Below are 52376 nucleotides of genomic sequence, written 5' to 3' on the forward strand. Positions count from 1 at the left end.
AATTTCATTGGTAAAAAGTACTTGCATCAATCTGAAATGTGTAAAAGGTGTTTTGAATGACCGAGGCAACAAAACATTTTGATTTTTTTTGGATATAAAGATGAAGAATTTTAAGAGTTTATGGGGGACCAAGCATCAATAGATCAAAATTGGTCTTGATATTTCCTGCTAGGACCCAGCATCAATACAGCTCAGGAACATGAAAATTAACCTGCATTATCTCTGCATCGATATAGTTCAGGAGCATGAAAGTTAACCTGTACATGAACTTTAATTTGTATACACGAACTGAGACACATATCATTACAAGATTCTAAGCATCCCTTGCCTTCTTATATTTGCTCTTGCTCACTCATGCTTGCTAAGGAAGAAGTTCAGAAACTGAAAGTGGCCTTAACTAATGCTTTCTTAATTTTATCTGTCTTCTAGATTGATCCGAGTGACAGGAAGCAAAAAGAAATATAATGCATATCACACGTCCATTACAAATAAAGAACTTGAAATGTTTCATCTATCAGCATACATAGCCAAATCATTATTTGATACAAGAAAATTAAGTGGGTAAAGGAAAATATGGAATTTACTTTCTAAGAATGTGACATGAACACTAAAATCATCTGTTCAATTTCCATGTCAACAATTTGATCAGCAGTCTATTCTTTGATCTTGAGGCCATCCAAACTCCTCTAAGAATGCCAATACGACTCCATTTGACCAACCAAAACCAGTCTGCAGTTACAGAAACCAAAATCATCAATAAGTTAGTAATGACAATAGTAGACCCTTTTTGAACAGGAAAATATTTAGCATCACTTGAAAACATCACGAAGACAACTTGGTTCTTCCACAGTTAGACTTAAGCTTTTGTGTATACCTGAGGTACATATAACCCACCACCTCCAGATTCTCCCCATTTCTCTACATTGTATTTTTCGTGCATTGCACCTGTTTTCATGTATCCGATATAATTGGTTCTGACCCATCTCATGGCTATATCTTCAGCCAATGATTTTGCTTCTTGCAATCCAGATTTTTCCAGACCTTCAACTATTATATGTTGAAGATGAGCCCAACCATTTGGAAAATCCCTGTTGATAAAAGTTCCATACCGAGAAAATAATAAAATTTACCAATAAAATTTCAACAATAAGGACAGAATAAGTGTGAACAGTTACTTACCATTGTTGTCCTGAATTTGTTAGAGAAGTGGCAATTCCAGCAGCACACAGCAGGCCTGAACTTTGAAGGCTTCCCATGACCTTCTCCACCAAAGCAGTGTCTTTGCAAATGCACAGATAAAAGCATTATCAGTATGCATCCAACTATAAAATACAAAGATCATAACTTAGTAAAGATTGACATTGCAATTGCTACTGGATGAGACTGCTCTGTGGAACAATTATATATCAGCATTATGTGTTTCTATTAGAATTAGAAATTCTAGACAAATAAATAGGACCATTTGCTTTTCTGTAGGAAGATGCAAGCATCTTCCTACAGAAAAACCAGCCCAACAGTTAAGGGATGAGCTTAATTGGACTTTAAGTTTGCACTTTGATTTACTAAACCTCCACAGTTCCACCGCAACCTCAAGGCAAGACTTTTTCTACGCTTGAATGGCTTATCTTTATGTTATGCTTATTTATGCAGTGTCTCAAAGTGGATATTTAAAGGCATTTACCTGAATTTAACAGATCAATCCACAAAGGAGAAAAGTTTGAAGCAAAGACATTCTGACTCTGGTTACAAGCTTTCCATTTATGAGATTCCTGAAGATAATAAGTCAAATAAATCAGTAAAGAATAAAATGAGAATGTTACAACTATCAGATATGGGTTTTTAAACGCTTGCAAGTAAAAGTATATTACCTGGCATGTTTCATCAGTGAGCCAATAATCGAGCCATTGTCCCATCTTATCATTCCAGAAAATAGAGTTGATTGCCTTCTTTCTTGCTTGAGAAGCTTTTACAAATCTCTCAACAATGCTTTCCTCTCCTGTTTCTTTTGCAAAGAAGACAATATCTAGTTCCATCTTGATAAAGGATACAATTCAACTCGTCACATGAAGTGCAAAAATAGTTAATTTCAAGTCTTCTTAGTCAAGTATCCTGAGCCTTACCTTGAGTAAAAAGACATTCAGATCAACAGGTAAAATTGATGTCGTAGCCAAACTTGTGAACTCCGAAGGATTCCTACAACAGTAAAACAAATAATTGAGACTTACAGTTTTTCATTTCTCAAAATCCCAATTTTAAATTATCTAACAGATCGCTTAGATTATATCCTGAGCCATACTTTGGAAACTATTATTTTGAATTATCAAGTCCTCTTTTACATTTCTTGTTGAATCTTTATTTCATAATATTGATCTTTTCTTTAATGAAGCTAACATGCAAAATCTGAACTGCAGTTATTAGTGGTATATGAATCACAAGATTTGCAGTTTCAAAAGTAGCCCTATAAGGAAATCATATAAAGGAATTTTAAAATAGTCGAAACTTTAGGCTGATACCAATTCAGAGGTGGCTCATTTTCACTGGGTTAGTAGGTGAGAATTTTTCTTTAACAGACATGTTTGATGGGAGTGTTTTAGCCATGCTAAAATGGTATGCAACTATGAGGACATTTAGTAGCTAGACGAGCTAATTTTCCCATTCATAATATTACCTCATCCATCTCGTACTGAAATCCCAACCAGATTCAGCAGTTGAAGCCAGTTCTCGGTAAAATTGTTCTTTCTGAGTTGAATTCAAGAACTTAGAAGCAAATTTTTTGTCCTGAAAGAGAACGTTTTAACAAGTTATCTCAAAGATTCTACACTGTATATGGTGTAGGAAAACAAGGTAATATAACTAAACTGGACGGGAGAACACACTTTGGTTGTTGCTTCAGGCCTGGGTTTGTTCCACATTGCATAATACCGACTTAAGTTGTGATCATTGCCTTGAGCATCCATGATGGTGACCTTATGTATCTCTATGGCAAGATAGTGCAGCAATTACAAAAATTAAAGCACACAGAAAATGAAGCGAAGAAGGCAAACAAAAGGCAGTATCATGCTATACCAGAATTCCAAAATTGATGTTCCTTGAGCAATGCAGGCAGTGCTCTTTTAGCCAATTCCATATCACCAGTCGTCTTATATATATCACAAACCATCGCGCTTAGGAGAGGAGGCTGGCTGCAATGAGTTCCCCAATTTGACATATATAAAAAAATCTCAATCTACAGACATTGAATTCTGCTTTATATTGGTTGCTTTAGGATTAAAATTAGACCAACAGAAGAAAGTGGAGAACTAGTAAAGATATGGTACTTTGCACATACAGAACTAAAGTAAATCTTTTGCAGGATGACTTTTTGACACCCAAAATAAAATTATCCCAAAAATATAGGGAACAAAGTAATTTTTCACACATCTCAAAAGCATTCATCTTCAATTAACAGGAAGCGTTCTGTAATGTTTGCAAAAACAATCTTTGCAATGAAAGAGGAAAAGAAAAGCATAAGCAAAAAATTCAGAAAGTGGAAGAGAGAGTACCTCCTATTGGTGTAATAGGCCCTTCCTCCATTAAGGGCATAGCCATATGTATTTACAAGAAAGATTAGATTGTTCACAATTGCATTTGCAGTCTCATACATTTTACTTGCCAGCAAGCCCCTGCAAGACCCATTTCAAGATCAACACCTAAAATCTAATTCAACAAAACAAATAGTCAATCAAACACAAGCATATCAATGTAAAGAAACAAAACTCAAACCTGATAACCCAATAGGAATCCCAATAATAAAGCTCCCTAAAACGTGACCCCGGAATGATCACCGGAGCGGCCGGCAAGGGAAGCAAAGTATGCAATTCAGGATGTTTCTCGACTTCATCAGAGACTTTTCTACTCAAGTTCTTCCATAAAGAATGAACCTTTAGTGCCCATATCCTCACCTCTTGATTCTCCACCTTAGGCAAGAAGCCATCAGGCTCAGGCACAAAATCTGGTGGATCATAGTATAAAACATCCTTACTTGGACCATCAAAGTAAGTTGCTATGAACTTCTCCAAGTCCTTCACCAAAACAGTACCATTTCCACTCCTTGGAAGCTCATTAAAGGCTTTTACTGTAGTCGAAAGATTAAACTTTAATGAGAAATCAACATAAAGTTTTGGGTCAAAATCTTTTTCACCAAAAGTAGTGAATGCAGTTTCTTGAACATGTTCAAGAAATGTGATCAATGGTGTACTAGGCACTACATTATCTATGTTTATGCATGGGTGGGAAGCTTTTGATGAGGTCATGATAATAAATAAACAGTAAAGTAAAAGATGATCAAGATTTGGAAACTGAGAGTTTGCCGTTGTTAAGCAAGAGGGAATCTTGGTTGAAAGTTTGGTTAGTGAAGAGAAGCAGGAACCATTGTTTTAAAGATAATAAATAAACAAATGAGAAATTAAGAAATTAAAAAGAATTCAAGAAGCTAGCAATTGGAATTTTTCTTCTTCTTTTTTTCTTTTTGGATTTTGTTGAAGAAGTGATGGAATCAAATTATTACAATGGATCCTTTGAATTGCAACATAGGCAGAGGTTAATAGAGTCTACCACCTCATCATAAAAAGGAAAAAGAAAATCAATTATGCATGGATAAGAATTTATTTAAGAGAATTAAGAAAAATATAATAACAACAATGTGACAATGGTAGTAATAAAAATAAGTAATATTTTTTAAATAATTTTTTTATCTTTTATAAAATCTATTAATTTAATATTATATCTTTTAAGGTTAAAAATTCAATAATTGTTATTGACGTTTTATATATATTTAATTGTAACTATTTATTAAATTCATACATTAAATTATAACTTTTAAATATATAAATTCTGATAAGTTTACATACCGTTATAATTATCTGGCTTTTTTTATATAAATTATAGTTTCATATATTTAAATGTTAATAAATTTAGATTTTACATATTAAATTATAATTTTAGAATATTTAAGTATTTTATTGTCAAATCTTAACAAATTTATATAATATTTTTATAATTATTTCGTTATTAAATATTATATGTGTATTAGTTGATTTTTAATTGTAGATGATTAATAATAATAACTAAATCAGTAACGCAAATATAACTAATAACTAATATCACATGTCAATTCTTAATTAGTTTTATCTTTATACTAAATTAAATCTATTAAAATATTTCTTTTGATGTAGCTTTAAGAATAAATTATAAATTCGCTATCTTAATTATTAATTAATATATAAAGTAGTATGCAATTAATTAATATAATAAAAACTTAAAAATAGCAGGAAATTTAAAAAAATTTAAATATTCCAAAATTTAAATTGCAAATTTCTCTTTAATTGTAAAAGGTAAATTTGTCTTTTAAATATTTTTTAACATTCATTTTTGTGAAAAGATAGTTATTTATTTCTATTTTAAAAAATAAATAAAAGGTAGTTTTCAAATAAGAAGGATAAAAATGTAATAAAGTTAAAGCATAAGGGGAAATAGTAATTGGTTGTATTTGAAAGTTTGGCAGGTAATGAACACACTTCTTGGTTACATTAATCCAAGTTGTCTTATGCTTTGATAATAATAATGTAATGAGATTATTATAATATTCCTTTTTATTATTTTTTTTTTTTTTATGTAAAAACTATCTCAATTTTTGTCCCCAAGAACTTGCCATTTGGGAAACAACTGATTGAATTTAGTGTAAAATAATTATTCAAGACATATTACCTGATTTAAACTTTTCAAGTGCAAAACAGGACTTTTTCAACTGATTGAATTATTTCACATTCCTAAAGCATACAAAATCCATGAGGATTCTATTATATCTTTTTTTTTTTTTTGGCTTGAAAGCAACAACAAGTCACATATCAGTAACTAAAATTCACAATTTTAGAATCTAATGATATATTTAGTTATGTATAATTACTAAGCACTAAGCAGGTCAGTGTCTGGTGTCAAAAACTTTGTGACAACCTCTCAGATGAATTGTCGGATCTCTATACGGATACCAAAAGTCATCTCCTCCTATTCCTGGTGACAGTTAACTTTTTTCTTATCTAACATAGACCGCACTTATTACTACACAGTCTCGATGGCTCGCGTCTCTAAAAGATCTGGAACGTCTATCACCTCGAACCTACCAGTGGTGCTGCAGGATGATCCATAGCTAAAGAAAGAGGGTGCCTTAGCACCCATGCCATAGACGTGATGCTTCTTCTCATCGCCTGCCGCCTAGAAGAATAACTTTGTAGTGTCTAGCTCTAGTAGCTTTATTGATCCCTCAGCTGACTGAGAAGCAATCTCTACAAGGTGATGGTACCAATACTAAAATTAAAAAATTAAAATGTTATAAATAAGATAATCTAAGGAAAAAAAAATAAAAACCTACATATTTGAGTTGTCATTTTAGTCTTACATCGACAACCCAACACCCTGAGATCATCAGTCGATGTACTAATGGTCAACATCCAGTGTTTGTCGGGTGTCCATGGCCTCAAACAGCTCAACGGCATTGAGCTCCCGTCCTAACTCAGGTGTCTAATTATACATATAAGAAGCAGTAATTATAAAACTTAACATGCTAATCAATATCTATATTCAATTTAGATAGATAACTTCATGAAATTAATAAGTTGGATTATCATACATATATATATATATATATATACATATATATATATAGATTGAGTTACATAAGAATTAAAATAGTTAATATTTACCTTGGACTCCTACCAATAGAAACCAATATTGTCATTAGGCACACTCTTCCAATCACGCTCACTCACATGTAAATGCAGAAGAAAACTCTAGGTTATGATAGATGAAGCAGCATGTGACTGAATGAACTGACCACTACACTAAAAGGAAAGAAAACAAATTAAAGTAACACAGTAAGTAAAATGAAACTAAAATCATATGTTGCTATAACAAATTAATAAAAGTACCTCGTCAGGTCAATCTTCAGGAGGCGTGACCCATATCAAGTCGTCCTACTGATGGCTGGTGATGGTGGTCCAGTTGCCGCAGAAGATTCAGTTGTTGGACCCCCCAATAAGTGTACCACACGCTGTATACGTGGGGGTGGTGGAATAGTAGCCGGAGCTGTCGCTGAAGGTGTTGACGGTGACAAAGTAGATGGTGGAAGTAATGTCACTATATCAGATTGTGGCGGTGGCTGTTGTCGCCTAGATGTACTATAAGTCAGTCATGCCGGTGGTCTACCTCTGAACCGCTCACCTCGACTTGTAAAACCTCTAGCCATCTATAAAAACCTATAAAAGGTCCATAAATGAACTACCTAGAAACCTATTCTTTTTTAGAAATTTCGGCAACAATTCATAAAATTGCATGAATTACGACTAGGAATTTTCATTTGTAATGCATACAGTTTCTACAAAAGGTATCACCAAGAATTATCCTTGAAGAAATCATGAATGTTGCCCTTACTCATGGTGTTCCTTTTATCTGGTTTCCTGGAGCAAAAGGTTTGCATAAATATATGGTGTATAGTGACCCATCTTATATGGATATAACTAGCATTTAAATTTCATATGAATTCTCATAATTTATATGAAATGATCACTCACAACGGTTTCATTTAATAATTTCATCTAATAATCAATATTAAATTAAACTATGCTACTGTAATTTCTGCCTGACAACATTTTCCTAATACTAGACCTAAATTCCTTATAAAAATGAGTCTATATCCCTGCAAACAAAAATTGTATGAAAGATGGGAGGGGAGAGAGAATAACAGAGAGAGTAACAAAGAGAGAGAGAATAAGAAAGATGGGAGGAATTAGTGATTTAAATTTGATGAGGAAGAAGGAGAAAAGAGAGGCTTTAGTCATGGAGCTTAAATCTGTCGCTAAATGGAGCTTCAAACCACAACCTCGCTTGAGTAACGACGAATCCAAAAACTGTCGCTAAACACTCATATCGCTATCGATCACTAATGTCGTTGCTAGGCTTCCCACTATACATCGATGACATAATTAGCCACGGATGCCATTTGTCTCTAAATTCCATCATTAATCCGTTACACCGGTGTCATCATTTTTCATTTGATTTCCCTCTCTGTTTTCGTCACTTTTTCCAATTATTTTTATTGAATGTATCGACGAATAACGTAGTAAATTGAATCTATCTAAAAGAAATATTTTATTTTAAGTGATTAAAAATTAAAGTAAGCAAGAAATGACGCAAAGCTAGAGATTTTACAAAGACATGTTTAATCTATTAATATTTATTCATTTAATTTTGTAAAGAATGAAATTGGTATTTCTTTTATATGTAGAGGTCTCCAAGCTTGATAAATATATATGTTTCTTGACTTCCATCAACTCCTCCACATACTCTCACTTTCTTAAAATTCTTCACTCACTAACTAATTACACAGAATAAATAGTGCAGATCTTTCCCCCCATAAAGCTTTCAACAAACAAATAAATTCCATTACTTCTTTTTCTTCCCAACTTCAAGCTTCTTTCTTTATCTTTTACAAAAAAAAAGGACAACTTTCATGGGCTTAAATTCCAAAAAGAAAAGTATATATTACCTCAATAGATCTTTTACTTGGATTATATATGGGGTTTATGAATATTCATCATGGATCATGGATTTGAGTTATGAATCTTATGGATTTCTTAAATATTCATCATGGGATTTTTAGATTGAGCCTTAAAAATAAAATGGGCCTAAGTTAAAAACTATTTTGACTGCAGATCATATTATATACTCTTAAGGTACTTAATTCTTATGTACTTATAAGGCAGCTAAGCCAGAAAATATCTGTTTAAACATACGAAATATTTAACTAAAAGAGCTGCATTCTGCAAAAGCTGCAAGGATCAAGACAGCTCCATTTTTAATCATCAATATGGAACTTATATTAAGTTGGCAGCAGGTTCCAGGGCTGCAGATATATTTCCCTTCTCAAATGAAATGGATTGAAGCCTAAAATTGACAAGTTTCTTGAAACAACCTAACAGGACCCTGGAGAAAATAAAAGAACAAAAGCAATGCAGAAGATCTTGCTTTGCTGTGATAAATGTTATAAAACAACCTGACAGGATCCTTGAGAAATAAAAGAACAAGAAACAATGCAGAAGATCTTGCTTTGCTGTGATAAATTTTATAAAACAACCTGACAGGATCCTTGAGAAATAAAAGAACAAGAACCAGCAGGGATGCAGAAGATTTTACTTTACTATGACAAGTTTCATAAAACAACCTGACAGGATCCTTGAGAAAAAAGAAAAAGAAGCAACAGGGATGCAGAAGATCTTGCTTTGCTGATGTTATAATTAAACCCAGCAATATACATAAAATTATACAAGACATGAATGATACTTATAGTTCACATTGGCTGATATAACTGGAAAAACAGCCCTGCCTTAATATAATTAGTAATGAAACAAGGTGACATTATACTCAACAATGGCATTACCATTAGCAAGATCAAACGAACGAGTATGAAGCTTGGCAAAACCTCTAGCCATTCTAAACTGCCCTGTCCCACCAACAACAGCAAGCTCACGTTCCGTCTGTAAAACAGGATTCTTTGAAAACACAACAAAAGAACTTCCATTGAACTTGCCTGTTGTGAACCCAAAATCCATGTACACAACTAATGCCATTTCATCTTCTTGACTTGCTGCCACATACATTCCTTTAGCATGTCCTACAAGCTGTGAAGTTGCTTCCATTCCTAACCTCATTGCATCGTTAACAGCAAAAAGGCTGCCAAATGGGACAATTGAGTTGCTTTTGTTAGTCAGATTGGCTTGAGCTATCTGAACAACTGATGGGTTTTGGCTACTTGGGATATCATGAAGGAAGAAATGGAGTTGAGTCATTTTATCTTTCATTTGGGCAGCAGGTTTGGTCTGCGAGTAGTATTGACATTGTGCAATATTTGCATTCATAACACAAAGGATCATAGCCAACACAATGGAGATCTTTCCTTTCATCTTTTCTTGATTCTGTTTCTTTCTGACCTTCTTGTTTTTAATTTCTAATAGATTGGATCATTTTATATATGTTCTTGATTCTTGTAACTTAATTCTCTATTCATTCCTATAATCAAAGACCGTTTTCTTTTTTCTATTTTTCTTTTTGAGACAGCCTATAATTAAGAATGTAACTTATTAATTTGACATGGTCATATATGCTTCGTCTTAAAATAAGATTGTCTTCTTGTAAAGATTTGCCAATTCATCAGTATTCATTCAACTCCTTATGATATGGCCAAAGTCTTCATTTCCTATAAACAGCAAGATAAATATTAAAGGTAATCATTTACCCTGTTTCAATTAGAAACAAAATCTTATTTAAGTTTCGAAATTCATTTATTATTAAAATATTAAAATGATTTTTTTATTAAAAATATACTAAATAAGGAAAATACTAGAGAAATAGATAAATTAGGGATGCATGGGTTATTGGTTTTAGTTAGGCAAGAACCCAAATATTAGCCTCCAAAAAAGAAAAAGAATATTTATACTGTATATAGGTGGTGTGTATAGGATTTTAGTCAACTGATCCAACTGAATTTTGGGTTGACTTTTCTTATTTATTATCATTTGAATTAATTTATTATTAGTTATTAATTAAATTGATAAATACAATTTAGTAAAATTCTCAATATTTAATATTAATTTATAATATTTTTAAAAATAGTAAATTAACTATTTTTAAATATTTATTTTTAATTTTTTAAGAATTTATTAGTGTAAAAATATAAAAATTATTTTAAAAATATTTATAAATTAGTTTTAGAATTATATAATTAATACTATCAAAATTAAAGTTTAGATGAATTTATTTAATAAGTATGAATTATATTCACTAAATTTTATAATTTTTTTTACTAAATATAAATTTAAATAAATATTCCTATATTATTATAAGTTCAAAAATAACAAGTAAATTTTTTATTTTTTATATTTAAATATTTAAATATTTTTCTTACTCTTTATTATAAAATTAAACTCTTTAAAACTTGCATTCCTTTTAAGTAGTGTCGTTTCACAAAGGAGATTTGGAGTATTCTCCTCATCAAGTCCCTCTGCTGTTTCTGATCTCTCTGCAACTACTCTTTAAAATATATAATCACAAGATTATCAATAGTTCAAAAAGTTGGAAGTTTATTTTTGAAACAATGTTATTTTATAAAGATAATTAAGGAATAAATATATATATCATGAATCTACATATCTTATAGACTTGATAGTACCAATTTTCAATTGAGGGTTCAATTCAAACAAAAAAAAATAGAAATTAATCTATGGAAAATAAGTCAGATTTAATAAGAGGATTTCTATGGAGGGCCTGATAAATTAATAATTTCTTTTTGCAAGTCCAAGGCATAATCAGGAATTTGGCACCTTTTTTAAAAGTTTTCAAGAAATGTTGGAGAATTTGCACAGAGATCTCTTTCAGCTGCTGTACCTTTTAATGATTTTGTTGTTATGGGTAATGATTTTTTTATTCAATTGTCAGAATGAATTATATTATTATAATATTGTTTGAAGAAAGATAAAATGTTGGGGTACTTGAATGGTATATAATAATTATATTTTAAATTAATTTTTAATAAATATTTTATAAATTTTTAAATTTTCATGACAATTTGCTTGCTTATGATTCTTTCTTTGTTCTTCATATGTTTTCTAGCAAAAATAATCATACTCTTTGATCGCTATTTGCTAATGATTCAGTTATCTTTCTCTTGTTGATTAGTTGTAATTGGCTGTTACTCATTTTTTTAGAGAAGGTAACAAAGCGGCTGATAGATTAGCTAGAGAAGCTACTTATGGTCTTTTCATGCTCTTGATTATTGTATTCCTTTAGTCAGTTTTAATGGCCAAAGGTAGAGACTATTTTCATTTCTCTTAACTTTGTTCTTTATGTATTTTATCTTCTTTTATTAATAAATTTTTTTCTCTCTCTCTCTCTTAGCTTTTGGTGGTCTTTTTAGACCGGAACAATATTGGTTTTGTTCTGTTCAACTAAACATTCAACTCTTTTTTCTAATATTATCTTTTATAAAGTCTAAATTTCGATATTCGAAAGTATATCCTCCAGTAAAAAATAACTCTTTCCAAATTTATCAAATAAAAAGATTCAAAAAAGCTTTTTTTTCTACCCAAAATTTTTTAGATTGTTAGAAATTTTTTAAAATGAAGCCTAATATGTATGATAATTATTTACTATTGAGCATTGAGAAATTGTGTATAAAAGATTGACTTTTTTACTTTGGGAGCTACAAAATTTTCATTTTGGAGTCTAAAGTAAAAACCCCTATGTGGGAACTTAAAACTTAACAGAGTCCTCAGGAAAATTTAGTTTTAAGATCTAATAATTTTTTTTATCTCTAAAAATGTTTTCAATTTAGAGCTCTCGATCCCTAAGAATATTTTCAACTTGGAGCTATGGATCCCCAAGTACCTAATTTACTTGGGGCTCTCGTACTGAAATATTTTAAAATATTACTTGAATCTCCAAAAATATTTTTAATTTGAGATTCTGGATTCTAAATACCCAATTTACTTGAGGCTCTCGAACTGAAATATTTTAAAATATTACACGATCTCCAATGACATTTTTTCAGATGGGATTTTCGTATTAAAAATATTATCGGTTAACTTAAGGAATTCGATAGACAAAATTAAATTGCCAAGACCTAGTTTTACTTGGAGATCTCATATTAAAATAATATTAATTAATTTATGAAACCCTATAGACAAAACTAGAGCACCGAGAACTAATTTTACTTGGGGATCTCATATTGAAATACTATCAGCTTTCCAACTCGACTTAAAATATTTTAAAGTATTACTAGATTCCAAATAACATTTCTAACTTGGAAAATTAATTGAAGCTCCACCTTAAATATTTTATTAGTCTTTCACTTTTTTTTTCTTGGAGAACTATATATTTCTAGGACTAATAAAAATATTTAGATCATGATGTATGCACATGTATGTTTGTTTTGCAGCTATAGATCAGGATAGTGCAACATGATTCTTCCTAGACTGCCAGTATTCTTAATCTTAGGGATAGAGTTCCTTATGAAACAACCATTACCTGAGAGGTGATTTATTTCTTCTTTTGGCCTTTTGATATGCTTGCTCAATATTTTATTTTTTGCAAAGACTTCTTTCAAGAAACATTTGATGATCTTCACGCTTTGAGGTCTTGAAGTTGAGAGCATACATGTAACTCAAGGCAGATTCAAAAAGTTAAAAACAAATTAACTTAAAGCATATTCAAAAAGCTAAAAATAAATTAACGCATGTCACTATTATTGTAATAATGATTTATTTTAATCCTCAATTTTTTCTAAAATATCTTTTTTGATTCCTCTAAATATTTTAAATATTCATGATATATGTAATATTTATTTTTAACTGTAATACCCATAATTTTTCTTTAATAATGATAATATTAATAATAATTAATAAATGAATTTTTATTTAAAATTAATTTTACTTTATTTGTATTTGGTTTAAATTGGAATGATTTAAATGGAAATTTTAATGTTAGACAAATAAAGGAGTTATTTTCTATATCCAATTAGTTTAATTTTTAAGAAATTAATTAAGTAAATTCTTTGAGAAATAAATTATATTTTTGGTGATTCAAATTTTTTTCCAAATGAATATATATAAATTAAATTCTATATTTTAGAATTATGGAAGAATTTGTAAAGGATATTTTATAAAAAAATTATTGGGGAAAAGGGCATTTTAATTAGCTAATGGTATTAAATTTTAATTGAAAAATATTTAGCAAATTAATTAATTAAATTAATTGTGTGTTAGGATTAAATTGGAAATTTAATTTAGAATAAGGATTAAAAGTATAATTTTATTAATATGGGGATTTAATGAAAATTTGTATGTTTGGTATTTTTGTAATTAAATATTTTAGCAAGGGCTTTTTGGTAATTTTATATTTTAAAAGTAAGGGTAAATATGTAATTTTATATTTTCAATAATTCTAATTTGGTCCAAATTAAATAGTTAGGGGCGTAATTGAAAAGCTAAAGAAAAGTTTAAGGGTTAATTGAAAATTTTACAGGACGAAATTGTTAGTAATTAAAAAGGTTGAGGGACTAAATGGTAAAGAAGAAAAGTTCAAGGACCTATTGTCGATATAGAGAAGAAAGAAAAGAAAAGAAGAAAAGAGGGGGATCGGGGGAAGGAGGAGGAGAAGGGATGAGTGGCAGTGTCGTCCAGCCGGTGGTGGCGGGCTCTGGAGGCGGCCATGGCCGTGCTACTAGTGTGGTGGCGAGCGTGAAAATTGGAGAGGCAGTCGCCTTGCCGCCGTTCATGGTGTTTCCGGCAGCTGTTGCCGATGATTCTGAGCACAAAATGATCAGCAGCTCCGAGGCTTTCTTTTCCGACCATCGCTATCCCTTGAGGCTGCTGGAATTGCAAGATCTGGCGAGGAGTAGGCAGCCGCGTTTTTTGGCTTTTTCGGCAAGCTCCGGCAAGCTTCGATCGGACTCCGTTCAAAAATCGACAGTCGAGATCGTCCGTAAATTTCTCCGGATGATCGAAGGTCGGATCGAAAGATCGGAAGCTGGGATCGACATCAGCGTGTCATTTCGAGTCCGTTAGTGCGTTCGGATCGTCTATCAAACTCCAGCGGCTGGAGGAGAGTCGACCGAGCGATCAAGCGTCTCGGTAATTCTCTGGCCCATTGATTTTAGAATTCTTTGGTAAATTATATGTTTATTGAATTGTGTTGAGCATTAGAAATATTATGTGTTAAAATAATTGTTTGTCGGTCTGTCTGCCTTTAGTCGTGATTTGTGATGTGTGGCGGAGTCGGGAAAATAGTGAAGTCTTGGGGACCCGACTCCCGTTAAAATAAATTTTTGAATATTGGAAGTATTTTCTGGCAGGTCCTGGACCCGTTTTACAGGAGGTAAATGTCTGTATTTTAGGGGAGATTCTGCTGAATGAATGGTCAAATGTTTCAACGTTATTGATAAATTATTTTTCATGATTAGATAATCTGTCAGTTCGGCTCGCTCCACCCGAAGCATCGGAGTAGAGCTAGGAAGTCGTCAAAGCTGTGAGTTAAAGTCATATATCTATTTACATGTGATATGCTGAGATTTTATGAAATAATTCTGATTACATGATTTAATACTTTAATCAGTTATTTTAATCGTTATTATTATAAGTTTTATTTCGTACATTACGATTTTATTGTTTCGTGTTGACTCGGAATGGGACGGCTGTAGAACATGCTATCGATGAGATGCACCACTATAAATCAGATGAAGAAAATAAAGGGGTAAAGGTTTGTAGATTTTAAAAAGGTAAATTAGGAATTGCCCTGGTCGAGCATTGCTCTCTGGGTGAGTAGAGTGAGTGTGCCGAAGTAAAGGTCCCTGGTCGAGCATTACTCTTTGGGTGTCGGCTTATCTAGAAACCTAAGTGACCAGACTGGAGTTAAGGACCCTGGTCGAGCTTCGCTCTCTGGGCGTTGGTCTTGTTGGAGTAAGAGAACCGAAAGGCTAAGAGTGTTAGTGATAATTAAATGACTGAACTGGATTAGGGTTAAAGATTAGGGTTCTGCTGAGGTACTCCGTCCCGTAATAGGTGAAAGTTATTTTTATTTAAGCATGGCATGACACGTTTATTTTTGCATGACTTAGTATTTATTTCAAATTAAATAAATGTGTTATTGAAGTGTTTGTAACTATTTTTGGATATATGATTTTAACTTACTCTCGAGACTAATAGTCTCAATTTTACTGTTTTTCATATATGTGATTGTTAGTCTTCCCGTGACTCTTATCTAGCAACCCGACTCCTTCATCATCGGGTGATGTAATTGATTTGGTATGTTTTACTTGTAAAATCTTAGATTCTCTGCAGTAGAAATCATAGACTTATCAGTTGTAAATTTATGTAATTTTGGGTCTTGCCTATTTCTACTGGCAAACCGAATTAAATATGTAGAATTTAATAGTTAAGATAAATTGTGACATCAGTAATATTAGATGAGATTTAATTAAGTTAGTAAGTGGTCAGGCTTACTACGGAATTTGGTGGTCTTACGCCTACCCATTCCCTAGTGCCAGTCACGGGCCCACAGATCGGGTCGTGACATTAACCCTTATAACTATTTTTTAAATATTTTAAATTTTTATAAAATAGTATTTTTCTTTTTAGACTTTTAAAATATATTTAATTAAGTTCAGAAATTTAAATAATATGTTTATTTGGATGAAACTAAATATTGTGTTGTTTAGTTGTTTAATAACAAACATATTTTATTCAAATTTATACGTAAATAAATATATTTTTAAAAAGTCAAAGAGTCAAAAAGATAATTTAAAAAATATAAAATATTTAAAAAGATATAAAGGTTAAAGATAAATTTTACATAAATTATGGAATAGTAGAAAATTTTAAAAGGGTCAAAAAATAGTTTTACAAAATTATGAGGAATAAATTAGATTTTTGATATAATAATGCTAATTGTATCAATTTTTTTTATATATATTTTGAGTGTATATGAGTTACATTGATTAATTTAGTAAGTAGAAATGTTGAATAGGTAAATCATGAAGTGTGAGCTATTAGTTCACTATTTCATATAAATAGAAATGTTTTGCGATATATTTATCCAATTATTATTGCTTGTTTAGTATGGTAAAAAATTATTATTTTTCTTCAAATTTTAATATTCTATTTCCATACAAATTTATTTTTATACTATTATTATTTATTTATAAAATTAAATATTGTTGTCACTATTTTGATAATTTATTTTTTTCACATTTATTTTTATTTTTTCCTTTTCTCTTTGTTTTACCTTAACTTATATGGTTTGCATATTCATTTATTTATCTAATAATTATCTAATCAAATATTATTATTATTATTATTTTATTAATTTATTTATTTATAGTTGCCGCCAAAATATAAATATAAAATACAGTTTATTCATAAATTTCTAAATATAAAATTTATAAAAAAAGTTATATCAAATTAAAAAAAAATCTTCAATTTTAGACCAAAGTGAAAATGGCAATAAATTTAAAGATTAAAGATATTAAATGTTATGTTGATTATTATTTTTTATTTAATTAAGCTTAACCTTTAATTAGCTATATTACATCAGCATCCTGCCGCAAGAAAACATAAATACTTTAAATATAAATACTTTATAATCTTTTAATGTCTTATTTTTATGTAAATTTTATCACTATATACTACTATTTATTATATTTTTTATTAGAATATACTAAATTAGTAAAAAATAATTTTAACAATGCTAATCAGGAAAGTCTTTTAGTAAATTTATGCAACACTAATCATGACACCTCTTTAATAAATTTGTTTGTCCTTTATCCCACTTTTATATATATTAATTATGATATATATTATTTTACTAAAAGAAATTATTAAATATTAAATTATTAATATTTAAATATATAAATTAGTGTTCAAATTTATAAATAAAATAATTCATAAATTTAAATAGAAAAATATATTTTAAATGAGTACATATCGAGTCAAGTTTCAAATAACTTACGAGCAACTCAACTCATTTACAAAATTATTAAAATTATACATGCAACTAGTAACTCATTCACATAAACAACACATAAAGTCTAAAATTCTTGCTATAATGAACAAAATACTCAAATAAATAAGAGGGAGAAAAACTACAATGCAACTCTAAGTGGGAAATATACCCTACCAATATTCTAAAGGATAATAAATAGATCTTGTAGATGGGAAGAAGAAAGAAAGATCATAATTACTAACACTAACAAAGGAAAAGGAATTTAGAAAATTTTCTTTCCTACAACAAAAAGTCATTCTGTTTAATCATTCCTTCCTCTTTCTCTATATATATATTATTATTATCAACTAAAAGTGGCTTTGATCTTATTTATTGTCTCTTAAATCCTTGATATTACTTGGAGATCCTTTACCTTGTAATTGTTCACACCCATGAATACAAGCTCTTTCACAAGAAATAGATAATGATTTGTACAATTTCATGCATATGGGCATGCATTCTCTTATACACTCTGCAATTGCTGTTCTTTTTTGTCCAAGTGCTACTCTTGCCACCAACATTGTAGAGAACATTACTATTGCCATCTTAACCAAACTTTGATAATCCATGTTGTTTTTTGTTTTTTGTTTTTTTTTTGTGGGGTTCTCCACATCCAACATTAATATCTTTCTTAATTTATCATTTATCTCATTCATGGATTTCCATGGCAATAGAGAAAAACATGGTTCTCCTATGTTTTCGAGTTGTGTTTTGACCTCTAAATTAGGATTATATATATATATATATAGTAATTCGCTTATTTTCAAACTAATCCATTTGTTATCTATTATTTGATTGACCAATTCTTTATATTGAAATGGGTCAAGAGTCAAATGTTTTGGCAATTTCTCCTAGGAGATGACTCAAGATAATTTTGAATCATAACTCTAGATTTTTCGCTATATAATATCTCAGAGTTTGCAGCAATAATTTAATATATCTATTATACAACCATTAATTAAAATATATCAATGATTAACTAATTGGTCAACTCAAAAAATAATTGACGCTATAACCCAATCGAAAAAAGATGGTAACATAGTAACTAAACTTGAAAGGAAAAGAGATATCACTATATATATAATGAATCGGTTAATATTACAAATTTAGCTTATTTCTTAAATTATATATGGTGCGCCTTGAAATGACTAATTAGATAATGTTTTATTAGTCAATGAAATAATTTTTCAGTTAGTTTTTTTAGAATTTCATGAAAAGGTATTTGGATCTCGATCTCGGTTAATATATTAATATAATTAATCAATTTAATTAATTGATTTAAACAAGCTAAATTTTATCAAATCACAATACATTTAATAAAAAAAATTGGTCATCCGAGCAATATTGGAAAAGAGAGAAACAAAAAAGATCATGCATTAAGAAAATAAAGAAGAAAACCCAGAAATTATAATGTTGTTACAGTTATGAGAGTGTTATTGCTTCACTGCGTTGTCCTTATATTACAATGTTCTTTGTCCATGCACATTTAAAATTAAGTAAAATTTTTACATACTCATAGTCATCGTATATGTTGTCACCAATATATTAAATTGATAATATATATATATTATTTTTTTATTTATTATGATGTATACACTAAATTTAAATAAAATTTCAAAAAAAATAAATATTGAAAAAATCGTTAATTAATATATATTATATTCCTTTTTAATTAAGCAGTTAAATTATGTAGGTAAATATACAAGTGGCCATTACAAAATTGAGTCCATTGAATATGATTTATTAAGGTACATACACATGCAGCATCATATTATTCTTTAGATTTAAGATACAATATTATCTTCTTTAAAAATTCCTATGGTCATACCAAATTCTAAGTTTTTGTAACTGAATATAAGGTGTCAATTAGGTATAAGATGATGTCAGTAAAATATTCTATCACATATAATAATAGGAGATTCTTATTTTGGTATATGCACCGTAATTAATAGAAAAATATCGTGGATATATGAATGTTTTATACTTTAATATTTAATGATTGACATATATTTTATTATTTAAAATTAATAAACATGTATCAATTATCTATATATTTAGTGTATAAATAAAAATATACATCAAAACATTTTTCTATAATAACTTTTATCCAAGCAAAGGACATAACCAAAAGGGCTTATAAATACCCTAATCATTGGCTCATTGTTATATGATATGTGTGGCTTGAGGACGGAGGCTCGGTTTGGTTTCTTGACCTTGACATAATATTTTATTACTTCAAATAATAATGGTCGCCTAACACCTTTTGATCAACATCAGTTTAGAAGTGATCCTGATCGTTCATCCCTCCATGAATAAAGCAATTGAAAATTACAATAGTTACATATGTTTTTAAAACTCGAGAGATAGCCGTCCGATTTTTTTAGAAAAGTATGTGATACTAAATTTTTTTTTTAAATAGATTCAATCTAGCACGTCATCTGTAGACTAAAGTAATCGTATAATTATTTATAATTTTATTTATTAATTATTATATTTTTATTAGTTGGTTTAAATTATCGTTAAAACTCATAATTAAAATCTAATTAATAAAAATATAATAATTAATAAATAAAATCACATGTCACCGTATAATTAATTTAGCTTACCAACCACAAGGTAGTCCGAATCTATCTAAAATTTTATTAAGATAATATATTTGAAAATATTAAAATTCATTTATTTTAATTTTAATTATTATAAATTTGTTTTAACATTTTATCCAAAAAATTACTAATAGAATATGTATAAAATATTAGAAATATAATTTTAGTTTTTATTATTATAAAATCAATTAAATAGAATAATTGTGTTGTTTTTATTTTATATTTTTATGTTTGGTATTATAATTTAAATAATATAATATTATTTTATAACAATTAGTGTATTTTAATATATTAAATACAGTTAAATGTAAAAAATATAATTAAAATAAAATTAAAAAATTATTTAAATAATAAAATATTAATAAAAAATCAAAAAATATCTGAAATCACAAAAGAAAAAAATGACCATACAAATAAAATGTTCTCCCCACTTTCCCCTACTCATGTAAAAAAAGCCCAAAAGAATATTTGCTGTAGCTTGTACCAAGCAAGCCTCACCGTTATCTAGTCTGGACTGTATTTGGAATTTAATATCTATTTCTTGGTGAAGAAAAAGAAAAACAATTTTAAACAGGCAAGCAACCAACAGCAAACTGCCAACCACTGTTAACAAACAGTGCTGACATAATAAAGAATGTAAAAGGAAAAAATAATCAAGAATCAAGGATCAAGAATTGGAGCTGAACAGAAATCAAGAATTAAGAAAATGGTGTTCAATAGCTTGATAATAGCATCAGTAGCGCACACATCAGCAGATTTATGGCAAGAGATAGCAAGAATTCAAGTCCAAGATCGTATAAGCAGCCACCAGCTTCTTGATCTGATATGTTGTTTTCCTCTTCAGCAATTGGGTAGTTTTGCTCTTTGGCTTTGGACTTTTCTTTGTCTTCCTCCTCCTGATTCTTTCTATCCTTACACTTATTACTCCTCTACTACTACTACCTCTTCTTCTGATTATGGTCTTGATCATGATCAAAATCTTGATTATGATGAAGATGATGTTCTTGATCATCCTCCTCCTCATCTTCGTTATGCTCTTGGCTCTTTTTCTTCTTCTTCTTCTTCCTCTTCATCATCATCAGTTGATCTTCATCACTACTACCATCACTCTCACTCTGATTGATTCACTGTTAAAGATGGCTTCTTCTCCAATTTCACACCCTTTTTATACTGTACAGTAACTCTCTCTTTTTCATCTCTCTTTGATTTCTTTTCTTTCTGCTGGCTGTTATATCAGTTCTTGTTATTATGATTCAATCTGTTTTTTTTTTATGCTACTGTTTTATATTTATGGCTTCTCTTGAGATTCTTTTTTGACTTTGTATTTTACCTGTTCTTGGTTATATTAATAGAATATTGCATTTATTGAGGAATAAGGAATTGATTTAAGAGTAGATACCCGCAAAGACTTTGGTGATATCACCCATGTTATGGACAGAGGACTTTGTCTTGCTGCATTTGGAATTTGCTAACCTGTTCCTTTTATTAATCATTTTGCTATTGGAAAATTGTCATCATTATATGCTTTTATTGTTGATTAAGCCTTTAAAGACAAAATTCCTCAATTGCTATAATCCGCTTAGCCTTCTTGATCCTATTATTAGCTTCTTCTTTTTATAACTTGGGGTAGCTTCTTTTTTTCAGCATTATTATTGTTAATTGCGGTCTAGTACCTGGGGAACTTTTCTGAAACAGGTTTTTCAAAGCTCATTTGCATGACTGAAGAATTGATGTGTATCCATACCTCTGATAGTCCCTGGTGGAGACATAAGAAAGTTATACTTCAAGATAGATTGCTTAGTTGCATCCAAGATCATAGAAAGTCCTGATAATCCAAAAGTTAGCAAGCAACTTTTTTTGTGTCGATTCTTATAATAAGAACTGATATTAGTTAACCTTCTCCTCTTCAGGCCTCGGTTATAACAAAAATTACTAATTTAAAAGTTTCCAAATAATCTTTCCCTCATTTTTCATCAGAAAAACTATCCTGAAATGTTTAAAACTATTACAACCAACAGATGAAGTCCGGTAGCATGTTGCTCTAAGCACAGTGAAAAGAAAGTTACTTACTGCTATTTGTGACACTACGGATAATAAACTCACTTTCTTTTTTGGTGATTACTTCAGAACTTCATGCAGGTTTTCTCAGTTATCACTCGAAAACACAAGATGATGTAATGAACAGCATTGTTCTTGTTTTAGTGACCTGCTGATATGTTTGTTTGCAAGCTTCAACTTTTAATGGTAGGATTAAATGGTCTAGATTAGAATTTTTTTTAGCTTAAATTTAAGTGAAATTTTTATGTAGATTCTGGTCTTTTTTTTTTGTGCAAAAGAGAATTTGAGAAAACAGATCTTAAAGCGTGCAAAATGAATGGTTGTTAGAAGGGATTATAACTTTGAGAATCTGATATAACGACTATATATTGAAAGAAAAAAGGTGTTGGAGAGTTTCCTTCAAACTAGGAAGATAAGGTTTTCATGGCCAAAATATAAAAATAGCTAAAGGGAGTTCAACACTTGTTCTCCTGAAACTTGCAATTCAAGAAGAAAACTGTTGAATAATATGCATGAAACCATTGCATGACTTCAGGTCAAGTAACTTCTTATCTGTTGCTTTCCTAAACTAGAGCTCCAGGATTGCTGCATTTGAAGGGCAGAAGATGTGTAATCTTGTAGTCTTCCAAGAAATTGAATATATGTTGATCCTGTTATTATATTTTTTGATTGAAAACGAAATTATTGAATGATCATTTGACCTTTTTCAGGTGCTTGCTGAAATGGTTAGCCTCTTGCCATGTTATCTGCTGTAGAAGTTGACTAGATAGGGGATTGAGCAAGATTGGCTTCAGGTCTGACTTAGACTTTCAATGCTGAATCACAGAAAAATATTTTGCAAGTAAGCCAATTTGAAGGATCTAAGTTGCGTCTGGGGCTTGTCTTCTATGTATGTTCATGATAACTAATAGTGTGGAATCTTTTGTAGCTTATACATAAGTTCTGATGCTAAGATATTTCTTCATTTTTAGGTTCTGTGCTATCTATTAGTAAAATTGAAAGCAAATTATAGTGTAACTTTCTATGTAAAGTTTTTGGTACTTGTTTCCCTTGTGTTTTCTTTGGAAAATTTCTTTTGACTGAACCTCTGGAAATGAAGCGTTCTGCTCATACTATTTGCAATTTTCCTAAGGTCCTTATTTAAAATTCCCTCCATTTCATAGATGCTTCAGATTAAGTGTGCATGTAAATTTTTTTTGGTGCTAGAAGATGGAGATGCGGTTTTAGTTATTGAAACAAGGCTCAAGGTATGTGCATGGAAGTTCAGTTTTCTAGGAAACTGCTTTTAGGTAATTCAATAGTTTCGGACCTACTGAAGATTTGTGTTATAGACTTACTTCTTGTACCAAATCTTAACTCCATAGACTTTGTGATCAACCCGAATTGGGAAACATAGGGGGGAGGATGCAAATACTTAATAACAGACAGACAAAACAAGTCACTATTGACATGCATTAGGAGGATGTGATATTTCTATGGCAGATATCATTAAACTGTGGGATTGAAACATCAAACAGCAGCAAATGAATGATCAAAATCTAAGATTCATAACTTGACCCCTTACCCATCTCTGCTGCTCATGGTAATGATTTCCGTTGAGCAACCCTTAGCATCCCAACTTGCATATTCATCCAAGCTGCAATTGTCCAAGAGATTATAGCCTCACTTAAAGATAGGCAACATTTTATTGCTTAAATTAAATAGACGAAGGATATAGTTATTTTGATATTGTGATCTACTGTTTGGTAGAAAAGCGAACCACTGTCAGTTTCATACACAAATTGCTGAGAAGGTAGACATGGAAAAGAAAATAAAAATCAAGAAAGATTGCTTTTATAGAAAATATGTCTACTCTAGTTGGATGTAACTTTTAGCATCTTTGTGTGTCACAGTGCTATTCACTCTTTACGCACATGGGAAAAAGGGTGAGATATTTACATTATGTTCCATGGTCCAAAAGGAAGAGCACTGTAATCATTTTGCTTCTCTGGTCATTATGTGATATATGATATTTTCTCATGCTGCTAAATTATTAAAGACAATGCTATAAATTCACCGCCATCTTCGTTAGGAGATTATACTTGTTTTACATGGAGGGACCGGCCCCTGCTACCTTATATATACCTGCTATTAGCTTATAGAGAAACCCCTGAGGCCATGACTTGTTTCTTTGCTTGGAATCATATCTTCAAGTTCTGATTGCACTTTCTAACATATTTAATGTGCTTTATTGAATTGTACCAAAATGATTATTCAATTCATTGCTTTTTTTTCTGTCCCTGTCTTACCTGCATATCATTTTTTATTCTTGTTCTTGGGAAACATTAACTAAAGATAAAAAATGTACTTCCGGATGGTTTATGCGAAACGTTCAATCTCTTTAGAAATCCAATGGAAATGACTTTATGCTCATTTTCCAGAACGATGAAATAATTCTATCCTATAGAATTATCTTCTGCATATTGTTGAAAAATGCCTTGAGCTCCTGCTTTTAGTTCCTGAATGCAATTATTGATTGTTCCTAACAGTTAACTACTGATGATTCATGACTTGTCTACCAAAGCTATTGTTAACCTGAGTAACAATTTAGTTGAGGAAGTGTTTTATCTGTTCGAATACTTGCGCTTTTCTTCAAGTATGTCGGAATTTTGAACTGTTTCTCTGCAGCTCAGACTTATTGTTTAGGTGTTCAAGATTACTGTGGGAACTGAGATCAGCATTTGGCATATTGAGGTCTGGATTTGTAGTGGGATCTGAGAATTTTGTAATGTTTTCTTTGATAATGTTGTAGTGTAGGCAAATCTTGCATTCCTTCATTATTTGAAATTCTGTTTTGTGCATAGCACCCATCACTTTGGACTACCCTCTTGTGCCATCATCTCAGATTTAATCATTCTTTATACCATTGCATTCACAAGTCTATGCTCCTCTTCTCTCTTTTTTCTCCTTCTGACATTGCTATATTGTGCACTATATATATATATGACTATATCTTTATCACGATCCAAATATAGAGCCGGACCAACGCTAGAACATGGGAGATGTAGGTGGTTACCGGTGCCCATAGCAAGCCTAAGTGTAGATGCTAAACGAGATTATCAGATCTCTTAACACTTCTCAACCGAATTCTTAAGGCTCGTGAGATCATTTCAAATCCATCTAAATTAATAATTATTTTTTTATTTTATCCTTCACTCAGTTATAATCAAATAAAATGCAAAGTTCATTAAATTCATAAAAGAATCATATATATGTAGCAGATTTCTTGGTAGAGAACCAAACTTTTGTGCGAAAGCTTCAAAAACTAGGACACTTCTTTGCCATTTTCTAATGGCCTGTGACCATCTTCTCACTGGCACAGAATGATCTGAATATGTTGAAACTTGAAAGCATTTTGTTCAATCATTGTTCTAATTTTAGGTTACTGATAATTGTTAGAAGGATTATTGCAGGCCTGCTTCTAATTGTAGAGGAAGGATTAATCAACATCAAGAGCTAAAAGTAGAGCTTAAATGACTATAATAGCATCATAGAGGTTGGATTTTGGAAAATTCTAGTTTGAAGGCTCTATAAACTTTTTTATAAGGGATTCAACTTATTCTAAAATATTGATACTATAAATTTCTATTTAATCTAATATTTGGTGTAAAATAGATAAAGTAATACAAAAATTAAAATGAAATATTGAAATGACTATAATACCTTTTATTAATTTAGTTTTACCTTATTTAAAAAAATTGAGCAAAATAAATAAGATTAATATTCAGTAATAGTACATAATTTTATGTCCATAATAATTAATTAATTGTGTAAGATTTTATACCTAAGTGTGATAAATAAAATAGTAATAATAAATAATTTGTTTCTTGTGTTTTAAATTTTTTTATATAATTTTAGTTTATTTTGATTTAATTTTTTATTAGTTTTAAGTGAAAAACTTGAAACAATATTTCATATTACGGCTTGAATAGAGCCGTATTTAAATATTGGCTAGGTAAGTATCCAATAGTAATAAAAGGATATAAGGATATAGACCATTCCTACATCAATGGTGAAGGGACCATCTAGGGTGATAGTCTTATCGAAATTGGTGCTACAATAACGGAGTTAAAACCGGTTCAAATTAGCTATGGCTCTATAAATATTCCACAACAGAGACGCGCCCATATAATCACGTCCAACAAAGTTACTACCACTAGTCGACCATCTCTTTTTTTTTTTCATGTCAAAAAAATAATGTGAGGATAGCCTTAATTAATAGGAAAATGAAAAATTTTAGAACATGTAAAAGCGCTTATCATGTGTTATTTGCACATTTTAAATATCATTTTTTAAATCAAGACATAGTTTAATAATATTTGATAACAAATATTAAAACATAATATTAAGAAATAATAAAAATTTTAATTTACGTATGAAATTTTTTTACTTTCACTTGAATTGTATTTTACTCAACACAAACATGCTAATTTAATAAAGTACCAAACTCTAATTTTTTTTTTTTTTTAAAAAAAAAAAGGAAAACAAACATTTTGGTACCACTTGGCAAATGGCATTTTGTGTCACCAATTAATTAATGATATTAAAGTAATTATGAAGTTGGAGTTATGATGGTAGTTCTTGTATTTTAGAATCACTTTCCTCTTCTTTTAACCCAATCTTTCCTGCTTAAATTGCGCTCAATACAAATAAGGATCCTAAAATGAATAAAACAAGAAAAAGAAAAAAGTCAGATTTTGGATGCTGAATTAGGTATTGCCTTGTAAAGAGGTAATGGTGGCTTGACTTTAGAGGATAAATATATATATATATATATATATATATATATATATATATATATATAAATCACATGCTCCCTTAGCTTCCAAAAATCATTAGCAATTTGCTTTAGGACACTTTTCTCTAATCTTGTCCTCAAAATCCTTTTTCTTTCTCATCAATTTACAAGTCAATGTTTTGCATCAATGCCTCACCCATAATTCTTAGAGTAGATGCAAAATTATGACTATATAATCATACCCATATCATGTAATTGGAATAATAAATATATGAAATGATTTATTTTGGGAACAGAAATTAAAGTAATAAATTTATTAGCCCCTATTTTTGTGGAGGAAAAATTAGACCATTCAGAAGAGCTAGATTTAATACTAATAGAATTATTAAATATTTATTATTATTCTAATTTTTATATTACGATATGTATTTTTATTTTATTAAATTAATATCTAAGTAATTGAGCGTCGATCTCTTAATAAGAAAAAATCATATTCATTCTTTTAGAATTTCCCAAAATACTAGGAGAAATGTTGGTTATATTTCACATGATAACTAAATTTGTTAGGTTTTTCAAACATTAGTTTATAAAATTTGACTTTTCTTTTAAGAACAAGTAGTTAACTTCTATTTTCTAGTAGTGATTTTCTACACACAAGATAAATATGGTGAAATCATAAAATGTTTTTCAAAATCAGAAAAAGAAAAGGTGAAAGATGAGGGGTATGGTCTATCATATGGGAAATAGTTGAAGTCTAAGGTGTTCATACATGAAAAAATGGATTAATAATTGAAGAACAACCAAGAAGACATGCTACCCAAAACACCAATCAAGGCACATGTGTCTCATATAGGTGGAGCCATGAACTTCTTTTGCCCAATTAGTGGGTACCTTTGTGCATCTTAGCTAAGGTAAGAGCTATCAATTTTCTAAAGTTGGATAACACAATCATGGAATGCAAAAGAACAATGGAAAGGTCAAGAGTCCAATATATATGCATATCTTTGTGACTTATTATATTAAAAATATATGCAAAATTAATCTTTTTGATTAATAACAATAATAATAATAATAACACATTAGATACCAAACTTTTTTATGTCCAAAGGTATGGACTAGTACTAGCTTTCCTTCCCTAACTTTCCAACCTTTTCCTTGGTGGGGGCCTTAGGCTCCAAAGTTGTGCAATTGTGACTTGTTAGTGATTTTTTGGTCTAACCCTTGGAAGTATGCAACTACTCAATATATTAGTAAGACCTTTTATTTTATGGGTCCTTGTTCATACATCTTTATGTGTTGATCAATTTACTTTTTCTGAATGAATTTAGGAGATTATCTTTAAATTTGAGTGAAAATATGGTATAACAAAGATTTTAGTTACTATTTATCCTCATAATTTGAATGTAGAATCTTTAAGCAGAAAAACAGAAAATAGAATCAATTCATCTAAGTGTAAATACTTGAGTCAATTATACAATTCAGACTAATTTTCATAATTTATTTATAGAATTTTAGATTTAAAGCAATAGTAACCAAGTCAAATTATGCAAATTCATAAATTTGCTAATATCATCTTAAAATTTAACTCATGAAATATGAGTGAAATTAAAATTCATAATTTTGATGGTAGGCATTACTTTTTAATTTAGGCATACACCTAGTTTCATATTTTAAATAATAATAATTAAAAAAAAAAAAAAAAAAAAAAACAAGATCACTCAGTAGTTTGAATTGTCTTGCAATTTTTCAAGTTTTCAATTGTCAGTCAACATTGCAATCTCTTATACCTAATGGTTGTATTTGGTTTATGGAATTCATGTCCAATATAAAATTTATATGTTTGGTTCACATGAAAATCCATTTAAAATTTATTTAATTAAATTAATAAAATTAGTTATAACTAAACTAAATTCTAGCTAAATAAATATAATTTCTAAACTAATTCTATATTAATAAACTAATACATTTTATAAAATAAAAACATTTCTTTTAGTTTTATTTTATTCTCTTTCATTCATTTTCTCTCTATAATTTTCTTATTGCAATTTATTCTAAATAAACCCTTATTAGATTTCAACTACTAAATATAATATTTTGTGTATGGTCCTAAAACAGGAGTTTGATTAGATAAATAAGAGCTTCTACAAGGACTTCAAAACAAAATTATGCATACTCTATTTGTGAATAAAACTATATCTTAACAACAGCAGTAAACATCTAGGAATATTAATTTTAGTAGTTTTCTTTTTCTTTTTTTAACTTTTGGCTAAATTTATATTTTTTATATTTGAATTTGTATCGATTAATCAGTTTAACACTTTAATTTTTTATTAATCCAACAGACACCTGAATTTTACTCTTTTCAATATCTAAACAATTTTAATTTTTAATTTAACTTAATATACACTGAGCTTTATCTTTTAATAATATTTAAACACCTTTGTGTAATGTATGTGGACGTATTGAATAAAAGCACATATTAAAAACCGTTAAAATATCACAAAGCGGCAATTTAAATATCAAAAATTAGAATATTAATTTGAATAATTGATACAAATTTAAAAACATAAATATACATTTACCCTCCTTTTTTTAAAAAAAACTTTCATTTATATTAATTAATTTTAATGTTCCTTTTAAAATCTCAAACAAACTAGGAGAATTAGTTTAGATCAATGATTAGCATTTCAAACTGGTTTAAAATTGTCCTTATTAACTATTTCAATTTTTTTTTCAGATTTTATTTTCAATTTTATTCAATTCTAATTCCAATCTAAATAAAAAAATAATAACAACAATAATCATTGCTCGTATATATATAATAATTTAAATATAAAATTATTTCAAACAGTTATGGATCAATTCGGTTCAAAATTTAAAAATAAAATGAAAACGATCGATACTTTTAATCTAATAATAAAATTAAAACCATAAAATAATTTTAACTTTAATTTATTACAATCAAAATCAGATGATGGTGATGGGTACCTTTAGAATACATTTCTTCAAAATAAAAATCATTAAAAAGAAAAAGAATGCTGAGATTTGAGAATGGTTCCCACAGGATCCCATTTCATTAAAATCCAGTCCCCTTTATGTTTGAATTCTTGCATACAAATAATGTCCCTACAAAAACCCTAATTTTTCCACACACTCAAGAAATTCTCTGTAGTACCCAGTCCCCCCCTCACCCCCACTTTGCCTGTCACCTCACTAAACTTGACCCACCACCACAAATTGGCCTTGAGTGGCCACAAAATATAAATAATATAATAATATAAATATTATTAATAATTTTTAAAAATTGGTATTAAAATTATTAAATTAAGATATCTTATTCTAGAGCCAAATACCCCACCGACAAAAGATAAGCATAATTTTATGTCAGCTTTAGAATATAAATTATTCATATGATAACTAATTACTATGGCATAATATTTTAATATTCTAAAGCAACAGAAATATAGAATTTTGGTGTAATAGTTCAGTTTGTGCACATTGTGTTAATATCTTTCTTTTAAAAAATGAATTTTAAAATGATTTTATAAGAAAATAATAATAAAATAAATATCCTTTAAGAATATTATTAATATTTAAACAAACCATGAACCCTAAAATGAAAACTCTAGTTAGATAATATTATACCGCCATAAAATATTTTTAAATATTTATTAGATTTCATCTTTTTTTTAAATAATTTATTTTTTAATAATATTTTTAAACAAAATATTCTTTTTTTTTAAAACAACTTTTTTACTATTATTTGTTTACACAAGGAAAATCACTTGGACTAAATTTGCTAGTATTTGAAACATTTTGACAACCTATCACTTATTTCTCAATTTTAAAATTCCATCAAATATTTAAATTTATATTTAAATATCAAAAATTAGCTAGAATAAATAATATTAGTATTCATTGACCGACCAATGATTCTTGATCACCGTGACATATATATATATATATATATATATATATATATATATATATATATTATAATTTTATAATTAACAATATCATTTTTATAATTATGTAAAAATTCAAAAATGTGTTCATCTTCTTTTTTGAAAAAAAAGAATGAAGGCAATATCATAGATTCCACAATGAATTTGATAAATACTAATATTGAAAGGGAAGATCAAATTGGTGGGGACTAAATAAATAAAGGATGTAAAAAAGTTGCTTTTGATTGAAAACCTTTTCATGGTTAGTGAGCTTTGATAATAAAAGAACCCATGAATGAGTAGGAGATGATTATTCATCTTTATCACAATATTTATATTTATATATCTAAAGGTTTCCTTTAATTAATTTGGGCTAAACTAGAAAATTAAATGTTTAAGCCAAATTAATCAGACTTAAACATAATTAATCATACTTTCTTTTTATCATTTTAACAGGATTGGTAAAAGTATTAAGTATGATATTTCTCAGATAATATTTCTAAGATAAATTTTCAAATTTAAAACTTGAATTAGAAAATAAATCTTAAAATTCATAAATTCAAGTGTTTAATATTTGTGAGTAGATAATTACAAAAATGTAGAAAGTAAATATAAAAATGTATCTAACAAATATAAATTAGTTAAAGTATGCATAAACTCTTATAACTCATATAACAATTTAATATTTTTTTAATTTTAAAAAATGAGAGACATTTTTTTTTCTTTTTTAATTAAAAATAAAAGAAAAAGCTATCTTTTATTTTTGAGATTGTATGGACAGAAATCATCACATTGACAACTCATTTTTTGAGAATGGGCATAGTACAAGCATCTCAAATTTTTGTGGGGCATCAATTGGATATTCATAAAAATCTCTTTTTCTTTTTTCACTTTCATTTATAAAGATCCCTCAAGAAATATATCTTTTAGACAATTAAGCTTAGTACAAGCACAGACCTTCATGAAATTTATTTTATTTTATTAAAAAGAATTTATTTTAATTATTTAGCTCTTTTAATATAGTCATTTTTTAAATAAAAAATTGACACGTCAGGGAAAAGCTAATTAAAGAATTTTAAAAAATATGACATGTCAATCTCTCATTAGTAACATGATTAATTTATAATTTATAATATATTAAAATTTCATAATCAAATAATTATTTTTTATTTTAATTATTTTTATAAATAAAAAAATTGACACATTAAAAGTAATATATCAATTTTTTTATTAATAAAATGATTAAATTATAATTAAAATCAAAATTATAATTGAAAATATTTTAAAAATTCGTAATCAAAATAAGATTAAATACGACCAGTTTTACTATTATCCCCATCAAAATAATATGATAAAAAGGAAGTAAAGTTATCCGAATGTAAGGAAACTATATGTTCTTATGTGTTGATAAAGTCTTAAATCTATACTTTTTTTCTATAAGTAGCTTTGTTATTTAACTTTTTCTTTTAATAAAAAGGCTTATGTTGCAAAAAGTTTTAATGATTTTATTAATTATTTTTACTTCATTAAATTATCATATTAGTAGTGATTATAGCCAACAAAACAAAGTTAAATAATTAAAAAGTCAATTTCAGGCTAATTTATACAAATCATGGTCCAAGTAAAATGTGTAAATACTGTTTTCTTTTACTTTTTGACTTATTTCTTTCAGTTCTTTATTAAACAAATAAAAATAATCATGATGCATGGCTCTTCAGATTACTAATTTGAGATGGAACTCTAATGGCACCTATAGTTATAGCTTTTATCAAAATTTTGATTTTTATGTAAAAAATATTCAAATAATAGTATACATCACTAAAAGAATTAATTTAGAAAACACTTTTAGTTGTAGTGTAGTTATTCGTTTTGCTTCTATTTAGAACTTAAATTATTATTTTTTAATTTATAACTAAATAGTAACTACAGTCGTAACAACTATTTATAGTGGTCTCTAAGTGATTGTTAAACGTTACACCAAAATTTGATAGAAAAATAGTGATCACTTTGACACCATTTATGTCGTCTCTGATTTAGAGACCATGTGAAGTGGTTGCTAATCCGGATGTGAATTATTTATGGGTGTTTTAGTTACCACTTGAAAATTAATCTCGTGGTCTCTAAATTAGAGTCTGAAGATAATTGTTAGAATAATTTTATAATAATTTATTGAGCCTTGAGGGTTATTAATCTTATTTTGATGATAACAAATAATTAAGAATGACTAATTTTATGTTTTAGTGTTTATGTGTAAAAACAAAAATTGGCTCTTCTAAAACAGGGCAGATTCAGGTCCGCGAACTTTTATTTACGGTTGTAAAACTTCAATTTTCTAGACATACTCGCCTCAAATAGCAAAAACGACAATAGCGTTCTCGACATCCTTTCCAACCGTGAAAATAAAAATTCACGACCATGAAGAAATATTTACGCCCGTAAAAATGATCTTTTTCTCAAAATAAGAAGATACCACATAAGAGTTCACGGGGAAAGTTTCCAAACCGTGAAGGAAGTCTTTCTAGCTGTGAAGAATAATTCACGCTCGTGAAAAATGATATCCTCCTTAAAACCTGAAGAAATGACAAAAGGGTTCATGGGAAAGGTTCCCAAGCCTGAACACGAATTTCCGGTCGTGAACAAATATTCCCAACCGTGAAGAAGATGTTCATGCCCATGAATGATAGAGATTCTCTAGATTTTCAAGAAATCACAAAAGAGCTTACAACCAAAGTTCTCAAGCCCGAAACTAGAGTTTCTAGCCGTGAAAGTAATTTTCACAACCATGAAGAATTATTCACGGTTATGACAGGTTCCAGCTTTTCAAATATATTTTTTCGCACTAATGATTCACGGTCATGAAGAAATATTCACATTCGTGAAACTTCATTGATGACAGTTGTAGAAACGACTATTTTTGTATTAAATGAGGGTGCAATGACTCTATTTCACTTAGAAGTATTTAGACATTATTTGTAAGTGTTATAGGTTAAGCAAGAGCATTTATTTTAAGCCCCCATTATGTATTTACTCTCAACAATTCAAAATCTTCATCTTTTTCGTCTTGTATTAAAGGTTCAAGCTTGAGATTGAATCTTTGGATAGTTTGGTATCTAATTCTTATATTCAAAGCTCAAAAGGTGAGATTGAGTATTTGGGTAAGGGATTAAAAACTCTTGTAACTAAGATTAAAAACCTTAGATTTGATTAGAGTGTGAGCCTAGGAAAATACTTGGGTTAGAGTGTAAACCTTTGGAAAAATACTTAGATTTATTCTTAGCCTTCTAAAAGAGCACAAATAGAGTTAGGTTTGTAACTTTATTTGATAGTGGAAATCTAAAGAGAATTCTTGAAGAGTAGATGTAGGCAAGAGTTGGCCGAACTATTATAAATTCTTGGTGTTGTGAGTTGTGCTTGATTTTTATTTTTTATTTTAGTTTATTTTTTATTTCTTTTTCAACCAATTCACCCCCTCCTTCTTGGTTTCCATTAGAATTACATTTGGTATCATAGCTTTGGTCTTCTTCATCAAAGATTTAATCATCTTGGAAGTAAATATCCATAGCATCCACATCAAACTATGATAGCATGGATTAAGCATTCAGTAGACCGCCCTTCTTCGATGGAAGCGATCACCCATATTGGAAGAATCGCATGGATATATTCCTTAAAAGTGATGGAATTGACCTATGGGACATAGTAAAAAAAGGTGTAATTCTTTCAGCAAAGAGAGAAAATGGTATTGAAGTGCTCAAGATAAAAAAAAAAAAAGAATAGTCTCTAGAAGAAAAAAAAGCTTTACTTCAAGGGATTGAAAGGCCATGAACATCCTCTATTATGCTCTATCTAGAGAGTTGATATCCATATATTTATAAAATTTATTTACAAATTTAAAGTCTGTGTTTTGATTGAAATAAAAATTAATCTAGAATTTTTCGTGATTAAATTTATAAAAAAGTTTATAGCTAAATTAAATTCTAACAGATAAAGTAGAATTTCCAAATGAATTTCATATTTGTAAGTCAATATAATATATAACACTAAAATATTTTTTTAACATTATCATTTATGTTTTACTTTTTTTCTCGCATCTTTTCTTTCGAATAAGATAAATTTTTTAATAGATTTTAACCAAATACAATGTAAGTGTTTTTATTTAAAACTAAGGTGTCCTAAAGCTTACATAGTAGATTAATAATTTTAAATAGCATATAAGAAAAAAAACTTAATTATTAAATTTTTGAAGCATATAAATCTAAATTTAAATATATATTTATTATATAAGTAGGCTTTAAATTCAATGAATATTAGTTAATCGCTTAAAAATTAGTATAATTTCAATAGAGTTACTACTAAAGAACCAGTATTATACTGTATTAATAAAATTATATTTCAAAAGTTTTCGAGTATTTCGATTGCGATAAATTTCAATTCGGACAAAAATCTCCAAAAAATTCCATTCTAAACCCTAAAAACACACACACATACCCCTAAAACAATTTAGGGATTGTGAGTAAAATTTCCAAAACTTTGCATAAACAGAAAGGGACCAATTAATCCTACGACACCCTAAACAGACATTAGGTGATTGTTTGCATGTGAGTATGGGAGTGGGGTCCAAACTCCTAACTGCATTTGACAAGATGATGATGATGATGATGGAACAATTTATGGACACGTGTCAAAATCATGTACACGGACAAAAATGTCTTGTTCTATCCACTGACAAAATACCAAACAGCCCACAGTTCATGTGCTTGTGATGCAAACAGACAATTAAAATCCACAATTTTTAATTAATTGTCAATTAAAAAATATAAAAAATAAAAAAACACGCGCACCTAAAATTTTAAATCCTATCATCATTTCCTCTTTGGATTCCTTTACCGTTGCTTTTTTTGTTTTGACCATTTTACCCCTGCTCGTGATGTGTGCCTCCTGCTTTCTTTCTTTCTTATTCTACTCACGGGTGGGTTCTTCTTTTTTAACACTGCTACTGCTGTTTGGTCCTCCTGATTGGGTCCCACATAACCGTAATGCGCCTCATGATGCAACCACACGTGTAGCTACACCACGCATTACGTCGTCTTCTGCTCTACGTATATTGGCCTGTTATGGAGTTAAGAATGACAGGCGGGTAAGGGCATTAACGGCGTTAGGATGGTTGTCCTTTTGCCTTTTGTGGTAATAACGAGGAAGGTTTTCATTGGGAAAATTCATTTCTTGTTTCCACTTGCAAATCATTTTTATTATGAAATTACTCCTTATTTCTTGGAGTACAAAAATTACTTAAGTTGCTTAGAAATTAAATAATTAATATTTTATTTATTATTTTATTTTGAAAGATGAAACCATTATTTAAAAAAAAATACTGAAAGTTTCTAAAATAAAAAGTCATTAATTTTCTTCAAAGGTTCTTGAACAAGTCTATATACTCATAAAAAAATTAATATTCTAAATATATAAGTACAAATTAAATATTTATATAGATAAAAGGTCAATATTAAATGAAAATGCATTAAATTATATATAATAAATTTAAATTCTAAATACATATTTTTCTCCTTACAAATCGAAACGAATATTAATTACAAATTTATATACTATTTATTTATTATATATTTTTCACTCTAACTAAAATTTGTATAATTAAGTGATGGATTATAATATAATTTTTTAAATAAAAATACAGATTTATTATATTATATTATTATTAAGAAATTTTTATTTTTTAGAATTTTAATGTTCCATCTAAGCCCCTATCAAAAATAGATTCCACTTATGAGGTGGAAAAATTCAAAATCCAAAACCCACCATTTTAAAACAAATGATAAATAGTCATAATATTTTATATTTTAATATTATCCCCAATACATTTATCTTATTTTAGAATTATATTTAACTTTAAATGTAAATCAATTATTTTTATAGTTAATTCAAATGATAAAATTTTTAAAATTATAAATTATAAAATCCCTCAATTCAAACAATACATTAAACCCATAAACTCAAAGTATATTAAGTGGATTTTTGCCTAACTAATATTGGCCACACAAAATTTATTTGTGGGTTTAGCCTAACCCATCTCACAATTCTAGTAAAAGAAGGCAGCAAAATAAATTATAGTACAAACAGACACAACTACCACAAATTTACATAAGTGAGGATCTTAAAATCAGCCATTTAATGCAACTCCAATGCCATGCCAAGCAGAAGAATTAAACAACCTGCTATTTGATGGCAGGAAACATTTGTTGTTGAGGGATGAAAAGGACTGTAGTTTTGAATTAAATAGTTTATTTTCAATTTATAAGAAAATTATTATTTATTTTTATTATTGTTTCTCTAAAATATTTTTATCAAAATTTTGTATAAAAATTATAATTTTGAAGTATAAGAGTTAATTATATGTGATAATATATATATCACTGATGTGATATGACACCGAATCAATTTACTAAAAATCAAATATCACATAAAGCTTTGTACGGAGCAATCTGAAAATTATTAGGGCAAATTTTATGATTTTTCATAAGAAGGAAATAAACAAAAATACTCAGATATAATTTTTTTTTAAAAGAATTATTTAGAATTTTTTGTTAAAAGCCACAAAATTAGCTTTATTTATAATTTTTTGTACAAAATTGTTATACATAGATTTAAATGAGAAATTTTAATACAAAGTTGAATATTATTTATTATAAAGAATTGTATGAAATCATTGTTATCTTTCAATTGCAATGTATTTTACGTTTCGAATTTAAACTTATAAATTAATTTTAGAAATTTTTAAAAAAATATTAAAATTAATAAAAAATATTATTTTAATATACAGATTTTTGTAAAAATACTGTTTTCTAGCTTTTCCTTTCGAATTTATAGGATAGTATTATTTTAATTATTTCTGATTGTATTTCTATTGCTTTTAAGTTGTTTTCAGTACTTTATCTAAAAATAAAAATTTATAAAAATTATAGATTAAAAAGTCGAAAAATAATATTTTTAACACAGTAAAAATAAAAAAATAAATTTTGATAAAAATAATTTTTTATTATATATCTCCATTATCTAATGATGAAGAAGGTATAAGTAATTTTGCCTACATGACACATAAAAACTTCCACTTATTTATTTGCATATGCATGTAACAAGTCAGAGTTGAGTTGAGAGAATGTTTCTAAGAGGCTTTGACAAGTATTTATTATACTTTTGTTTCTTTTATTGCAATTTCACATTTAATTTGCATTTTTTTTACAATATGATTTTTTCTTGGTTTTTTTTTTTTAATTTGTTGTATCCAACAATGGAATGATATCTCTATTTCATGATTTCACTTTTCATAAGATGATTTCATAATGTAAGATTTTTTTCTTTTTTAGTTGATATATATGCATTTTTGTAAAATTATCTTCTACTTCTTTTTATAATAAATAAGGATAAAAAAAATCAAATTTAAAGTTGTATGTATAATTAAATTAAGGTAAGCATTCACTTATTTCAATTCAAAATTGGATGAAAATAATAAAACAAATTAAATTAAAGTTTTAGAATTATAAACTGAATGTGATAGAATAATATAAATTGTCTTTTAAAAAGAATAAAAGACTAAATTAAATAAATTCAGATTGAACACAAAATATATTTTAAAATAATAATTTTAATATATCAAAATATTTTCTTAAGAAATATAAAAATTTAATTTGATCCAATCGAATTAATTTATTCAAAATTAAATCGAACTGGATTAAATTATAATTTTTAGAAAATAAAACTGAATGGAAGTAAATTTATATAAATCCTTACGAATAAAATTGAAATAAATAAAGTGAAAATTTATAATTTTTATTTAAAATAATTAAATTTTATATAAAGAAAAATGTATAATTTTATTTTCAGATTTTATTTTAATATTTAATTATAATATCTAAAATATAAAAATTATTTTTATTATTATTATAAAAAATAACATAAAAAATATAAAATATTATTTAGAAAATTTCTAAAAGTATAACATAATTTTCAATAAATAGACAGTAAATCTCAATGTGGGCAAGTTTCCAGAAAACTGTAAGAAGCATTTAGAGATCAATTTTCCATTTTATTTTTACGAAATGTTCTTTTTTGCTAGAAATGTGGGCTGGCAATATCAAAATATTTTAATTTGATTTTGGGAAATAGTGCATTTCCAAAATGGTTTATTTGAAAAAAATATTTAAAAATATATAATATTAAAGAAAAAAAAGAACTGATATTGACCATTGTTGGGTCACCTTTATACATCTTTAATAGCTTGATTTTCACAATTGGAATCCATTATCTTGAGGATAATAATATCATAAAACACTAATTACCATATTAAAAGAAATATATTATTATTTTTTAATATTTTCTGATCAGAACAGAAGAATCTTTGTCTATAATAATATTAAAACATGATCGTGGATGAGACGCCAAGTTGTAAAGGATTCTGCCACGTAATGGTCCATATTATAATATATATAATTATATTTGATCAATTATTTTATTTTCCAAATTACATATATCATTGGATTCCTTTAAATGATGGTAAAATAAATGCAATTATATGCTTATAGGAATAAGGAAATCCCCTTTTTCTGTTTTTCTTTTTTATTTTTTATTTTTTATTTTTTACAACTTAATCAAAAGCTTAGTTAGGTCCATGGAATCACCAACTTAATCATCAACCCACCACACCTCTAAAACTCAAGCATTTAAAACTTTCAAACCAACAATTATCACCTTAAATATTATTTGGGTCCATCATATTGCTTTCAATTTGTAAAAGGTTATATTATATAATTTTATCTTCAAAATCATCACAAAAATTTAAAATAAAATTTAAAAATACATTCTCGAGCGTAATTTATATATTTGAATATATTTATTAAAAACGCACATAACTAGTTTATAAGATTTTTTTAACTATATAAATTTAATCAGTTTATAAATGATTTAAATAATATTCAGATCAAGTAATAATAAAATATATTTAAACTAAACTAAAGTTGTTTACCTTCAATTTAGTTTTATCAGTTTATATCATTCATTAAATTTAATATAGTACTATTTTTTCTAAAAGAATTAAAATTATTTGTAACTGTATACATATAAATAAATGTATATCTTATAAAAATTAAACTACTTATATATGGGTATAAAGGAAAACTATAACTTTTAATTTATTAAATTAACTACTACTTTTTTTATTTTATGAAAGAAATATTGTATAATAAACTAAAACTTCTAAATAAAAATACAAAAATAAAATGAGATTAACTTGTTATATAAGTAGAATTCATTCATTTCATATAATGAGTTTCAAAGTTTACAATAATTTATTAAAATAATATGTTTTTATACTAATTCTATTTAATAAAATAGAAATAAAAAAATTATTTAGATTGAGAAGAATTGTTGAATAAAATAAATAAATAATGGGCAATATTTAAATTTCCATCTTTGTTTGAAACATATTAAAATGCAAATTGAGATGATAAAATTAGTGTAAATTTACAAAAAGAAGCAGAAGATAACATGTGGAAGGGGTCCAAAATGACAGCAATCTGAAAATGATAAAAGCAAGCTTCCATTAATACAACTCTGAATTCACCCCTCTTACCCTCCTTGTCCATATTCTTGTTTGTAATCAATTGAATTTACATATGCAAATTTCTTTTTTTATTTTTTTTAAGAAAATAAAGAACTTCTGTTTTTCAGTTGAATTGAAACATTATAGTCAAGCAATTATTTAATTTTAATTTCACTAATTCAAAATGCAATATTTTCATATAAATTATAAACATACATGAAATTGATTGATGTCAATTTTCTCATAAAAAAAATAAATTTACACAATAGGGTGCAATTTAGTAAACCAAATATCAAGGCTACAACTTTTTTCTTTTAAAAACATGATTTTCAAGAAAAAAAGAAGAATAATAAATTTTTATTGATTTTAACCTTTTGCTTTTCTTTTTAAGTTTTAGAGAGGAGAGGAAAAAGGGCTTTGCTTATATTGTTTTGAAGGACATTAGAAAGGGACAGTTTTTATTAATGAGAAAGTAGATTGAGAGAGAGAGAGGGAGAGAGAAAATGACAAAAACAGAAAGTTAAGGCTTTTTCTTTTGTAGAGAGAGGAAGTGGTAGTGGACAGAGTTTTTCTTTGGCCTCAGCAAAAGACCCACTTCCTTCAAAGTTTAGTTCTCAAAGGGGGAGTGGGGTGTTGGGTGCGTAGGTTAAGCAGAGAGAAAGAGAAAAAAGTTTGAGCCTTTTAAGTGCTCTCTCTCTTTCTCTTTCTTCTTTCTTTGTGTATAGTGTGTAGTAATGCTTTAGCTCTAACGTACACACGGGGAGCGTTGGATAAGCAAACTGCACCACACTGCTTTGAATCTTTCTTCAGTTTCTTTTCTTTGGGGTGGTTTTAGTGAAGAAGATGGGTTCTTGTAGCAAGGGCAGAGGTTTAATGGTGGTGTTTTGGTTAATGGGTGTGTTGTCTTTTACTTCATCAGCTAGATTAGGTGTTGAAAGGCAAAAGTTTGAAGTGAAAAAACACTTGAATCGCTTGAACAAGCCTGCTCTTAAGAGCATTGAGGTATACTCTCTCTTTCTCTCTCTAAACTTCTGTTTGGTTCCTGAGAAAGTCAGTGGCAAAGTGAAGAAAGAGAAAGTGCTTTTTTCTTTCTTTCTTTTGACATTGTCTTTTTTTTATTATTCTTCTTTAAAAATAATGTTTTGGATTTTTGAAATGGGTTCCAAATTCTTTTTGCTTTCCTGCAATTTGTTATTTTATTTTTACCTCAGGAATCAAATGGGTTATATGGTTTATGAATGCCAAATGTGTGTTATTTATATTTATGTTTAGTTTTGTAATAATATTCGCTAATGTTTTTCTTTCTCTCCTTTGTTCAGTGAAATTTTTTAGATTTTAAAAGAATCAAATGATGTTGTGATTATTGGGCTTTTCTTTCTCTTCTCTCTCTGCAATTATTTCCTTTTTGAGAAGTTAATGAAGAAATAAAGAATAGAACTCAAAGTTTCCTATGCAACTAAACAAAACATTAATGCTGATGGGTACTTTAAGTTGAGCTTTCTTTATTTCTGTCCTCTTTTCTGTTTCAAATCTCTCTCTTTTGTTTCTATCATTCTTTGCACATTTTTGAAGTAACTAAATGTCTTGATTTGTTTGAATGAGAAATTTCTGGGTATTACTGTGGATACTCCATTTTCTTATTATTATTATTTATTTTTGGATTTTTTATGTCTATGCAGAGTTCAGATGGGGATATAATAGACTGTGTTCCCATGGCTCATCAACCAGCTTTTGATCATCCTTTCCTCAAAGACCACAAGATCCAGGTCAATCTCAGTGACCTGCATACTTCTACTCTCAGGCATTTTAAGTAGCTTTGTTTTCTCTTTTTTTTTTTTTTTTTGCTGTTACTGATTTTATTTAAATTTCTCTTCTGGGTTTTAGATGAGGCCTAGTTATCATCCAGAAGGGCTATTTGATGAGAACAAAGTGGCTACAGAGTCAAAAGAACGAACAAAACCAATCACTCAGTTGTGGCATGCCAACGGTAAATGCCCTGAAGGTACTATCCCCGTTAGAAGAACAAAGGAGGAGGATGTCTTGAGAGCAAGTTCAGTGAAAAGGTATGGTAAGAAGAAGAGAAGAAGCATCCCAAAGCCTAGGTCTGCAGATCCTGATCTCATCAATGAAAGTGGCCACCAAGTAAAGTTCTTGCTTTTCATTTTCTTCTTTAAGATTTTCTTTTTCTTCATTTAAAGGATAATAAAGTACCTTTTTTACCCCATTTACTTTGTTTATGTTGGTATTAATCTATTTGTTCTATTCCTCTGGCATGTTCTTTGGGCGATTAGCATGCTATAGCTTATGTGGAAGGAGACAAGTATTATGGAGCAAAAGCAACCATTAATGTATGGGAACCCAAAATTCAACAGCCTAATGAGTTCAGCCTGTCTCAGCTATGGATATTGGGAGGTTCCTTTGGTGAAGATCTCAACAGTATTGAAGCTGGCTGGCAGGTACTCTTGTAGTTTATTTTAGTACTCCCTAGTGACCTGAAATAATTGATCTTACCATATCTCTTATTTTGAGTACTTGTTTATGGATGGAAACAGGTCAGTCCAGATCTATATGGCGACAACAACACAAGGCTTTTCACCTACTGGACTGTAAGCTTCTACTTGGTTCTTCTTTGTTTAACTTTCAGCAACTTTGATGAATTTTCAGTCACACATATCTTTGTGAAATATTGCAGAGTGATGCATATCAAGCCACAGGTTGCTACAATCTTCTTTGCTCAGGCTTTATTCAAATCAATAGTGAGATAGCAATGGGAGCAAGTATCTCTCCTGTTTCTGGCTACCGCAATTCCCAATATGATATTAGTATACTTGTCTGGAAGGTAAATGCCAAAGGCCTTCACATTCAGCTCTAGATAAAAGAGAACCAAAAAAAAACAGAAAAAAGTAATAGCCAAAGAGAAAAATGAAGCTAGCTGATACTGTCAAAGATGCATGTGAACTTCTATGATCTTTTTGTCTTTTTTCCCAACAAGACCTTTAAAAATATGCATGTTAAAATGCATCCCAGGCTACATCAGCAGGCAAAATGTTCCTCACATAAATAATAGAGGGGAAGGCGTCAGAACATTATTGAGGTGCAGATGCTAAGAATCTTAAGCATCATCAGTGATTTGGACACGTTTTGAATTGTTAAATGGGGTTACAACAGACATGAGATCATAAGATTGCCTACCATTGCAGGCCATAAATCATTAACTGAAGACTGTAGTTAACATTTTTTTTGCCCTGTCACTTGGTGCTTCTTTGTTACCTCTGTTACTTGTTCATGTACCTTAAGCTGATTATTTGGGAATTCTTGTAGGATCCAAAAGAGGGACACTGGTGGATGCAATTTGGGAATGACTATGTGTTGGGATACTGGCCTTCTTTCTTGTTCTCATACTTGGCAGACAGTGCTTCCATGATTGAATGGGGAGGCGAGGTTGTAAACTCAGAGCCAGATGGTAAGCACACCTCAACTCAGATGGGCAGTGGTCATTTCCCTGAAGAAGGGTTTGGAAAATCAAGCTATTTCAGGAATATTCAAGTTGTTGATGATTCTAATAACCTCAAGGCCCCTAAAGGAATTGGTACCTTTACTGAGCAATCCAACTGCTATGATGTTCAAACTGGAAGCAATGGGGACTGGGGCCATTACTTTTATTATGGTGGCCCGGGTAGAAATTCCAATTGCCCATGAAGAGGAATTCCTATTTCACTTCATGTAATTTACTCACTCTGTATCATTCAACCTAGTAATGCGTCCCACCTCCCCTCTTTTGTATACCCTCTTCTTTCTTTTTTACTGTTAGGTTGGGTTAGTGATGTGACCTCTCTAGTGGGAAGTTTTGACTCTTGGCCTTTTTTTTTTTCTTACTAAAAATATTCTCCATGTAAGTGGTTGGGAATATGATGGCAAGTTTCTCAAAGCTAAAGAAACAGGCCTTTGTTTACTCTTTTTAGTCTTTATTATAGTCTATTTGTTTGTAAACTCCTTTCTTGGAGTGGTTTGTGAATGAATGAATTGCTTTTCCATCTACCATCTTCAGTTACAGTCTCAAAACAAAGTACCCAACAAATTGTTTCATGCTTTATCTTAACAAATCCTAGGTTCTGGGTATGAGTTCTAACACGCTAATCCATCTTCTTGCTGGAGAAACTTTAGAGCAGAAAAACCAACTCCTCTGTAGAGAGAACATTCTTTAAAATATAACTTTTAAATATTAAAGGGTAAAAACAGTGTAATGTGGAAAAATACAGCAGGTATATAGTAATTATCCATATTTTTTTAATGGAGAAGTTTAGAGATCAATAAAGGAAGAGGAAGAGGAAGAGGTTGAGGGAGGGCATGGTGGTTGAAGAATATGGACTCCTGGAGAGAATTGCATGTGAGTCGGTGGCAAGCACATTGTATCTAAGGTGCATCTCTACTTTCTGCCATATGAAGAAAAGAGGCCTACTTTCACTCTCTCCACCTCACTCTATACTAAGCAATTTAGTACTAATAAAACCATTTTGTCCATCCTTTACACATTTGAATATATTCTTGGTTCTTCCATTGTGTGGTAAAGGCTTCCAATTTAAGATTCCTTTACCTAAATCATATCAAAAGTTGAGTTCATTTTAAACTTAGACTTTATATGTTAAAACTTCCATTTTTCTCCCTGCCAACTACCCAATATTTTATGGCAAGACATACCCCAGTGCACAAAACTTTTTAGATAAATTTAGTTTAACAATCAGGTTATCTATTATTTATTGATAAAATTAATTGTATAGTAATGTGTGACATTATTTAGTAGTTATTATATTTATATTGGTTGATTTATTTCATTATTGTTAACAACTCATGATTAAAAGTTAACCAATGCAAATGTAATAATTAATAAATCATATCATACGATATTATGTAATTAAATTTATTTATAATGGTAAATTGAATTTACCTGAAATTTTATCTTTTACTTCTTAATTAGTTGAGACACGAGAGTGGAAATGTTAGTATGATGTACATTTGGCATCTACCACTTTAGTTAGTGTTAATTTTACTCATCATGACTAGTTTTGTTCATGTTACTTGATAATTGGAGAACACCTAAAAGTGTTGGAGTAGTAAGATCATTATAATTGAATGACTAAAATGAAATTCAATGGCCATTTTGTGAAATCTAATCCTTTAATCTTCCAACATAGTACAAAAGTATTTGAGAACTCTTGCATATGATGATAATACACTTGGGTATTGAATTATTATTTTGAAAGATTTTTCATGTTGTGCATGGAAATGATGAGAAGGTGTATGGTCATCAATGCTGCTATATGCAGGGGAGCAAAGTTCCACTGCAGCCCACAACATCATGCTGTATAATGACATTAGGGTTCCAAAAGTCACCCCTCATTGCCCCCTTTTCTTGATCATGGCTCAAAAAAAGGGTGTTTAAATTGATTACATTTATAATGAGCATGTGGGTATTATGTAATTTATAATTGTGGTCAAGCCTCCTTTTATTTCTCTATGAAACAACATGATTCTACTTTACCATAATACATTATAATTCAATCAAAGCAAATCTAAAGATAGATTAATCATATTCTGAAAATAAATTAAAATGTATAAACTCAAAAATAGTGACTGAATGTCACATTATATGGCCGTTTAAACTCTGTTTTGGGATTGCATTTGGAAAAAGCAATGTACAAAAGAAAAATTAACTCTTTTAAGTTTAAAAGATTACTTTCAAAGAAAAGATAAAGTGATATTTTTTATAAAAGTAAATTTGATAAAAATATTTTATAAAATTTGTAAAAATTAAGTTTTACTAATGTTGCCCTTATATGAAAAAAAATAAAATATAAATAATAAAATATTTATTTTTTTAGGTTTTCTTTTCATCTTACTTTTTACTAAAGAAAGCCTAAAAGGGTTCCAAAATGAACAAATAAGTAAAAAGGAAGATGAAATATTTAAGTCTTCCTTTTTCAATCTTTATTCTGTTCAGAAGAGGAAATGAAAATGAAATTATTGAATTATTGCCAATTACTGGCCATGGGTTAAATATATTTATTTTTGATGGTCAAACATTTAATAATGAAATTAAAATTTCAAATTTTTATTTTAAATAAATATAATTTATTTTATACTTTATAATTTTTTAAATTAATATATTATTATATTAACCATATCTATAATAAAAAAAACTCCACTCATTCCATCAAAATATGTGCATTATTTGTGCAGCTCAAGAAAGCAAGATTCTTCTATTTATTTTATAATTCTTTTCTAATATTTAAAAAAAAAACAATTATGCAAAGAATAATTACATATTTTTATTTAAAAGATTACAATTTGTTAGTATAAATATAATGGCTTGAATTGGAACCAATTATTGAGACTGACTCCCTATTCAAATCAATATTTTCTTAAAATATAAGTTTGAAAAGAATCCTACTAAAATCCTGAAATATTATGTTTAATCCTAATATTCTTGATGATGTTAATTTTTACATTTATATTATATGTATTTAGTATATTATTATTTAAATTATACATATTTTAGTTTTTAAATAAAGATACATATTTTTAAATCAAAAAAATATTTATTATTAAAATAGTAACAATAATTTTAGAAACTCGAAATAAGTTGGAAATGAGGAGATCTGTCTTAGCTACTTTTCTTAACGAAAGGTAAAACCTACTTTTGGTCCTTAAATTTTTTCAAATTTATTTGGGTTGGTCATTATAGATTTATTGCATTAAAAAAATTATTTTTATTTTTGTCATTTTTAACTAAGATTTTATAAAAAATGCGACGCTTAATATTAGTTCATCGAATCTCTAATTTTTTATCATATTTTATTTTAGTTTTTGTTCTAAATATTTACATATATTGAAATCCTATTTAAAATAACAATTAAAAATATAAACAGTAAAATAAAAAAAAAATAATAGTGTTAATATGACATTAATCACGTTTATAAAATAATTATCTTTTAATACAACAATACTAAAGAGGTAAGATGAAATGTATTTATCAGTTGGATAGAATATTGTAAAAATTCAGCTTGGTAGATTCAAACTATTACATGCAGTTTTATTTAGTATGCAATTGTTTTATTAGCTTGGTGAATTGAAAATAAATTTCTCTATTATGTAGTTAAATTGAATACCAATATAATGTAATTGTAGTGATTTTATTTTCTGTTGTATAATTTTAAATTAACTCTAGTCCAATTTATTTAGGTTAGAAAAAAAATTTAATTATTTAAAAATAAGAAATTTTAGAATCTCCATAATTTCGTACCGTAATGTGCCGAATCGAACCATCTCGAAAAACTGATACAGTTTAAGACGGAGTCTTTTATGCTACGGTTATTCTAAAGATTCAATTTTAATATTCTGACATTTGGTACGGTTTTGGAGATTTTCAAATCGCTGAATTTTTTCGAACCGTGCTCATCTCTGGTTTTATTGAAACTCAAAAGGATTTTGATATCATAAAAAAATACAGAGATCAACATATGTATTAAACCAAACTTAAGGGAGTAAATAGCATTTAATTCTAAAAATTTAAGCTTAAGAGTTTGACATATACTTCAAAAATAAAGAATGCATTAGAGTATCATTTTATAATATAACTCTTTAAAATAAAGAGTCTGACATATATAAAAAGTGTATTGAAAATGCTCTAACAAGTCATCATATATTAAAACCTTAGAATAATATTGTTATGATGGTTCTATGTGTGAAACATGCCACTATTAGTCATTCCATAAATGAAAGTGACTATCAAGCATGTGAAAAGTGAAACAGGTTTAAACGTCAATTTGCTTCCTCAACTTGAAGTGAATAGCCAATTTATTCGAATTTTAAATTCACCAACTTGACAAAAACAAATTCAATCCAAATTTCCATGAAATTAAAAAGATTGGATTCCACACATCACGCAAAACAAGTGAACGAAGGACTCACCTAATGAATAAGTAAAGCTCTTTTTAGTCTTTAAACTTTATATTATATATTAAACTTAGTAAGATAATTTATATAATAAAATTTTATTTTAATACAATCTAAAAATAATATCTAAAAAAATAATTAAATTATTAATTTTAATAAAAAAAACTAAATTAACTAACAAAATTAAATTCAAGCAAATTTAAATTTTTATTAAAATTAGAAAAAAATAATTTTTAAAATAATTAATCTTAATTTCTATTATTTTTAGTATATTTTAGTCAAATAAATAAGAAAATTAATGATTAGTTACTATTATTTAATTTAAATTATTTAGTAATTTCATTTATATTGAGTTTGATACTCAATATAAAGTTTTAAGGACTACAGTAAATTTTACTTATTCCTTAGATAATTTAATTGAACTTTTACTTGCTTTGTATGACGTGTGGATTCCAATTTCTTAATCTTGTAAGAAGTTGGACTAAATTAGCCGCTTTTGTTAAGTTGACGGGTGAAGTGGGCAAAAAATTTAAAATCCAAATAAATTAGCCATTGACTCTAAGTTGACGTAGCATATTGAAGTAAATCACTTTAATAAATATGTATTAAATTTAAAATAAATATAAAATTCTGACACTTTAGATCAGAAAATTATAGGACAAAATATTCTAGTCTTTTCTGGATTTTATTGAATCAGTTTAGGTGGTAACTTGATAAAACTAAAAATTTAGTGCTAAAATTTTAAGTTTTGAATTTTAAATGATGAATATAATAAATACTAAGATTGTTAAGTATTGAATTTAATTATCCTAATTGATAGCTCTAACTACTGAAAGTTATTAACAAATTTTACTACACATATATAATAGTGTAATATTAGTTTTTGAGATTTAGCCATTAAATATATCTTTAAGATTATATAAAAAATAAAATAAAAATTGAAAACAACAATCATGTAATAAAAATAATATTTTCATAGATATATAAAACAACAGCATAAAAGCCAATAATAATAATAATTTAAATATACATTAAGACAGATAAATGATCTTTGGTTTATTGGTGATAATTTTAAAACATATTAAAAGTATCAATATCATTCCACTAAAAAATATGAAAGAAATCCAATAATTTAGTCTTTTAAGTAGAAAATAGAAGTTAACTATTGTAACTTGCCATTTTTTAAATGGTTTTTAACTTAATTGATACTGTTAAATTGGGTCGTTATCATATTATTTTAAAAGTAATAAGTCATGATTTTAATTATAAGTTTGATTTTTAAAAAGTATATTAATTTTGTTAAATCTAAAAGATATTATATCAATTTATAATGTAAAAAAGGCTAATTATTAATTGATTTAAATGTTAAAAATATTATAGTGAACGAACAAAATAAATCTATTTGATAAAAATAAAAGCGAAAAGCTTATAAAATTTGAGCTAACATGCTTGATTTAACTTTATTTATTGATGTTACAAATTAAGTATTTGATTAGGTAATAATAATCTCATTGTGATTGAAAAACTTAAATAATTGAATGAACTAAAAGTCATCGTGAACATCAATTAATGAGTGAAAATTTTTTATAGAGCTATGAATAGTAAGATAAGAGATATTTTGTGGGAAATTAAACTAAGGACTTAGAAAGCTAAGTGGTTTGAAAATTCTCAAATGCTCAAGTAATTGAAAGCTGTAAATTACAAGATATACTTGTGCATAATTTAAAATAATAGAAATGATAAATTGTAAAAGAAGTGACTTAATTGAACAAAGTAATTGAATATATAATACATATATTTAGTTGAAAACTTGAAATGTATTATAATTAAAAGATGAGAACTTGAAAGCTTGAAGACTTAGCATCCCCCGCCCGTTGGCTCGATAAAGTTAAATGTTGATGGCAGTGTTAAAGACGACAAGGCGGGAGCTGGCGGGCTTATCCATGACTCTAATTGTAACTGGATTTCAGACTTCGTCCAGTTTATTGGTGATTGTCTAGTTTTAGAGGCGGACCTCTAGAGTATCCACAATAACTTAGCATTGGCTTGGGATTTTGGCCATTGTCGTATTCTTGTGGAATTTGATTCAAAGGAAGCAGTAGATATGCTGACTATTTCTGCTAGTGCTACTGGAAATAAGTGCAATCTCACTTTTGTGATTCAGTCCTCTATAGCTAAGGACTGGCAAGTTCAAATTCATCATGTTTTTCATGAAGGGAATTAGTGTGCAGACTCGGTCCGTAAGCAAGCTTATAGAGTTCAATGGAAATTATCAATCTATCCTCTCCTCATTCTGGGTTAAAGGAGCTCTTGTTATCTAATGCTTTGGGCACTAGCTTTATTAGGTTGTAGCTTTTGTGTCTCGGGCTTTGGCCTGGTTTTTTTTTTCACAAAAAAAAGACTATTTTTCTCCGGTTCAATTTAGCACTGTAACTTTATGCTTAACTTCTTTTAAAACTTTGATAATGATTTTTAGGTCATGGACTAAAAATTCGTGCTTGAATTTTTAGAAATTTTGATTTAAGAATTCATGGCTATAAACTTGCATGGGTACAAGCCATTCTTATAGTAAAGTGGTAAATTCACCTTGATGTATATTTCTCAAGAAATTATGAGGCCACTTATTATATAAACTAATTATCAATAAAAAAACACTAAAAGTAAATCAAATACTCTAAATCAGTATTTTGATATAGACTAATTATCAATACAAAAATACTAAAAATAAATCTAAACACTATAGACTAATATTTTTAAAAAATATAATATTCATAAAACAATTAAATAGACTAATAAAGTAAATATGCAATGACATGATGTATGAAAACTATATGATAAAGACAATATTTAACTTAGCTAAGTATTTAGTAAACCCTTTGTTTTACTTTAAGCCTAGATCTAATTGATGTTCTTTTTACTTCAATTACTCAAGCTAATTATGCAACTAAAGTTTTTTTTCTACCAACATAGATTAAAGTAAAGATGGTGTTTCTAATACATTCAACCTAAATATTTTCATAACAACTACTATTATTAAATCGATATGATGATCAACCAACAATAATAGCTGAAACTAATAAGAATATGAAGGCAAAAAATTCACTCAATAAATGACAAGTTTTATATATAAGTAAAAATGCTAAATTAAACACTTATGGAAACTAGTCTAATATATTTAACCCAACGATCATTGTAATTAAATAGAAAGACATAAAAAAAAAAATAAAGACGCTTTCGAAATCCAGAATCTTTTAAGTAGGAAGATGATTGGTCTTTACCCTCCACTTCTTGAAAAGCTACTTAGATCTTGAAAGAATAATGAAAACTAAAACTAAAGTATTTTTAGAAGATAAACTATAGAGAATTGAAAAAACAAGAATAGTGGACAGATGCATATGAGAGATATAGTGGAGAGCATATAAGAGAGAATTTTCTTACTTTTAGAACTAAATTTACAAAGATATAAAAAGAAGAATTCTCCACCAAGATAAGTTTCTCTAAAGATAAGTATACCAATATAAGTCTATCTAATAGATAAAATAAATATCCTTATTTTTACCAATATTATTCCATAATAATTCTCAATATAAATCCTAATAAAAATATAACTGACTAAGTTGTCTCTATATGAATAGTGATTTTCGGCTAGCTCATTAAAATATCTAGTCCATACGTCTTGGTTTTAGGTCTCGTCAACAACAAGTTTGTTAGGCACATTTATAAGTACTTTTTTCATATTTTTCCTTTTTGGCTAATATTATCTTAAAATAGACAGTAAAGTTTAAGTGAGCTAAAAACACATTTTATGGCTCGAA

The 52376-nt window shown here is 28.2% G+C and overlaps 5 protein-coding genes across 6 annotated transcripts; 2 read left to right on the forward strand and 3 right to left on the reverse strand.

The window, feature by feature from the left end:
• Positions 1–445: 445 nt before the first annotated feature.
• Positions 446–4520, reverse strand: LOC8282171 (trehalase). The gene is made up of 11 exons (XM_002523367.4): positions 3763–4520; positions 3543–3662; positions 3067–3182; positions 2877–2977; positions 2669–2778; positions 2121–2193; positions 1869–2033; positions 1682–1769; positions 1180–1279; positions 875–1088; positions 446–729 (listed from the first exon to the last, which is right to left on the reverse strand). Exons 1-11 carry the CDS (start codon positions 4290–4292, stop codon positions 646–648), a joined length of 1701 nt encoding a protein of 566 aa, XP_002523413.2. The 5' UTR covers positions 4293–4520; the 3' UTR covers positions 446–645.
• A 4688-nt stretch (positions 4521–9208) lies between these two features.
• On the reverse strand, positions 9209–10181 carry LOC8282174 (dirigent protein 4). The gene has a single exon (XM_002523370.3). The coding sequence runs from the start codon at positions 9990–9992 to the stop codon at positions 9426–9428; it is 567 nt and encodes a 188-aa protein (XP_002523416.1). The 5' UTR covers positions 9993–10181; the 3' UTR covers positions 9209–9425.
• Positions 10182–17555: 7374 nt separating this feature from the next.
• Positions 17556–18356, reverse strand: LOC107261598. Its single transcript, XM_015721908.3, has one exon. The coding sequence runs from the start codon at positions 18273–18275 to the stop codon at positions 17946–17948; it is 330 nt and encodes a 109-aa protein (XP_015577394.2). The 5' UTR covers positions 18276–18356; the 3' UTR covers positions 17556–17945.
• Positions 18357–20562: 2206 nt separating this feature from the next.
• LOC8282175 lies at positions 20563–23402 on the forward strand. Of its 2 annotated transcripts, XR_003079636.2 has the most exons (3): positions 20563–21394; positions 22350–22466; positions 22991–23402. XR_003079636.2 is itself a non-coding variant. In XM_002523371.4 (2 exons), exon 1 carries the CDS (start codon positions 20929–20931, stop codon positions 21343–21345), a length of 417 nt encoding a protein of 138 aa, XP_002523417.2. In that variant the 5' UTR covers positions 20578–20928; the 3' UTR covers positions 21346–21394; positions 22991–23402. The 2 variants fall into 2 exon arrangements, 1 of the variants encoding a protein (XP_002523417.2); XM_002523371.4 differs by lacking the exon at positions 22350–22466 and having other exon boundaries at positions 20578–21394.
• A 17685-nt stretch (positions 23403–41087) lies between these two features.
• On the forward strand, positions 41088–44646 carry LOC8282176. Its single transcript, XM_048379466.1, has 7 exons — positions 41088–41610; positions 42288–42374; positions 42493–42750; positions 42900–43064; positions 43161–43214; positions 43301–43447; positions 43930–44646. The coding sequence occupies exons 1-7, from the start codon at positions 41452–41454 to the stop codon at positions 44305–44307; spliced, it is 1248 nt and encodes a 415-aa protein (XP_048235423.1). The 5' UTR covers positions 41088–41451; the 3' UTR covers positions 44308–44646.
• Positions 44647–52376: the final 7730 nt, after the last annotated feature.

The sequence above is a fragment of the Ricinus communis genome, chromosome 9 (assembly GCF_019578655.1).
Source record: "Ricinus communis isolate WT05 ecotype wild-type chromosome 9, ASM1957865v1, whole genome shotgun sequence".
NCBI lineage: Eukaryota > Viridiplantae > Streptophyta > Magnoliopsida > Malpighiales > Euphorbiaceae > Ricinus > Ricinus communis.

What these genes read in the sequence shown, in the direction of transcription:
- LOC8282171 (XM_002523367.4), bottom strand. Translation starts at nt 4,292, where the DNA reads ATGACCTCATCAAAAGCTTCCCACCCATGCATAAACATAGATAATGTA. An exon ending in GATTCCTATTGGGTTATCAG is followed by an intron (nt 3,663 to 3,762) that starts GTTTGAGTTTTG and finishes TGGGTCTTGCAG; the next exon opens with GGGCTTGCTGGCAAGTAAAA. An exon ending in GTGGGTTATATGTACCTCAG is followed by an intron (nt 730 to 874) that starts GTATACACAAAA and finishes CTGTAACTGCAG; the next exon opens with ACTGGTTTTGGTTGGTCAAA.
- LOC8282174 (XM_002523370.3), bottom strand. Translation starts at nt 9,992, where the DNA reads ATGAAAGGAAAGATCTCCATTGTGTTGGCTATGATCCTTTGTGTTATG.
- LOC107261598 (XM_015721908.3), bottom strand. Translation starts at nt 18,275, where the DNA reads ATGAATGAGATAAATGATAAATTAAGAAAGATATTAATGTTGGATGTG.
- LOC8282175 (XM_002523371.4), top strand. Translation starts at nt 20,929, where the DNA reads ATGGTGTTCAATAGCTTGATAATAGCATCAGTAGCGCACACATCAGCA.
- LOC8282176 (XM_048379466.1), top strand. Translation starts at nt 41,452, where the DNA reads ATGGGTTCTTGTAGCAAGGGCAGAGGTTTAATGGTGGTGTTTTGGTTA. An exon ending in TCAAAGACCACAAGATCCAG is followed by an intron (nt 42,375 to 42,492) that starts GTCAATCTCAGT and finishes TCTGGGTTTTAG; the next exon opens with ATGAGGCCTAGTTATCATCC. An exon ending in TTAGTATACTTGTCTGGAAG is followed by an intron (nt 43,448 to 43,929) that starts GTAAATGCCAAA and finishes GAATTCTTGTAG; the next exon opens with GATCCAAAAGAGGGACACTG.